Here is a 72,089-nt window from a genome sequence, read left to right as displayed (position 1 = left end):
TTACTATTTAAGCCTCCAATTCATCATATTATCATACTAGAACTTGGCCCATGCCGTAACGGCACGGCCACGAAAATAAGTGAAAAAATTATTTTGACCGGTGTTATTCATTTGTTGTTACTATTTAAAGTGACAATTGCTCTTTATGTATTTTAATTATTATTTTTTCGTTTGTATTTGACCGAACTTATTTTAACACCTAAAAAATCAAGCACAACTTGTAAAAGATAATGTTATTTGTGTCATAACGACATCGAATAAACATTGCACACTACTATATTGACTAATTGTGATACCACCACCAGAACCACCCATTACAACTACCTATTTCACCAGCAGCATGCACTGTCACTGTCTCCATGCACCGTCACTCACAAACATCACCCTTATTACCCATAATATCTATTGATGTAATTATTAACATAGTTGTTATCTATTCAGTGGGAGTATATATTCATTTAGATAATTAATAAGACATTTATCATGACATATTAGTAAAATATTTATTATGAGAAATTAATGAGATAATAATGATGTGCACAGATAAAGATCGTTAGATATGAATTTCTAACTTCCAACCATTGACGTCACTTATAAACACTTACTTAAACAACCATTGATTTATCTTCTCCCTAAACAAATCTTGAGGATGATACTAAAAACAATTGATAAATTAAGGCACTAAAGATTTAGAGGATGATACCAATCATCAAGGAAATAAGGTTGAGCGAAAGCATGTTCTTGGATTTAATTTCTTTTGTCTCTTTAGTCTATCTCTAATTCCCAAATTTACTTCTGATTTAGGTTTGCTCAAAAGTGGGAAATTAAAGTTTTTAAGTCCACTCCTTCTTATGGATGTGAGTGAGAGAATCAATTATTTAGTTTTATGGGAATGTAGGTTTGTTATTTTAGTCTATCAAATTTCTCCACTTTGCTTTTGATTTTTGGGATGGGAAAAAGAGAATATGTAATGCATTATTTCCCAATTAAAGCGTGTACTCATGGGATCGACCACAAACGTGGATTTATCAATCGGAAGCAAATCAAGATCTCTCTTTATGTTAACTAACTTAGTTAAACTTTGTTTTATAATACAGAACAAAGAAACATGAAAAAAATATCGCTTAGCTATGATATAACTCGTGTCATAACCGGGCGACTTAGTAATAAGTTAATTTATTGTGTACGGATTTTGATTCATACCGTTCGTTTGCAGTTATTATTTTAATTGTCATGTACTTTTATCGAGTTTGTGTTATCGTTAAGACGATCAACCACATTTCATATTCTTTATAAGGTTAACCAATTTGTGGTGAAACATTATTAACAAAATATATTACTTTCACCAACACCCATCACATCCAAAATATCACTTGATACCACTTCTTTCCCCCACATCACCGTTGCTTCCACCCCCAACCATTGGACGTGCTTTTTAATTTTTAATCACGGACGTCATGAGAAAATTTTAAACTGAACAAAATTAAGTCGTCAATTAATTTATTCCACTATTTTTTTTATTCCATTGGTTTGTTTTTATTAAATTCTCTTTTATATTGTAATCAATTTTATTTAACACTAAAAGTCATGATTTGTCTGGCCGGGTATTATTTGGGTGATCCAGTGGTATATGATGATATTGCCTTATAAGATCTGGTATCATTCACGAAATATTAGGTACTAATTCATTTATCTAAGCCGCTATATCATAAAATGTTGAGACATTTCAGATGAAAACCCATTCGACTCAAAAAAGATATATCTTCAATTCTTGAAAACTCTTAGACAGTTTACGACGTTGATTTTCTAAATGTGAGCCATTTTTCAGATGACAACCCATCACCAAAACCACTAATTACCACTACCTTTTACACCACCATCACTATTATCACCTGCTCAATGCATCTCTAATCTCAAACACCACCTGGGTCATCCCTAATTTCTATGTATATGATTGTTAATAAATTTATTAATTATTTAATAAAAATATATTTAGAAAAATGTAATGGGTTTAAAAGAATTTTAAAAGTTATTATGATTCTTTATTAACAAATTTATTATTTATCTAATGAAAGTATATTTATTAAGATAATCATAAGACATTTATGATAAGAAATTAATAAATTATTTATTATAAGAAATTAATGATTCAATAATGATGTGAACAACCAGAGCCGTGGATTTAGCTTTGCGAATAATGAATCCTGGCCGCTCTTTATCTTGCCTAAATTGTCCAAACTATGCTTTATAAGGGAGATGATCCATATCCCTCAATTACTAAATAAAGCCCATAAACCCCATTGGAGGAGTCAGTTTAAATCACTTCCACTTATTTATTTATTTTTGCTGAAAACAATATTGTTTTTTTCGTTTGTTTTTCTTGGCTTTCAAATTTTGTAAGAAGTTTTGAATTTCCATCTTTTTATCCACAAACCTCGGTACGTACCGAGTTGACTGTCAAAAGCAAAAGCAACACCCTGCTTAGATGATCCAAATACAGTATTGGTAATACTAATGGTACTCCTCACCGCAACACCTTCGGACAAAAAAAACTCACTTGTACAAATGGCAACACACAAGTGACCTACAGGTGCCCATTATATGAACCTCCCTCTTCATAGTTTTTGAATTAAAGTTGCGACATTGTGAAAGACAGATATGATAATGGATATGATCACAGCTTGGATTTTTACGTAGTACTACTACTACGTACTAAAAAACTATGCAAGGACATTTGCATGAGTAAAAGAGAACCAAGAAAAAGCAAGCGAGTAAGAAAGAAAGTGACTGAGCATAGAGGTCAAATAGAGAGTAGTCAGAGGATCTGTGTTGGTGCCGATAGTAAATAACATCTAACGGTTAGAAACAAGGTCACAAATAAAGATCACATCAGGATCTTTTTCTTTTGGCGACTGTTTTCGTTACAGAGCCATTGGCACGCGCGAGCCTTATTAGTTTTGTCGTTTTCTCAGCGTTTCGGCTGTAGTACCACCGATGCGTTAAATTACGATCATATCCCTGTTGGTATTTTATGAGTTCTCGTGATAAAAAAATATCACGATATATAGATTATAACTTTTTGTAGTTAAAACGTCGTCAACGATCTCCAGAGTCGTTATCGGAAGAAGGGAAGTAAATGAAGTTTGCTTTACGTAAAAAAGATAGAAAATTTAATGAAGTTTTAAAAGAAAACCACATATATACCGAGGAATGTAATTTAGTTGAATACGTACATCTGGTGATAAAATTCTAGTGAATCCCCCAGTACAGATTGCACGAGCAATGGTTTTTTAATGGTATGGTCCATAACATAACGTACAAAACTTCTGCTACTACTAATAGAGGTCAATTATCTCATCTACCTTCTTAATGATATACATGAAAAGAGAATGGTGTTGTGTTAGTTGCCAGGTTCAAATTTCAAATTCTTGAGCTCGTTTTGGTATGTCTGGTTGTTAAGCGATAGAGAAATATGCTAAATGTCCCGCTGAGAATGGCATTAAATTTGAGCAGGTTGATAGAATGAATTATTATTATCCAGTTTGACTGAGATTTTCTAACTCACTAGGCAAGTATATTCCACAGTTGATTTCAAAATTATTTGTTGGCGTTGGTAGTTTTGGGAAAATTTGTAAGATTATATTTCAACTGTATCATGAATTGAGTTCACCAATAACGAAAATACCATCCTTTATTTTTATTTTTATTCTCATCAAAAGAAGAAGAAAAGAATTAAGGGGAAGGAAATGTTAAAACAGAAAATGGGCTATATAATCAAAATTGAGTGTTTCCTGGGTCAAATGGACGTGTAAGGTTTCAGTCTGGGTCAAATGACCAAAAAGAATCTTTTAATGAGGAAAGACGTTACTGTCCTCGTTTCTTCTCGTCTTCTTCATAGATACAAGCTCTCGAGAAACCAGATCTGATTTTTTCACCAGTTTCCATTGCTTTCTTCTGCTGCTGTCGATCTTCCCTTTCTCCACCACCACCATCATCAACTATAACCCCATCTGCCACCACCACCATCGACAATACTACAACCACCACCATCAACATCTACGACAAACTACAAACAACATCACCACCTTCCTCCACCACCGCACCCATCGAAAATACTACTACCACCGCAATCAGCATCTACAACAACTACAACCAACACCACCACCTTCTTCATAAAGGTTCCTCCTTTGATCGAAATTCATCTTCTCCGATCTATATCACCGGTTTTCTTAATGTCAATCTGGATTTGCAGCCTTCTCTACATCTACAAAAACATTCCAAAAGGCATCTCTTTTAGATTTCTTCATCAATTGCTCAAAAAGGTATAAACTTTGATTGGATTCATAGTCTAGAACACTTTTCATCTCTTAATTTGAAACTCACAGATCCTTTTGTATTGTTTTAAATCCCAATTAGTCTGGATTGCTAGATCGATCCATTTTATTGTTATATGTGAATCAAATATAAAAATTGGAATGGAACTGTATTGATTGTTTCTTATTGAATCCAATTAAAAACTAGAATCAAAACTTTATTGGTTGTTTTAATCCAATTTAAAATTTGAATTGGCAATACCAACATTGAAATCTCATTACCTGCGATTTTTCTTATTTGTTAGTTTCATTTGATGGGTAACTTAATTTTCGTCTCATTGTTCTTGTTTGCCGTATAGATTGTCGCTGATTCGAGTTTGATGACAACATGTTTACATGAAGAGGTAAAGAGACTGCAGAATCTTGTGTATAGACTAACCATAGAGATAGATGTAAAGAACCAAAGGATGGAATGCATGGAAAAAAGGTTGACTCTACTATCAGCATCTCTTGGGTATGATATTTTTGCTCTGTTTTCACTCACTTTAAACAAGGATGAAACCCAGTTTAAACTAGGATGCAACTGGTTTCATCCTATACTAAATTGGGTTGAATTTGCTTTCACCCATTTTAAACTAGGATGAAACCGGTTTCATCTATAGGTAGGATGAAACTATGAATTTTGAACTAGGTATCACTCACTGTAAACAAGGATGAAACTGGGTCGAATTTGCTTTCACCCATTTTAAACTAGGATGAAACTTTCATCTATAGGTAGGATGAAACTATGATTTTTGAACTAGGTATCACTCACTGTAAACAAAGGATGAAACTGGGTTTCATCATTTACTAAATTGGGTTTGAATTTGGTCTCACTCATTTTAAACTAGGATGAAACCAGTTACATCATGTTTTAAATTTGGTTGAATTTGGTTTCACCGATATTTAGGCTGGGATGAAACCAGTTTCATCATGTTTTGAATTTGTTTTCACCCATGTTTAAACTTGGATGAAACCAGTTACATCATGTTTTAAATTTGGTTTCATCGATATTTAGGCTGAGATGAACCCAGTTTCATCATGTTTTATTGACTGACTTTCTATACTCTTATCTTCCTTAATTCTCGGTATAAGTTGTATAACAAACCGTTGTTTTCACATTACAAAGTCTTGGTGGAATATTTTTTCTTTCCTTTCACTTTTTTAGTATTTATGTTGTTTATGTCTTATAGAAAAGAGCATGTACTTGGTGAATATCTTTTGTGATGATCTTCATAATTCATACATTGAGGTTGATTGATGCCTTAACCCTGTTGCAGTTTCTTTGTTAGTGATTGGTCAAGTGCAAATATGGGTTTCAGAAGGGTGATATGTTTGTTTGAGCGTGATCTTTTCTGGTTATGCAGGGATGCCATTGATGCTAGAGATTTAGAATACCATCAGGCATGGTCTGGAGTTCAAAGTACATAATCTTAACTTGATGAACATGGCTTGGAGATTCGTGTTAAGGAAGCAAACAAAGCTGAAGTTGTATTATATCTCTATTCTCTACTAGGAGTAGCTACAACATAAGCTAAGATAGCCGACCTCAGAAAAGTTCAAATTTTCAAGAAGGTTGGTTTTGTCTTTCTTGTTTTCATACCATTATAATGATTTGATACTCGCAAAAATAAATCCTACTGTACGTTGTGAAACTATACCTGTTGGAATCCCTTTTATTGCAACAACCATGCAATCCCTTCTGTTGGACAGTTTGGCTGTGGCTTCGTTAAGTTTAATATAATTTCTGTCTACAAACCGTGTACTTTAAAGTGAATAAGAGAATCCATTCAACAATATTATGTCTGTTTCAGAAGGGATATGAGGTGGTGTGTGGGTGAAATCCATTTAGCAATATCAGCTTGGTGTCTGGTCAGAATATCTGTTGTCATAAGTCTAGTGTTTGTGTTTATGCTAACGTCCATAAAAGAATTGTTAGACATTTTGCAAATGGTTGAATTTGCTATGTTTTTTTGCTCTGTTTTATGCTCTGTTTTTGCTCTGTTTTTTTTTTTTTTTCAATTTTTGCTCTTCCATAGGAAAGAGTAGAAGAAGCAGAAGAAGTTGGAACTCTGTTTTATGTTACTTCATATTTTCTTTTTTGCAGAGATCGAGTTCAAGTAGAAGTTGGTGTTTTTTTTCTCTAACTCATGAAACAAAGTACTCTGTTTTTTTTTGATATTGCAGAGTACTCTTGTTTTTTTTTTTTCCAACCTTTACTAACCCAACCCAGTAAACATTTGAAGAAGATAGGGACATATTTGTCTCTTCAGGTTAATAAATAAAAAAGATTCTGGGTGAAATATCCAGTTTGACTAAATGAACAATATTTTTCTGTTTTTTGGCTATATAAGCAGTATCTAAAGCTAAGAATCTATTTCACCCAGAAAATTTCTATTTTGGTCATTTTAACCAATTTTGTGATTTTAAAATACCTATTCGGTGGTACATAAATCCTGCACGTAAAAGTTCTGCTGTATTTTTATGAGATATAATCACTTCTATCTTTGGCCTACTCTGGGTTTGCTCCGGGACAAGACTTTCGGTAATCCGTAATCGGAGCAAGCTGAACCTGAACCTGAATTCCGTCGAACGGTCCGCCCCTCCCGAAACCAGCAATGTATTGTACCACTTAATATAAAGAAAAATGTTTTGTAATAAAACGTGGAGTGAGATATTTTGATGATTTTCGTTTGAGGTAACAATTTGTGGGGCAATTGGGTATGTGAGTACAAAGCAGCGTATATTGAGTACCCCATCATCATCATTACCAGTACTCCATTAATCTAATTATTCATTATTTGCATTTCATTCGAAAACACAAGGCATCTCTCAACCACCAAAATCTCACGATTAAATTACTAGTGCAAACTTGGGAGTGATTTAAGTATTAAGAAAGAGATTAACACTAATTATGGCGGGTTCTTAACTTCTCTCTTTGTTTCCAGCTGGACAGCGCGTATAACTCGCACTCTCGCGCATCCTGTGACCGAGTCTCTGCAAAAATAACTCCAAACTTGCAGTTTGTTTCTGTGATTTTTTTGTTTTTTAAAATCTTCCTCCTCCATTTCTCGAAACCATAAAAACCCAGATTTGAAACCAGAACCCTCCTCATTCTTCCACCTTCTCTGTATCTCTCTACCTATCTAAAAACTATTACCACCCACACTATTATTAGCAATTCTCACTAGAAACTGAAGAATTTCGTTCAAGTTGGATTCATTATTATTGATGGCGGGTTCCAGTAATAAACAACATTTACTAAGACAGTTACTAGATGAAGATCAAGAACCATTTATATTGAAGAACTACATTGATGAGAAACGTTACTTACTCAAGAGATCATCATCAATAGTACCAGCAACCAAAGCACACTTACAAGTTAAAAGAAGAAAGCCCATTTCAGAAATGAGAAGAAAAAATTCTTGTTTCTTCTCTTTCCATGATTCTCCCGACGTTAAAATGTCTCCTCTGTTTTCACCGATTAAAAGCAGCCCATATAGAAGTCCAAACATCAACAGTAATAATACCAATAACAATAAAACCCTTTTCGTTCATATCCCTTCTAGAACTGCTGCTTTATTACTTGATGCTGCTTTAAGGATTCAAAAACAATCTGTGGCAAAAAAACCTAAAAATACCGGGTTTGGGTTCTTTGGTACGATGTTGAAGAGAATAACTAACCGAAAACGGAAGAATCTTACTCTGGATAATGATGAGATTAAAGTTTCTGTAAAGGATATTTTGAGATGGGATTCTACTAATGGCCGTAAGAGAATCACAGAGGAGATGATGAAAGTTACAAAAGCAGAGGATTCGGACGATGAAATTAGGGCTTCTGATATGGGTTTTTCATGTTCTTGTAATAACAGTAGAGTTAGCAGCAGTGCTTGGTCTGAAAGTAATGAAGAAAAATCATTAGATTTAGAGACTTCTAGCAGTAGGTCTGATGAAGATTCTGATGAAGATGATTTTGTTGAAGAGCATATCAGAGGAGATTTCTATTCTGCATATGAGAAAGAATTTTGTTCAAGTCCATTTAGATTTGTTCTTGATAATTCTTCATCCCCCACCGGTCAAATTACACCGGAATTTCGGTCTCCGGGATCTTCCCCGTCTCGCCTCAAAAAGCAGGTTTGCTTTCTTTCTTTTTACCTCTTTCGCTTTTATTTGAATACTATAATTTATTTTATTTTATTACTACAGTCCTATTTAAGATAAAAACGTGACTCGGGAAATGGACGAGTCAAGGCTCAATTCTGACTCGAGTGATTTAAATACTATTCATTTTGTACCATAATCTGAAAAAGAAAAAAACACAACTGGTAAAGTTTCTGATTCTTTACGTCTGAAACCTGAAAGCCTGATTCATCGAAAACTGAGGCATCCGTATTTATGATCAGTTTTGTTTTTTCTTTGACTCGGCGAGAACGACACGATATAACTGGAACCGAGTTAAAATGTATAAACTGGCTGATTTGTTGAGCTGTCGGTGGCCTATACTTACCATATGACGTCTATGCCCTCTGTTATAACCCTGTGAATTTTAATTAAAGATTCAACCCAAGAGTATTTAATGTCATTTGTTTTTTATTTTTTCTTCACGACCCACGTCCGTTCCCATGATTTGTTGTTAGAAAATGACAATGTAGAGTTTTGTCCTATTGGTTGGTTTATGCGTTATAGAACACGACAATATATTTGTAACAAATTTTTGTTGTCTAAAAATGGATCTTTACAATATTATTTCAAAGTCAATAGTCAAAGAAACATGTTTTGGAATCAAAATTAGTTATACAACAAATACTAATCAACTAGTTTAAATTTTGATTGTTTAGGTTGTAGAGAGCCAAGAAGGAGAACTGCATTGCTCAGGAAATGTCTTGGAAGAGGAAGATGAAAAAGAACAATTTAGCCCTGTCTCTGTCTTGGAACCTCAATTCGAAGAAGACGATGAAGATGAGCAAGATGACGAGGAAGAAGAAAATGATGGGTCCGAAATGGAGCGTAGCTTTGCCAATGTTCACAGTGAGTAGAGTATGCTTGAAATGAATTTTAGTGTTTTTATTGTATAGTCAATTTTCTCAGTAACTTACAAATTGCAAGAGTATATACAGAAACCAAAATTGCATTTTTGAAAAGTAACCTGAGAAACTTGGGCTGAGAATGCATGACCACTCATGAACCCATCAATCAATCACATTTTCCCTTGCTTATTCACCATGAAAATGACATGTTTATTCCTATATCGTTGATCATGACACCCAAAGGTTGTAGTGACAAAAAAATATATGAAAACCTAGTACCACCTTATAATTTCAGAGTCTGGACATGAGCAAAACCTGTAGTGGTTATGACTGGAGACTCTAGCTTGGTCCCCACTCCACGGCTGCAACTTTCCTAATCCATGTGGAAGACGATGACTAGCATCGACTATTCAGTCTGATATTCAGCATATTCTTTGGTCATTTCGTTGCCTATGAGGTATAGGAAGTATGGTTTTAAATGTGTCCCTGAAATGCAGGATAGCAAAATGAGTTTGGTACTGTTCTCACTTCTCTGGTTCAAAAACATGTTCATGACTTGTATAGTTGTTTTCATCATTACACCATCTGACTACATTTTTATTGCTGGAACGTATTCTTGCAAACATTATACATTTGGTTTTATTAATTTGTTGGTTAAATTTACAGGAGCAAGACAACAATTACTACACAAACTTCGCCGATTTGAGCGACTGGCTGAATTGGATCCTGTCGAACTTGAAAAGAGAATCGCAGAGGAAGAGGATGCTGAGGAAGAACTATATGGCTCTGAGGGTGATGATAGTGAAGATGAAATGGTATCAGATAACTACAAAGGAGATTCGTTTGTTAGACAACTTCTGGTTGAAACAAGCTTATGTACAATCGTTGATGGACGTATTCCTTCAGACATGAGAAGACTAGTTTTAGATCTAATGACTGAAGTAGAAGATGAAGAAGAATGTGTGATGTCACCATCGGTGTCACCCGACGACAGGGAGATGATAATGACGGACAAGCTAAGAAAAAGATTAGATTCGTGGAAAGAAGTTGAATCTAACACAATTGACATGATGGTTGAATTGGATTTCAGAAGGGAGAGTGACAAATGGCGTAAATATCAAGAACAGGTGAAAGAAACAGCCATTGCAATCGAGTTGGACATCTTTAGTTACTTGGTGATGGAGCTCTCAGAAGAACTTGTTCATTCTGGTCATCAGAATTCTCTATAGGGTAATGCGATGCAATGCATACTAGTTAGTAGGTAGTATCAGTTAATTACTGATTGATCGGCCCATAGGTTGATCTCAGTCTTAACAAATCTATATCTGCTTAATTTTTTTATTTTACTGGAGCAAAAGTAGTAGTCTAACACATGTACTGAGTGTGTGTGTGTGGGGGGTGATTCAGTTAACCAAGCAGTTCAGAAAACAAAAATATGAGCAAACAGATCGTTTGTTTAGTAGTGAAAATTGCAGAGCATTATCCATGTATGTATTGGCTGTGATAATGTTGCATGTATATGTACTTCTAGACTACTATGTCAAATATATCCGGTGCCCGTTCTTCTTTACCCTTCTCTCCATATGTATATGCATACGCTGTTAGCATTTTTGTCTTAGTTTGAATCCTTTGCTATGTGTTTCTTCGTGGCTCTGTGGACCTAGAAAGATATACCATCATTTTTAGTAAGTTGAATAGGGCCTGAAGGTAACATGTTTTAACTCTTCTCATATGAGAACCTGTGAGTCTCGACTGGACACTGCAGCCTCTGGAAGTTTTATAAAACAAGAAATGAACTTAATTTGTCTCGGAGCGGATTTACATTCAGATTTCGGTGCAGGAAACAAAACAAACGATGCTACCTTGGTAGTAAAAAATGAAGTTAGGATAAGAAATACTGAGAGTCTGAGATCTAGACATTGGCGCATTGCGAAGAGTGATAGGAGATGTACAGTGCAGTTTGGGTGTCTCCATTTAAGGAGAGATGTTGGCCAGTCAAGTGACATCTGGTCCTTTGAGTCGTCACCATGTGTAATACTAGTCTACTGCTACAGTAGCCAATCTAATTTTTGTGCCGACGAACTTCATTTTCTATTCCTCGTCGCATTCTCACCAACTCGTACAGAAGTTGTCTCACTAGTTCTTTTAATCCTTAATGCCATACAGAAAAACGCACAGTTCAAAAGGAGTAGTCGATTTTTATTACGGGGGAAATGATGCTCAGCACCAGATGGCTTTTCCAGGACTCGGACAGGTGCTCAGCTAAGACTCGGAGATCGGGAAAGGACAAGCAGCGGCAATAGCATTTTTGGTGGCTGTACACTGGTGTAGGGAGCTCTGTACCCGATTACCGTTGTTTCTGAGATGTGATTGAAGCCATAGCTGACAATGAATCACAAGCCTAGATAGGTTGAGGAGTTGTTCAAGACGTTACACCTAGAGTTTTGCTAAAAGATCCTTGTCTTGAGAAGTGGAATCATCTGCCTTATTTTATAGGTGATAACCCGTTTGAAACCTAAACAGCGTCCAAATTTGTTTTGGGAACTTGGTTGTTTAGTCTGCTAAATCCGATTCGGGTTAATGGCTAGTCCAGCGGAAAGACATATTTAATCGCTAGTCCAATTTGTTTTTTAAAAAGAACAAAATTACTCTGCTAAATCCGAACATATAATACCACATATATTACTACGTACTATATTTGTTACTAGTACTAGTAGCATATATTACTAGTAGTATTAGTACGTCAATACATATAAATATTGTTATGTTATGTATTGATACTACGTATCAATATGTAGTATTTACATATTGACACTACATATCAATATGTAATATCAATATTTATGTACTACATATAAATAAATACTGTTATGCTACATATTGGTATTACATATTAATATGTAGTATCTACATATTGACACTGCATATCAATATGTTATGTGCTATATGTAAATAAATATTGTTATGTTATGTATTGATACTATATATGAATATGTAGTATCAATATGTATTGTACTACATATCAATACTGTTAAGTTATGTATTGATAATACATATTAATACTACTATACTAGTTTAATATACTACATATTAATATTAGTATACTAGTATGTAGTATACTAGTATATTAATATTAGCACTACATATTATTACTAGTATGCTACATATTAATATTAGTACTACATATTACTACTAGTATACTAGTACATATATTACTACTAGTATAGTAAAGTAGATACCTAATTTACTAGGAACATATTTTTGTTACTACTAGTACAACATATTAATATGTAGTATCACCGTGTTGATACTACTAGTACGTAGTAACTTACTACTAGTAACATTTACATGTGTAAATACTAATTAGATTTGGAAGGTGTTTTAGGCATTTAGAAAACACACTTTATAATCTCCACAAAGTTTTTGGACTAGCGAGTAAATAATCTAGTCCAAAAACATGTTTTTGGACTAACGATTAAATGTTTTTCACGGGCGGACTAGCCATTAACTGGGTCATGAAAAACTGGACTAAACAATAATTCCTACATTTGTTTTATTGCTTAGTAGATGGTATTGACCAAGCTGCAGGAAAACTTGCAACTACATCCAAAGGCACTAGGCAAAGAAAGATCAAGCAAGTATAAGTTCAATGAGATAGCTAAGACAGTGAAACAAGCTAAGTAAAAGATATAAATGATTTGTATGGTTCGGTGTCAGTGCTAAAACCAACGTGATGTTTGCACCAAGTATTTGCTGATCTCGCTTGTGAAATATAAATGATTTGTATGGTTCGGTGTCGGTGCTAAACCCAATGTGATGTTTGCACCAAGTATTTGCTGATCTCGGTTGTGAAAGAAAACTGATTGGCAATGAGTGAAGAGGCCCTAAGGATTGATCTTAGATGACCCAGACAATGTGAGACTAATAATCTCAACACGCCCCCTCAAAACCAATTGGCAATGAGTGTAGTGGTCCTATAGATTATAAACCGCAACATCTTATATTTCTCAAACGATGTGGGACTAATAATCTCAACACTTTCTTTGGAGCTCGTTGGCTACTTCAAAGAAAAGGAGTTGGGTTAATTGGGATAAAGCTAATCTCCCAAAGAACGAAGGGGATATTGGTATTAAAAAGTTGAAGCTTGTTTATAAAGCCTTGCACTACAAGTGGATTTGGAGATACGGATATGAGAAGAAAGCACTTTGGAGGCAATTAGTGTTTTAAAAATTTGGAGGTAGTCCTATCTCTTCATCTAAATCCATGGGGTCATAGCTTATGGGATGGTATTTTGAAATCTATGAATCATATTATTCAAAACATTAGATTTCATTTGAACAATGGTTGTAGTATTCTTTTTTGTGAAGAAGATGGCTAGGAAATAACACTTTGCAACTTGCGTTTCCATCTCTTTATAATCTATCCAAACAGAAAACTGCCACAAATCAGAGAATGCATTTCTTATGTTTAAGCCTGGGAGTTTTATATTTCAAAAGAAACTAAAATGAGAATGAATTGGGTGAAGTGTTTCGTTTATTACAAACTCTTGAAGAGTCAGCTGATATTGTAGATGATTCCGATTTGGATGATATTAAACAGTGGGATGCATGCGTTGATTTCGATATTGGCAATTACTATGAGCCTTTGGATGTTGATGGTTATCTCATTTTCCTTCACAAACAATTATGGAATTCTCGGGTTACTTCAAATGTATCTTTTGTTGTATGACCTTTGTGTTATAAATGAGCTTTTACTTTATAGTTTCTTTTCAAGGCCGGTAAATGAAATACAGACAGATGCGTTTTCTATAGTACTGAACATAAGACTAATATGCATATTTTCCTTCATTGTTCTGAAACATCTAAGATCTGGAATTATTTTTTGGATTCTTTCGGGTATGATTAGGCTTTTGCTGATAGTGTTAAATCTACTCTTTGAGAATCGCCTATGAAGAAGAGTATGAATATGAAGAAGAAGAAGTTGTGGGGTCGACTTATTCGTTTTGCCATTTGATGAACAATCTCGCGAGAAAGAAATGCAAGGATTTTCGAGAATAGGAAAAAAAAAATTAGTCAACTTATAAAATCTGTAAAGTTCACTCTTTTAATTGGCACTGTCTACTAAGATTTTTGATGGCTACTCTTTGAGTACCCTAATTTGTAACTGGGATGTTGTGATTTTCAATTACTGATTTTTTTTTTATAAGATGTCACTTCCTGGTGACCTCTTACTTTTTAATATAATTTGACCTTTTTTCGTCAAAAAAAAATTTAACTTAGGTTTCAATTTAACATAGAATTCTTCTCAAAAACACGAGGACTTGGGGTAGTTTACGGACACAATTTTTTCTCTTTGGTTCTGTCAAATATTTTAACATTATTTTAATGCTAATTTCTCTTATATAATGATAATTTAAGTACTGCATGACAACTCACTTTACCTGACTGGAAGCCAGGTTAAACGAAGAAATGATTGGGCCCCGTCAGGAAATGAGCTTAATATTCGTTGAGACTACTATTTTTCGATCCACCAAGGACAAATCCCATATTGCCACGTACTTGGTCCATTTGATCTTCCGCGAGTCTGACCGTTCTGACTTTTATTAGACGTATCCCTATTTATTTTAAATTTCGTTGTCGATCTTCTCCACCCTTTACATATGTCATCATCCTAGGCGAGTGTTAGATATCTCGTTTATATAAAGTTGATTTGAGATATTATCCAGTGCTTCACCGTTTATTTTCATCGGTGCATATAATTCTTGAGACGTTTCCACGTGACGCAAGGCGCTTATGGATTCAGTTCAAACTTGTTACTGAAGGCGTGGTTGGAAGCTCGATTTCGGCGATCTGGTTTAGAAAGGTATTGTTTTGCCCCGACATTGATACTTCTCCAACTATGCACTTATACTGTCATAACAAACGGTTTTAAAATACTATACAAAAAGTCGGTTTATCACTTTTAAAATTTTATAATATAAACAAATACTGTGACATATATGTTAAGTAGGGCTGGTAACGGATAGATATCCGGCGGATATTGACAGTTCTTATAAGGTTAAGGTTAAGGATTATCGGATATCCGATATCCGATAATATCCGGCGGATGCCAAAAATTATAATTCGATAAGGTTAAGGTTAAGTTATCGGATATCGGATTTTTATCCGATAAAATCCGGTAACTAGGAAAAAACCGGAAATCTTGAACACAACAGCACCACTAAGCACCGATGCTGCTGATTTGAGAAGAACTCCATCGACAAACGATTAGCAACAACTTCAGATCAAACCCACTTCTGCCATCGTTGTTGTGCTTGGTTCTTAATTGAGAGATTTAATTTCAGACCACATACAAACCCCTGAGCTCCGTTGATTTCGCTATTATCACTATTGCCAATATGTTCGATCTCAAAACCAAAACGACCTAGATCTGCTATTTATTTTCATCTTGAAATTGAACCCAACAACAAATCAATTAGAGCCAATCTTCTTCTCCATGAAATATCTCCACGAAATCTCCACAAAAGAAGATCGACATCCACCATCTCCTTCTCTTGACCTTGCGAACTCTCACCTTCGATTCATCTATGAAATCGGTCTCCCACCATGAAGTAGAAAATGCAGCTGCTTGAAGAGAGAAATGAAAAAGCTTTTTCTTTGACAGAGAACTGCCTCAATATTTCACAAAGAGATGTGGTTGTGTAATGGCCAAGTTGCACTTTTCATTTTCTTTCAGCATGTAAACAAAAGTTTACAATACCAAGTTTCACTTCCATTAATCCGGTACTGTGTTAGATGAGAAATTGATTCTCAAAACCAGAAATTGATTCTCAAAACCAAGTCAGTAGAGAAAGTGGAGATTAGAGAATAGAGAGTATAGGTTCTCACTTCTCCGAGTCGATAGATAATACCTAGGGGTAGGAAATTACAAGTACACCCCTAGGCTATTGGATGTCGGATATTAACCTAACGGAAAGATCTCAATCCGATTCCGATACCGATAAGAGGTATTATCCGATAGCTTATCGGATTCGGATATCCGATATCCGATATGTCGGATTAAATCCTATAGGATGTCGGATTTTCGGAAACGGATCACGGATTTCTGCTATCAATTTCCAGCCCTAATGTTAAGCCAATTTGTATTGTTAATCCTGGAAATGTTGGATTCTTAAATGGTACAATAAATAACTAATCATACTGCACTAGGTTGTAATGTGACATATTGTAATAAATATATTCTCATGAACACATATCTATATGATTATGTTGATGTCCAAATAAAAAAACCCGAACAATAAGTTGTTATTGATAGTTATAAAGTTGTAATTTTGTGTTACACGCTACATCATTTTCTTGGTTTGGCAACGGGTTTTAAATTTTTGTTACAAAATAGGCTTGCAACAACAAATGGCTTACGAAACACGGTGTTGTAGGTTTTCGCAGTGAAAACATTAGCGTTGTAAAGTTGGAGCTCCAACGGCCGGTCGCAACATAAAAAAATTGGCTTTGACATGTAAAAATTCCCATGTATCAAAATCAAGTTTTCCTTGTGTTGATGGTGGTTTTTAGTTCAGGTCTAAAATTGTAAAACCCTGTATTTAATGTGCCATTTCTGCAAAGAAATAGAGTCATTTAAAAGTGATGAGTATCTACGCCTCTTTGTTTACATACCTATTGAGCACTTTGACAGATGTCTAAAACACCTTGATATTTATCTATTGTTTATGCTTTCTCTGCTATGTTTTCCTTTAAATTATGTATTTTATGTTTGATTTTGAGTTTTAGGTACTTTGGAGCAAAAGAAGAAGAAACATCAATTAAAAGGGCTAAAGTGTCATTTCACGTGCAACTGTTGTTGGAGGCGACTTATTTCTCAATATTTACTTTCATTTCTTCATCTCTAGCTGAAAGGCATGTCGGCTTTAGTGATGCGAGTTATGTCTGAAAAGCATGGCAACCTTAGTGATGTATAAAAATTGAAGAAAAGAAGTGAATACGAGAGGTAAGAGATGGCGGCTCGAGAATCTACTAAAAGCACCCAGAAAAGTGTTAAAGGGACCCCCAAAAATGTCCCAGAAGTGGTCTAGAGGAGTTGATACAGTCACCCAGAGGAGTTTCTGCTATTCACAGCCCAAAATTACTCCTTATACCCCACAAATTGCTATTCACACCCATGGAATTGCTAAATGCACCCCAAATTGCTAAAGGGACACCGCTGTTGGATAAGATGAGGTCATCTTCAACATTTTGAAATTTGAATTTTAGCGGGAAATCTTTGTTTTCATGAACCAGAGTTTGGATTTGGAAATTGAACGTGTTACATTGAGACTCAACCGATGAAATCAACTGGGTTTGTTCCTTTGGGAAAAACAGGGCTGGTAATGGTCTTTGTTTCTACCATAATTGGCTTGATAATCAGCAGAATGGAAATCAATGTTCATGGATTTTGGCGGGAAAACTGTTCTTCACGGGCAGAATTAGGGTTGAAATTTCTGGAAGTTTTGGAGGAGATTCAATCGCCATAATTGTTTTCAATGGACCTGTTTGGGCTTAACAGGGACAGTATAGGCCTTCACATCGACTGGATTGGGATGGATCATTGCTTTGAAGCTAAACAGGGAGTTTCGGCTTTTTGGATTACCAAATATGGCAACTACGTGGAGAAGAGGAAAAAGTATATATCTCTGGATTTGATTCTGTCAACAGTAAAGGGAATTTTGAATATACAAGGAAGCTCAGCAGACGTATAGGAAACAAAAAAAAAAAAAGAGGAGAATAAAAAGATATTTACGTGCAGAGAAAGAAAATGGAAGATTTCTCGGGATTGGATTGTGTGGTTGTGTATATATAGGTTGCTGGGAAGTCGAGAAAGACATACGGAGAACTTAGGGGAAGAATAGATACTTTAGAATCGAGAAAATCACAAGTTCAGAAAACCTCACCTGTTGCTGTAAAGAAGAAAAAGAAGGACATTAGACTCTCAGAAACCGTAGCAGAAGCAGTCTTATTTCCACAGCACCCACCATCTATCGTTTACAGTTCAGTTACAAAAGAGATTTGGCAACTGTACTGCTTGGTCGCTGGAGGTCTTTAGCGACTGAAAATCGTTGTAAGCAGTTTATACTCTTTTTGAATACAATGAATAATCAATTTTTCTCCAACTTACGATCCATGAGTAGTTAAAATTCTTTTCTAGGGTTTTGGTAGAAGTTATTTTCGATGTGCAAATTCTAGTAATTAATTTCTTTGACAATAAATACTCCAATCTTGTGTTTTTAATTGATTAAAAAATTCTCTCTTCTTTGTATGCTTCGCAAAAACTGTTTTGGGTAGTGTCTACCGTTATTTTATAAGCGAAGGAGGATTAGGCCTAAGAATAGCGATGAAAGTCAAAAAAAAAGTTTGTATTGTTATATCTTCCAAAACATGAGATTGGGTTCGAAACTGTTTTGAGTAAAATAGGAGTATTTTGTCAAAGAATTGTTATTAAGTTTACAATATTGGAAGTAATGGAATCCAAAACCCTAGAATCTTCTCTCCTTGATAACCAAAAATCAATTTTAATTAATTTGTCTTAGTATTTTTTTTAGTTAATCTTAAACCAAATCTTCAAAAAGAGTCCGAGAATCGAATCTTTTCTTACCACTTCAAAACTACATCACAATTCAATATACTTATATATGAAATTTATCCAGAATAGTGTTGGTTGCAAAATCCCAGGTATTCTATAAATTTTATTATACTCCCACCTGCATTATTCACTAATACATGGCTTGCAAAGTATTTATCCTATGCTATGTTCCTAGCTGAACTATTGATATTGACATGACATGACAATTAATGTTCGCTCGCGGCGGAGCAACATGAATTTCCTGAAGTATCAGGATTAAGATTTGCATGAAAGTACTCAATTGGAGGTACGCAAACTGCGCTGCTCACTGAGAATAAAATTAGTTATTTTGTGTAAACACACAAAATTCACCAAATTTGATTAACTTTGTGTCAGCTCGCAAAATTCAATTAATGTTTAACCTAATTTTACCAATTTACCAAAATTAGGTTTTTGCAGCCTGCACAATATCTCGATCCCTGTTGGTCGAGACTAAACCTACGCAAGCTAGAAAATTGATCCACCATGGATTGGTAGGAGCAAAATCCTACCAAAAGTTGAAAAAACAAGAGATAAAATAAAATGCGGCAAATAAAGGAAGCAACAAAAGGGCCGCGGCCGCGCCACTTCGTCGACAGTTCGCCCTAGCTTACCTTATTGTACCATCGGCCGGCCATGCCCATATTGCTTCTTGCCCGCCCCTCTTTTCCACCGACTAATCAAATCGCTCTAAATGCACAGCCTACACTTTTAATTAAAGGTGGAAGTTGGCTGGACGACATACTTAATTCCTGAAGAAATCGAATCTAAATTGTCCATGTTAGTCTTAAAACGATCACGACCGCACAATTTGGCCAGTACATTTAATGAGCTTGGCCTTCTCCCAGTCTGACTAAACAAACTCCATGTTATTCACTGGCGGGCCCACTTTTATCCCAATCAATCATAATTCTCCTAAGCTGCAAGCAACAACCATCTCTCTAACTAAAATAGGCCAGCCGCATGGATGAAAAAGGTTTTCATTGAATTAAGACCACACATGGAAGTCTTAAATCAATCGTGGTTGTCCAACTTCACCATCCGAATTGACCAACATAGATTTGATTTTAAGTGACCGTCGAGGCACGAATATGCTCTGCAGCGGCTCAACTATAGCCACGACCAATCGCATTTCTTCAAACCTACCAGCAATGCTGCAAACTGATCACTCAAATAGTATTGTCCACACGACTTTAAAAGCCTCGAGTTTGATCAATGGAAGTATATAACTTCCGCAAATCAATATCGGTCATCCAACTTCGTCGGCCGAATCGACCAACATAGATCTGATTCCGAGAAACCAATGAGATGCTGACGTGATCGCTAGCAGCCTCTCTTCCATTAAAACCGATCGGCCTATCCCACCTATACATCTCCTGACAGCTGTTTAAGTAGGCTAGTCACGCTGCCTACAAGGGTCTTAAATAAATTAAACGACAGCCAATAACTGCCACAAATCATCTTAGTCATCCAACTTGGCTAGTCGATTTAATCAGTTTATATTTAATTTGGGCTTCCAATAGGATGTCAACATGGCTACCAGCCATCACTCTTCTATAGGGACCGACCACCTCATCTTTAATATACATGGATAGCTCCCGGTAGCTTCTCGAAGACGGTCAACCGCGTTTCTTTTAAAGACATTAAGTTCCGTGATAAACCAAAACATGCTCCATACAACGATGCTTTATATGTATCGATTAGAAACTATATTTTATAACTATCAATTTCCCGGATAACTTAACCTAAGAGCATTGCATGCTTTTTTTTACAGCAAGTCTCACGACACGTCACACACGACTGTTGGCCACCTAGCTTGTGTGTGATGGGTCAAAATATTTAGGTGTTGCAAGCAAGGCCCACTCAGCAACTTGCTACATATTTTCTGCAAAATACTCGAGACATCAAACATGTCAAAACTGGGGGATGTTCATCAGGGTATTGGTCTGGCGGTTTACAACGTCTGGTGTGCAACACGCCCATTAACAGAAAGTATCAGGAAAAGTGGGCAATTAGTGATGGTAGATAAGTGATGGGAATAAAACCAGTCGGTCTTCCCCTCATAGTAGGGACGCGGTTTTCACCATTCTACACGATCCCCACTTCCCAATCACTCAACTACTTCCACTTCCTATGAGATCAGGGTGTGTTTGACTATGACTTGTATAAATAGATTTTCAATCTATTTCAACCAACAATAGTGTTATCAACACAAGTACTCAGAAACCATCCATAACTTATTGCTTACATTCTGATACAAGTCATAAACAACCACACCTCATGGAGAGTATCACTATGATTTCAACACCTTCTTTGCTTCCCTCCCTAAGATCAACCTTTCTCCTTCCTTTGTAACCGAATTGAATCTGGAACGACCATTTCTTGGTTTAGGGAAGAGTCTCACACATTAATCTCTCGAATCTAAAAGTACTCTTGTGCAATACATTTTGTTTAGGGTTTGAATTTTTTTCTCATCAACACACCCAATTTACCATTTTTAAGCACAATCAGTTTTTACCCTACTACACCTTGTCAACAAAACTATCAAGAAAGGTATCTATAATACAAAACAAAGTTCCTTATCTAGCCTAAACTTAGCAAACTTCCAGATAAGAACAGGGAAACTTGATTTTTTAACTAACTGTATATATAGTAAAACCTTGTAACTTATTGTATGTAGTAAAACCAATTTGTATAACAGAGCTAATAAGGTTAGTTTTTTTTCCCTGTCATTCAAATGTAACCATAATAAGTACCTAAAAATCACAATAGTTTAATGTCGTACTGTTTACCTTGTACTAAGGTATTGTTCATTGAAAGTGAAAAATTCTCGGTAAATTGATATTTATTTACAAATGAAATAAAAATTCTTGTTCTACCCTTATCGATGATGAAATGAAAAATCGCAATAGTTTAATTCATCGTTGTAAGCTTTGCTGTGACAAAAACACATTCCCCACACAGTCCCCACTGAATCTAAAAAATCACCAAATGTTATTTCTTTCCTGATCTTAGTTTTCTCCGTCTAACTTTCCTTTTCTATGCCTTCCTCTCCGTCTTCTATTCTGGATAATCTTCATCTTAGTATGTATGATAATCGTCAGATACTCAGATGAACCATAATAATAAATAAATAAAATCAATCTTCATTAAATATGTCAAGTAAACAAACATAATGGATCCACCTTATTTTTAACCTGTTTGAGGATTTGTTATCCTCCATGGTGATTTGCCACTTTAGATATAACGCAATTTTATACCCATCTCTTCATCTATAATTTGATTCAATAATTCTTTCTCGACCAATTGATTTGCATTCAAAAATACTGTCACCGTCGGCATTAAGATTAACCAAAATTGGACCATCGGATTGATAAAAAGCATCACCATCATCGACATCAAGATCATGTTTATTACTCACGATTCAAAAGGTAAGAAACCGGTAGCAGTGCTTAATTAAAAATCAAAGTTGAGCTTGTGCAGTTAAAAAATATAGAGAGAGTCTGAAAATTAATAGAATCGTTGACTAAAAGATTCCGCATCCCACCGTAATTAACGATTAAATCCAGATTTCTATACAATTGCAAGGGCAGTACCGAAAACAATGTATTTTGATTTATCCTATTTTAGTTACATTGGCATCGATACTAACTTGTAAAATCAATGCAAAAAATTAGTTGTTTACTAGTCCCTAGCCTGTATACAGGTATACAAGTTAACAAAGCCCTAAATTAAAATGTACGTTTATTTCTTGTCACCAACCATAAAATAGCAATAAGCTCTACTATCCTCGGAATTCTTATTATCACTTTATACGAAAGTGCTCGACTATCAGATTTTATCCAACTAACCCGCTAAGAAGTAATGCACTCAAGATGTAAATTAGTCAGACGCTTTACATTAATCATTTCTTTGATTAAGGATGATTTCGAAATTCTGAATAATGAAATTCTAATTATTTTTACAAGTTTATTTTGAGTTTAATTTTCTTATCGATTGTCTATATTATTTTCAATATCTAAGAATTATTATTGGGTTATTTAATAGGTCATTCAAATCAACCTAATAATAATTACTTCTACTAGTATTGGGTTGTGTGATGCGTATAATTGTCACTCAATTCTCTACACAAGCAAGTACATCACAAAATCTGATGGAGGGATTTTGTTAAGTGATTATGTATAAAGACGACACTACTAAGCAGGCCGAGCTTATGCTTCTGATGCTAATATAGGATATTGTAACCTCCTCATAATGTCTATCCAACTAGGAACCATGATAATTATCAAGTATTTCCACTTTTTCTCGATCTTTATCCAATTAGGACACTTAACCTCCTTAAAATCCGTCAAAAACCCTAATTTCAAGTCCATGGCAAGCCAAAAACACATCCCTTCTTTCTCTTTTCGCGCTGGCCCAAAACATGTCCAACATAAACCAAATCCGATTTCGCTGTTTTTCTCATAAATTTTTCATACGACCTCGGAATGACCTCATCCTTTTTGCGTTGACTTCGTATTTTCGTTCTCTTCAATAAGATGATAAGAACTTATAGATTTGAATGAAACCTACTTAGATTTATGGTTGTTCTTGTGTTCTCCACGTTCTTTGCTCCTTGTTGTCGTATTTTTTCCGCTTCTTTTGGAACTAAGCACTTGAATACACATACTACTTCACTTCCTAGCACTTTTGTAGACGCTTCCACCTATTTTTGGATGATTCACCTAACAAAAGACATAAACTAGAAAGAAGATAATCATAATACAAGGTAATATATGGAATTGACCCACAAAACATAGAAATTAAGCACTAACCGAATTCCCCCACATTTGGCTTGTGCTAATCCTCGAGCAGGCTACATAACCAAACTAACATATACTAGAATACAACTGCCTTTTATTGAGGAGACGGTTAGATTTAGCCTATGCAACAAGCCTTTGAACCCTTAGGTATATATAGTCTCGAGAGGGTTTACAAGAAGTATACCCACAAAACCTATACTCCAAATCCCATCTACTGGTGAAGAATCTAGGAATGATATTAAACAATATCAATGGTTGACCACTTATTCTTAAGCTATTGGATGATTACCCCGTAATAATCCAATTGCTTTTCACGAGTTTGCACTCAAGCGTACTAAAGTTCATACATAAGAATTCTAAGCTCTACTCAGATAGTCATAAAGGACAACAATACTCAGAATCTGTAAAGGTTCGATCACATGAATATATATAGAAGATGAATATGGAGATAGTGAAGTCGTAATAATGGACAACGAATCTCAGAATCTATCAAGGTTCGATCACATGAATATATATAGAAGATGAATATGGAGAACCTAAAGTTTGCACATATCGACTAAAGTTTTCCCAAAATATCTGTATGCTTTTCGATGCCAGGATGGATTCTAATGAATTGGGATACACACTGGTCTTAATCCTAATTCTAGTATTAACTCAGCTGGTATATACAAGGACCCCACAGTCGTATTGAGATGAATGCCTGTGTTTGGGCTGGCAGTTTGGTGCTAAGAAAAACAAAACTAATTCTTTCTTGCAAACGTTTTACTTCCTACAGTGTCGAGAGTCTCTTTGAAGTCGATGTAACGTGAGTTTTATAGAAAAAGGCGGTTTTTGCTCATTATACAATAATACACAAACAAAGTTTGGTCACAAAAACAAATCACGTATTCTGCAACATTTGGCCTTATCCAGACTATGTCGAAATAGACAACAGACGGGAAGCTTAAATTTTCAATCATTTTACAGTCCTCGTACTAAATGATAATCACAAAAAATCAGTCCTTGTATCTTTTCCATGAGGACTCCACAAGCGAGGTGCAAAGACAGAGTAATGATCAGGTTGAAAAACAGTAGGTACTCTAAACAGTCCAGTACATTCGATGGGCATCTCCGGTACATCTGCAGCCTTAATAGCCAGAATAGGAATGTCTCTTGCACTGTCTACCAGTCTTCTATGGCTTCCCAAAGGCAGCCTACTAATTTCTTGGTTTAGCGACAATTTTGCAAGTCGTAATGACTCCAACACGTCCCCCAAGCCTTTGGTTGCTTCATGATGAGTTGCTAGTTGGAGTTCATTTTGCCTCCCTGTGGATCCTCCTTTGCTGGAGGAGCTTCCACTTGTGTTAGACGTAGGGAAAGTTTGTGATAACTGGTTCTCAGATGACCCACACGAAGTAGGATTGGACGAATTTCTATCCGGCCAATCTAGCTCCGGTTTCCCATTTGCTTTAGCTTCTGTGTATTCTTTGTGGTGAGAGAATGAAAATTCAGAGTAATCAGTATTTAACCCCTTTTCCATTGAGCTCAAGCAGTTGGATTGTAGATCCGAGCACCCCGCGTTTAGGACTGAAGTAGGCATGAAACCTTTAGGAAGTGTTTTGAATTTTTCCTCCCTGCTGCGGGAAACATCTTCTGGTTCCGTTGTTGCTCTGATACCATTAGATAGTGTGGCACGTGCAGATTCTAAAGTCACTTTCGTGGTCTCTCTTTCTTCAGTCATATCTGTGACATCTGACTGATTCCAAGGTTCACATGAATCCTATTCAAGATGCAGAATCATATCTATAATTGTGAGTATCTAAGTTTAGGTACACCAAGAACATGTTCACATTTCGGTTAATAATGTTAAATTGGTCAAGATGGATAGGAGTACATGCATATCGAAATTAAACTTCCAAGAACGGATCTAACAGCCTCTGTAGATGGGAACAGACACTAATTCAGAGCATACTGCTTCAGCTATTTAATGAACAAAGGATTAGGATAACAACTTCAGAATGACAAATCAAGAAAAGGCCTTAAAAGGAAAAGCGGCTAGCTAGGTATTGAATCATCAGAGAGTGTCTGCAATGAGGTCTTGCAGCCCATTCAGAAGCCAAATATTCCAGAAAACGTGTACTTGGGTTACTAGTTGTCTAGTTTCAAAAGGTAAAGCATTCACAAGAGCAAGACATTCTTTTTAATTAACTAAGAATTAAAATAATAAAAGAGAACAATGAGTGTGACTTACCGGGGTACAGCTATTATTCTCCCGGAACTTCTCTTCCCATTCCCTTTGAGCATTTTCTTCGGCTTCATAGTGACCAATGAGCCGGGCCTGGTTTTCAAGTGATCTTTTCATATCCAGATCCACAAAGACTTTACCTTTCAAACTTTCTTTTAAGATTGCAGGCTTGTTGCTCCCATTGGAAATATCTCCAAACTCGGTATCGGTTCCATTTTCTTGCAGTTGGCAATCATCCCTTATCTCAGCCAAAGCTGATCTGGCAATAGAAAACTAAGGTATGAGAAATGTGAATTATGCATGTGTGTTGTGCCTATAAGTTATAACTAATATGAGAATAGGTTGGACATAACCAAATGGAAAAAACAAAAAAAAATGCAGCCAAGTGCAAAAACAATCAGTGTGAAAGAATGACATAGGCGGTTCTCAGATGCAACAAGCACCCCTACAAGTTGAAGTAGAGAGTACAGCATAGTGGCTACTTAAGGGGTTACCTACAATACATGAATCAGACAAGGAACTAAAGAGATGACCACGTTTAACCTAAATCAAGGAGTCTATGTCATTTTCCCTCACAAATAAAATGAATGCGATGGATCAGATAGTTATACTAAATACACCAGCTAATTATCCTCTTAAAATTCATCATTTGTTTTGTGGATATATCAACACTGCATCAGTGGCACCTCTAAAGACATCCAGAAGGTGGACCACTGTTTTACACATACTGAAAACTTTCCGAAGAACTTGAACAGGAAATAAAAGGAACATAGAGAGACTCTAAAATCACCTTGTTTCCCTTCGCTTCATCTGCCGGCAAGATTTACCTAACAGTTGTTTAGCAGAAGATCCACCAATAGAAAAGGACCGGCTCCTCCCCCTAGTCTGACTACTGTTTTTTTTCTTTCCAAGAGAACCTGAACTGCCAGTGCAGCTTTCCCAAGAAATGCTTCTATCAATAGAGTGAAAAGATTCACGATCCCAGCCTGACTGCCCCTCTTTCTCTTTTCTCTTTGGTTTCAACGTTGAGAAACTCTTCTCTTCCATGAGAGTTTCACAAGCATTCCTTTCCTTCTCCGAACTCGAATCCAATTCATCAGAAAAGTCACTAATCTCATTGCTCTTTAAAATTGAAAGTACCACCTCGACAGCCTTCTCAGCTTTCTTCCTTCGGAGACTCACAAATCTCAGTTGCCTCTCCAGTTCCATTACCTATTGCAAATAGTAAAATCGCCACATGAAATCGACTTGGAACTTGCATAATCTAAACAGATGCAGCTAAAAAGAAACAGTGGATATGAGAGAAGTACAAATAAACTATACTATATAGACCACAAAGTACAGTCAATTATAACAACAAACGGCTAATGCAGATTCATAAAACTAACCCGTTTTGCCAATTCTTCAGCTCTTTCCCTCACAGTTTTGGATATAGACCTCTCAGATATCAACTGAGACCGCAATAATTCAACAGTCGTCATAGATGAATCTTCCATAACAGTTCTTTGGCTGAAAATATATAAGACAACTTAGCTTGAACCCATCCACTATCTTTATGTAGAACCAAATATGCTGAAACAGAGTCACTGACTAGCTACACATTGAATGTTCAACCATACAAGCAGCTAACTTACGACTAGCAAACCATCATTAGTCCAAAACCAGCACTATTATCACTATGTCTTCAAAGCATTACCGAGTCAGCCCCCAGAAGTCCCAAACAAAATTCCTAGAGATAACAAAGCCTTCATCTTTTACATAGTTTACGATGTCCAGACACACCAGAACATAATTTCATACAAAATTGACCTATTCAAACCTGAAATGAAACTGTATACTAACAGTTCGTTAATTAACACAAAAGAATCGAGAAACAAACGATAATCCTAATCCCAAACACATAAATTTGAAAAATAAAGGTACCCAAAATTTCAACAAATAAAGGAAGTAAAGAACATAAATTAACCAGTAGTCTCACCTCTTGTTTTGGTTCTTGATAGAAAATTATGCACAATCAGAACCAATAAATTGATAAATGATAAATGATAATAACCAAATCTTTCTTTATTATCCAATAATTATTATCTTAAATATCTGTACCTGAACATATCCAAAACTAAGCAAAATTAAATACAGCATAACAGAAGAAACAGATCTAAAAAAAAACAACTACGACCTTAAATTCAATAAGTACCAAAAAAAAAAAAAAAAAAAAAACTTACATTAAAAATCGATTTCCGTTTGATAAATTTCGGATGAAGAGCGCGAAGTAGAAGTTGGGGGCGAGTGTTTGGTTTTGGTTTTTAGCGTTAAGAATAAGCTGAAAAGGAAGCTTCTTCAATCTTTCGATCTTTGAGTCCAACTACATGGTAATCGAATGTAATAACGTCATTAGTTGGTATATTAGGCAAGTTTGTTGGAGTTGGTGTCTTAGGTAGGGGTGTAAATAATACCCGAAAATACTCGGCCTGCCTTTATCCGCCCGAGCCCGCCTGTATCCGAAGTAGCTCAAAGTCTGTTATGGCCTGTCATGGACCACCCGGCCTGGCCTGGATTAATTTATTGGGCGGTCTCGGGCTTTGCGATTAATTATGATGCCCGGCCTGAAAGTCTTCTATGTGCCATTAATCATTTAATATCCTCTTAAAAAGACTTAAAAGTTACAATTTTATAATTGTCAATTTTGTGTCAAGAAAAATAAAATATATAATTGTTTTTATTTATAATTAACCTTTTCAAAACATTAATGGTAATATATTTTCTTATTAGAAAGTTTATTGTACTCTAATTAATTATTTATTATATGCTAAAATTAAAAATTTGTCAGTGTAATTTAAATATAAAATAATATTATCACTTACGATATGCGATATGCGATGTTGGAAAGGAAAGGATATTGTATTTAATACCGTTCATTTGAAAATTTAAACCTAAAAAAAAAAATTCAAAATAGTGGCCTGTCCGGCCCGATCTGGCATGCCCGTATAAAAAACGGGCTTTGGGCGGTCTTTGGGTAGCAAATTATCTACTTGTGCCCGGCCTGTCCGGCCTGAATTTGTTTACGGGCTCACAAATATTAATCCTGGCCTGCCCGGCCTGTCTTAGTTTTTGGGTCGGGCGGCCCGGCCTGCCCGAATTTACACCCCTAGTCTTAGGTAAAGTCAAGTGAAGTCTGATGGAGTATTTGGCGCGATATAAACCTGTATAGCTCGGATAGTGCCACATGGAATAAGAGGATTACATGTGGTGTCTAATAAGTTTGGGCATCTCCTTACATAGCACCGAGGCCTTTTAGATTAAAATCCCACACCTGCTGCAATAGGTGGTCAAGTTGGGGACAATATCGATGCTATGTGGTCGGCCCATAAGTAGGGTCCGGCGGTCCGTGAAGATCCTAACAACCAGAGCTCGGGTTAGAGCTTTAGGGTTTATCATAGTACGACTGGAAACAACTGGTATCAAAGCTCGGGTTAGAGCTTTAGGGTTTATCATAGTACGCTTGGAGTGGGAGTTATGGCTGATAATAACAAAAGTACTGGTATCAGAGGTCGGGTTAGAGCTTTATGGTTTATCATAGTACGATTGGAGTGGGAGTTATGGGTGATAACAAAGAAAGTACGATAGCTATGGAGTTTTTAATGGGAAGAACTTTGCGTTTTGGAAGTCTCAGATGGAAGACTACTTATATGAGAAAGACCTTGATGTTCCTTTGGGTGGAGTTGCGAAAAAGGGATCACTCAAAGACGATGAATGGAAAACTCTTGATCGCAAGTGTGTAGTCGTGATCCATAAATGTCTAACGGAGGAAGTATACAATAACGTACAAGAGGAAACTAGTACGAAGGATCTTATGGATAAACTTGAAAAGTTGTATTAAAAGTCATCAGCCTCAGGAAAGATTATGTTGTGTGAACAATTAATTAATCCGAAGATGCAAGAAGGCGAAGCGATTTCAGCACATCTTGGGAAGTTTAAATCGATTATTTCTCAGCTTTCAAAAGTTAGTATTACTTTTGACGATGGAGTTCAAGCTTTACGGTTGTTGTCGTCATTACCAAAGAGTTGGGAGACTGCAAGGACAACTATTAGTAATTCTGCAGGGAGTGAGAAATTGAAACTTGATGATGTGCAACAAAGGTTAATTGCTGAAGAGGAAATAAGAATAAAACAAGGTTACGGTTCTAGTACTTCAAGCTCAGCCTTAAGTATGCGGGAAGAAGATAGAGGCATGAGTTCAAATAGGAACAACAACAACAAATCAAGATGGAAGTTCAGAGAGAAATATAGGGGGAGATCTCAATCCCGGCCTAGAGGTGTTGTTGAGTGTTGGGTGTGTAAGAAAGTAGGACACTACAAGCGCGATTGTCCGGAAAACAAAGGTGCTAATAATGGTGGAAACAAAGGTAATCAAGAAGAGGTCAACGTAGTTGCAGCTGCGGAACCGGTGAAGGTCCTTTTTGATAACAAGAAGGTGATTACGGAAAGTTTTCTACTACTCTCTGAGGGCAAGCAAGATGAGTCTTGGATTATAGACTCGGGAGCTTCTTTCCATGCAACGGTGATAAGAGTATTATGATCTCTTATAAAGAAGGATACTATAGCCAAGTATTCTTAGGTGACGGTGAAGCATGCAACATCATTGGTTTGGGTGATGTGATCTTGAAAGTCAACGGTTCGACATGGAAATTAAAGGATGTACGACATTTCCAAATTTGAAGAAGAACTTGGTGTCTGTGGGCCAAGTTTGTGATAATGACTGTGAAGTTGTGCTTATGAAACACAATTGGAAAGTGAAAAAAGGATCTATTGTTAGTTATTGAAGACTAACTAATTATTTCCTAAGTTAGCCGTGATTATTTTAGGAATTTTATAGGGGTTTCCTAAACCGGCTAGAATTATTGGTGGCCAAGTTTGTAACCTATATAAATAGGTAATTAGGCCTTGTAGAATTGTGTGCATGTGTTTGTGTGAAGAAAAATTGTTTAGAGAGAAAAGAGAGTTCTTTCTTGTATAGCTTTTAGGGTAAAAAGCTAGGGTTTCGTTGTGAAAGCATATTGGTGAGGAACAAGAGACAAGGTTATCATCATGGATAATTGTTGCGGTGTAACCAACGTTTTTTGGGATTCACACGACGTTGTAATCGTTTTTCTTCATAGTGGATTGAGTTGGCGCGGCTCAAAGTGGACGTAGACAATATATAGACGTTGTATATTTGGTCAAACCACTCTAAATCTCGTTTCTTGTGAGTTGGTTTATCTTTCTCGTATTATTATTGTTGCTTGTGCTTGGTTTACTTATTATTCATCATAATATCTCAAGATACTGTTATTCAGCGGTTGTCAGTAATTCGATAAAAATTATGACAACTGGTATCAGTGCCTACGGTTGGGGATACTGTCGGAATGGAGAAGTGGTTGTGGATGTCACACAGTTTAAGACGCGTGTGGAGTCAAACTCAAGGTGGAGCAGGCAAGGCCCAAGGTAGAGCTGGCGCTCAAGGTGGAGTTAGTGTCGCACCCATTAACTCAGGTGGAGCAGGGTTATAGGTGGGCAAGGCAGCGTTCAAGGTGGAGTTAGTGGACGTATCCCATTAACTCAAGGGTGGAGTAAGGTTCCAGGGCGTGTAGTGACAATAATCATGTTCGATGGATAGCATATACGAACAGTAATTATATGGTGGAGTATGATTTAATAGATGTGGTGGTTAAATCTCATCAGGGTGGAGATTGTTGGAGTATGTGCACGATATAAATCACATATGTATGGCTAAGATAGTCCCACATGGAATAAGTGGAGTACATGTGGTGCCTAATAAGCTTGGGCATCTCCTTACATAGCATCAAGGTCTTTTAAATTAAAACCCCACACCTGCTGCAATAGGTGGTCAAGTTGGGGATAGTATCGGTGCTATATGGTCGGGCCCAGAAGTAAGGTCTGACGGTTCGTGAAGATCCTAACAAAGTCTTACTCTATTTCTCGGATTATTGAAATAGCAATGATCCCGTGCTTATATATAGACACGTCTTAGAGCAAGGCAGAGTTTCCCAAAAGTCTTTCAAAACGAAAGAGTGGCACTAAAACACCTAGTTGGATGCCATTACGGTAGAGTTTGACCCCGTTCTCCCATACGAAAGAGTATGAAAGGGGACCTTAGGTGTCACATGAGTGACAGCCGCTCATGGGGAAGCGTCTGATGTTCAGAGCTTGTGCATAAAAACGGAGGGAACATCAGACGCTTGTGTATAAAAATGAGGGAAGTCGCTTCCCAGATTCGTCACAATTTTGTCGAATGTTCCCTAAGGGACACATCGAATGCTTCAAGGAAGATTTTCTAGCTAGGAGTTATATTTTTGACCGTCCAATGCATATTTTTATTTTATGACGATGAGAGAGTCACTCTTTCAGTTGTCTCCTCTTTCATTTTGAAAGAGATAGAGTAAAGGCACCCTACCTATAGCCCTTACTCTCAGACTGTCGAGTGATTTTGTCAGTATCGACTCCAAGTAACTTGTTCCCCATACTCTAACAGACATGGATTAGCGGCGCCAGGTGTTCACCTTAAAACTTAATAAAGATAAATGGTTTTCGCAACAAAATCTCATGTAGCGCGACTAGCCGACAAAAAACAATATTGCTCTGATCCTTGAATGTGCCATTTAACTGCATGTATTCTATTTTCTATTTTACCCTTTCTACTAATACGTGTGTTTGGGATAATATATTTTTAACTAGACACACACTACATTACCTTAGGCTCCTCCTTATTCCTTTTGGAATAATCTCAAACATCGATTTTTTTAGGAGAAAAAAAACTATTATTCGACTACCATATTCAAATCAAGGAGATTAACGAAATTGATAAAGACCAGTTACAAGACTTATTTTATGTTAATACAACCCAAGATCTCGAGATGAGTTTTTTTTTGGATGGTAAATCTTTTCATCATTTCTCATCTCAAGAATCGCATGAAGAATCAGGACCTCATAATGAGGTATGTGTTTTACTTAGTTGAAAACTCAAGTTTTTCATGGTCAACACTGTTGGAAACCTTATTTGCAGTCATTGTTTGTAGGATTAGAAATTTTTATACTAGAACGTAATTTACAGTCTTGGTTAACAGAAGGGGAAGAGAGGATACGACTGAGGAAAGGGGGAAGAAAAAGGGTATGGTTGAGTTTTGCAAAGGATTGGGAGGAGTTAATTTGTTCGCGAAGGAATTGTTTAACGATTGAAGATGCTTATATTGTGTCCTGGAAGTAGAGACTTCGTATACGTACCTACACAGAGTTATGATCTGATGATTCGTCTAGTTTTTCACCAATCTTGATCACTTATGGTATTCTTACAGGTGATTATCTCGATTTGCACCAGTTAGGATGGATGATGGTTATCTACTTCGTTAGTCAGATTGTCAGTCCAGAAATTCCAAGAGAGAGAATCGCTGAAAAATATTTTTTATTGATCAATAAAAGTTGTGTACATTATACTTGGTTTACAAGCATAGCCTTTCTGGATATTTATACTAGCGTAGCTATCACGCGGAAAACATGTCTACAACTGGAAACCGCATTAATCTAGCTGGAGATGTCGTCATTATCCACACAAACATCACTTCCTTCTCGAATGATCTCCTCGACCTGGGTAGTACTCCTTGTTATGAGACCCTTACTCCAGGTCGTGGGCTCTCAGTCTTGACTTATAGTTGTGTCTTCGGTCTCCATCTTTGATGTGGGTTCCATAACTGAGATCGTGCACGTGGTTTGGTCTTCGTCTTTAGGTCCTGATTATGAGAGTATGATGTCCTCTAAGTCTTGCACGTACTAAAGACTCGTCTGCCCGACCTCGACCTAGGTTCTCTCTAAGTGCTATAACTCGTAGGACCCGGAAAGCTGTCGGTATTGGGTAGATTTTATATTTTGTCATGTACATATTTGCCCCCAGTTTACTTAAAGTTCAGTCTTTGGTTGTACTTTATGTTTATGTAAACTTTGATTATTGTTTCTGCTCTGCAACATTTCAGATCGTTTTTAAAATCTGGTGGAGATGTGGCTTTTATTTTGGTGTACATATTATATTTACAGCTCTGATCAGATAAGAGTTAAAAATAGTTTTATTTGGACCGGTATTACCTAGATTTGGGATCTTTGAAAATATCTTTTTGATCTAGTATGCATCTTGATAAGTGTCTAAAACACCTTAATATTTATATGTTATTTATGCTTTCTTTGCTAATTTATTTTTGCAAATTATGTATATTATGTGTGCTTTTGAGTTTATTAGGTCTTTGGAGTCATTTGGAGCAAAAGACGGAGAAATCACTCATTTCGAGCAAGAAGGAAATTTGGTCATTTCTCATGGCATGTGTTAATGGAAGTATAGCTAAGATTAAGGGGTTGTCACTATCTTGGTGGCCTTGATCTCGTTGCATGTGTACCGCACACCTCAATCATCACCCTAACCCTAAAATCAAGATAATTGTCTTTCTCTTATCATTATTTGTGTGAAAGTTAGAAAAACGAGAGATTCGGGAGATAGCTGCCGACATGAAAACCAGAGATGAAGAATGAGCCAAGTTGGATTCATAGTTGCCATGAGAATCCCATTAAACCTATATCTAGTATTTGTTATCTCAAGCTTGTTGTGAATGTTAGATGATCAAAACTATATCTTGATTTCTGGTCTACTAAGTCAAGTCTCGGAATAGGTTAGAATTTGGTAGTTTAGTATCAGACATTATCCTTGAACACTGAAGATCGACGAAGATATTATATTAGACATATCGTATAAATTTTAGTAGATTTATTGCAAAGAGAAAATTTCGATTCAAACTTGTCTTGTTAAATACCTTGAAATATGATTCTTCAAGTATAGATGTTCAAAAGTCCTTAACAATATTAGTTTGAAACAATTTATTGTTCAAGAATTAATTTTTGAATCAATTGAAAATCGCTCATACAAATTATTTTTATCACCTGAGAATGTTTCAAACATCCAAAGAAAGAAATTCAAAACTTTTGATATTTCTGATCAGGGTAAGTTGGCGAACCACTTCACAAGCTTTAGGTATTTGAGTTTTATAAATACATGGAAGGTTGAAAAACCAATTCGCAAACCGTAAATTCAGTTGGGGACAGTTCACGAATCCTGGTGAACTAAATTTTTAAGTTGGTGTAAATGGATAACAATTGGCAAACCCGGTTCACATATCGTAGCCATCTGAGTTTTTGAGACGAGTAGGTTTAGCAAAGTCGTTCACGAACCGTAGCATCCTGAATTGTGAACTTTCCTTACGGTTCACGAACCATTTCTCCAATGGTCCCAGTAGAAGTTGGCAAATGCTCAAAGACTAATTTTTTTAAGGGGAATTATGCAGTTACCCCTATTTAGCTAATTGAATTTGGAGTTTCTCCTACTCCATCCAATAGTTATAAATTTTCCCTTACTTTTCATCCAAAAAACCGTTAATTCGTTGGTCATGCTAATTACACGAGTCGACTAACCATAGTTTATTTTTATTTTCACATGATAAAACAGATGCACTGCTGCTATAAATTCGATCTTTAGTATTCCTCCGATAAACTTCGCTAATAATACTTCCTATTATAATATGTAGTATAATAAAAAAATTAAAATAATATTCGATAATACAATAATCTCGTTAAAATAATATAATTTTCCAGTCCCGACTCAGGTTTTTAGTGCTAAAATAATAAATTCGATAAAATTATAATATAATACATTTCAAAAGTTCCCCTTAAACATTATTAGGTCCCAAATATTATATAAAATAATAATTCCATTAGAAAAAAAAGATTTGTAGCTAGGTTACCAACGAACTCGATGTAATCGTATGACATTATACACCTATAAAATCATTTTTGTAGGTAAAAAAAAAGATTAGAAAATAAAAAATAATTTTCATACACATAAAATTTTCTCAAAATATGATTCAATGTTGGTTTGTTTTTGAACGCGCAATTGGGGGATATCAAAACTAATCGGGGGATAGAGGAAAAAGACAAAAACTGGATCCAAATATCAAATCAGGATCACCCCTTATCTAATTATTTATTTAATTCCTAATCTACCCCTCACTAATTAGGTTTAGTGGTTAATTAAATTTAGTAAAAATCTTAAGTATTTGGGGGATAGATTAATGTGTATTTTTATTTGTGTTTGGGTGAGTGAGGTGAGAGTAGAAGGAGGGGAAAAAATATATGAGAGGGAATTTTTTTTGTGAAAATAAAGGATGATTGTGAAGAGAGAATTGCTGCTAAGAGGTTGAAAATTTGATTTTTTTTTTCTTTGAATCCACCATTTTTGCAGCTGAAAAAGCTCGGTGCCGGCATAGTATTCAACCAAAAAACCATGCCGTTTTGAATATTTTTTATGGTTTTCAGTCCACTGCCGGCACAGTTTCATAATTATTGAGTATGATGGTACTGCTAACGACATGGTATGATGCTTAAATTTCTATGCCGACACATGATGTAAAGTATCCAGAAACTTTTTTTTTTTCACTTGGATACCGGCATTGATAGATTTCTATCGAGCATACCGGCATTAAGTTACGGCGTTGAATGTTAGTTACCAATCATGCCGACAACATTTTTCGGCATGGTATTCATCAATTCCGGCATGATCTTCATCACTTCTGGCGATGTAAAAAAATTTATTTCCAGCATGGTCTTCTTCTATACCGGCATGGTCTTCATCACTTCTGGCATGGTGTTTATCTATACCGGCATGGTCTTCATCATTTCTGACATGCTATTCATCACTTCCGGCATGGTCTTCATCACTTACGACACGGTCTTCATCATTTACGACATGGTATTCATCACTTTCGGCATGGTCTTCATCACTTTCGAATGTTGAAAAAAAATTGTTTTCAAAGTGAGGAGCCGGTAGAGAAGGACAAGAGAATTTGAAAAGGAGTGGGGAAAATCTAGAATTTGAAAGGAATATTTAGGTTTCAAAGCGCTAACCCTAAAAGAGATTAATAAGAGGTGAAGATGGAAATGGGGGATATTTTTTTTTTGATTTTAAGTTTGAAGGAAGGGTGTTTTGGTATTTTCGACCCAAAAAACACCTTTTAGCAGACACCTTTGGTTGGGGGAAAAAAATCCATATCCCCCAATTAGTTTTGATATCCCCCAATTGTGGGCTCCTGTTTTTCTTTGAAGTTCAAATCAAGTTGTACTTCATCCTTAATAAATAATTCGTAGTGCACTCATAAGACCCGAAGTCACATTCTTGTATTACAATTTTTTTTTGTATAAATGTTTTTTTCTACGGAAACTAATAAGATTTATTATTTTAAAATGAGCGCATTTGGGGATATAAATTATATCCCCCAACCAATAGTGTTTGTTAAGGGGTGTTTTTTGGGAGCAAAAATACGAAACTACCCTTTAAAACAATAAAAGCTAAATCAAGCATAAAAATACCCTACTCCCTATTAAATTTGAAACATTTCTTACTCCCTTTTAGATTCCCTTCTCCTTCTCTACCGACTCCTCACTTTGATTTTTTTTTTTACATTCGGTAGCGATGAAGACCATGCCGATACTGAGTGCCGACATGGTTATTTATGATGAAAACCATGTCGGTACTGAGTGTCGGCATGGTTATTTAGGATGAAGACCATGCCGGTATCTGAATTTCGGCATGGTTATTCAAGATGAATACCATGCTGATACTTGCTATTTCAGACAATTTTTTTTTGTATGTGTTTGCTCAAACCAGCATGGTTCATTTGGGAATCGACCATGCCGGCACCACTATCGGCATGCTCGATAATACTTTTACCATGCCGGCACTAAGTTTTTCAGGCGTAATAATGGCGGATACAATAAAAAAAATCAAATTTCAATACATTAATACCTACACATGGGTAATTGGAGTACTTATATGTTCCGCTTGTTTACTTTCTTGGGTTTGTTCTTCACGTAAAGTTTCATGATCATAAATATCTTAATTTAATGTTGTTGCATCAACAAATTCAAAGTTAATGATTTATACTAATCATCATCAAACGAACCTATTAACTTAACTAATTATAATTAACCATTAAGCATGATTAGTGAGGGAAAGATTAGCAATTAGTTAAAATACATGGATTAGGGGTGACCTTGCTTTACTATTTAAATCCCGTTTTTGTCTTTTTCCTCTATCCCTCAGTTAGTTTTAGTATCCCCCAATTGCGCGTTCTTTAAAAACAAGTGCATGCCGTTCTAAAAATATTTCCGTTAATGTTTTTTTTTTCCTTTTTCTATATTTTCCACTTTGAAAAATCTATTTCATTATTTATCCTAAGATACTTTAATTTTATTTTTCAATATGGAAATTCTTAAAATTAAGAATTATTTTTAAAATTAATATATTATTATTATCTGTATAAAGTAATAAATTATTATTTTATCAATTAAGTAATATCTCTTTAAAATAATAGGATTTGGATGATCCCAAGTTTATTATTTTATAGATGTTTTATTGTAATTCTTCATTAGACATATTATTAATTAATAAAAATATAATTTCAGATGATTTTCTTCTATTGTAGTTAAAAGCTGAATCAAGCTCTCTTTTTAGAGCTTTTGACCCATCGAAAATATTTTGACCAATAAAAATCTCTGGTTTTTTGACACCACCAAATATTTACTCCAGAAACACCACCACCTAGTTTATTTTCCCTCCGCAACTAAATACTGAGTTTCTTAATACGCGTTTTTTTTCCGACTGCCTTTCCTCCCTTTTCCTCTCTCTGTTCTCCTTAATTGTCTTTTTAATTCCTAATATTTCTTATACGGTGATCATATCTCCATTGTTGATTTGGCTCTAATTATTGTTTATTGTTTGCAGTTATGATTTTCGATGCTCTGGATAAACCAAAAAAACCGTATCCAAGAAAAACCTACGGTATGTTGGTTAACCTTAGAGCATCCACAGTCATGGAGTCGACCAAATGCCAAATAGCAGACCAAAAGCTAAATTCTTTTGGCATTTACAGTGATCAAACACAGTAATGGAAGACTATTTTTTAGTCAGGCGGAAGTATAAAAAACGCCCCAATTCAGACGCACTTTTAATGACCGCCCGATTTCAGGCGCACTTTTAATGACCGTCTGATATCATGCGCACTTTTAATGTCCGCCTGATTCAGGCGCACTTTTAATGACCGCCTGATTCAGTCGCACTTTTAATGACCGCCTGATTAGTGAATTTACAGAAATATTAGCCCACTAATCTTCTTCTAATAACATATTAGCTCGCTAATCTTCTTCTAATAACGTATTAGCCCACTAATTTTCTTCTAATAACGTATTATCCCACTAAACGAGTGGATACACCAACGTCCCATTGGGACGTACATTAAAACAACGTCCCATTGGGGCGTACAATATACCAACGTCCCATTGAGGCGTACAATATAACTACGCCTGTGTTGGGACCTATGTATTACATGCGTTCGGTTAGGCGGAGTTTATAGATGCGCCTGATTCATACGCTAATTGTATCACCGCCCCATCTTCAAACAGTAATTATACTCTCGTCTGATTTCATACGGTCACTAAAATCTCGCCTGCTTTCATACGCTATTAATACTTCCGTCCCACTATATCTTCGTTTAGTCTGGGTTGATGACCACATTTGGTCTCAAACCCTAATTTTGGCGACCAAATTTGGGTTTGGTCCCTTCCGTTGCGGCACATTTTGAGACCAAATTTGGGTTTAGTCCCCAGATTTGGTCGTGGCTGTGATTGCTCTTAACCTTATTAAAAATAATTCTTTTTGCGATTGTTTCTTCGGAAGGATTATTATGATTATTTAGGTGGTGTATTGTTCATACGAGTTCTTTAGTATTTTTCTATCGCTTTATTTTTGAATATTCAAAATCAGAAGCTTACTTGATTTTGATTTTGATAGTTCGGTAATGGTCTAATCTGATGTCTTGTTATCATACTTGTTTTTTATTTTGATCGGTTATCATATTATAATCTGATTGGTGGTGGCTCTGTGTCGGTTATCATACTTGTTCTTACATAGTTAACTTGCATGAACATATTATAATCTGATTGGTGCATATTTGACAGTATTTGAAGTCCTATTGGTGGTGGCTCTATGTGTGGTGCTAATTATTTCCAATGCCAAAGAAATAGATCTGATGCCCAGCTCTTAACACCTCCCACCAGTTTTTGTAAGGTATACTTTCAAGTTCCAGTTCCATTGGGGACTGAGATCAGTCTTTTGAACTATGTCAGATTTTCCTTTCACGAGAAAAGGTGAAGAGAATATATTGTTGGTCTCAGCTCAATGATTACTTTTGTAATCGAGCATATTGATATTGAAATTGGTATATTAATCACATGATAGGATCCTTACATTGAATCACCATCCTGTGTTTAAATTTTGGAAGCTTAGTGATCGACAGCTATTGGTGTATTCTGTGTTTGCATCAGCATCTAGGTAGGCAAATGAGGGGATAAGTTACTAATTGTGTAGAGTTGTAAGGCGAAGTGCACAGGTTTTGAATGTAATATGAATATATGAAAGACAAGTTGCTGATTCATTGTTCAGATTGTATTGCCTATTGTTGCAATTTTCACGGGGACTTTAATGTGAAATATGAATTACTTACTTCACACCTAGAAAGATTTTTTTTTTTACTGAGGATAATTTTTAGTTTGCAAGTTCAACTATATTCTGGAAACATTTTTATTGTGAAAGTTAAACAGTCAAGTGGTACTATATACACATTTTTTAATATTTTCTACTTTTGTGCGGTATGAACAAAAGAATTCAAACTCTGTGATGTTGTTCTCTTTGATATATACAGACAGAGATGTTATTTTGCTTATCTGTCTGTGGGTTCTTTTTTTGATTCCACCTATATTTTTTTAACAAGAGAAATGTCTAAATCTCGGAATGCTTTTACACAGAGTAAGTAAATTGTACAGAATCAATACCTTCAGTTTCTCTTTTCTTAGCGAGATAAGAGTTTAAAACTTATTATAACGATTTCATCTTATGTTTGATTGGACGTAATCTTAACATATATCACCAATCCTGTGCTTCGTAGGTTGTTATATAAGTGCACATGATGTACTTCTTGCTCTTCGTCTAAGACTTCATCTAAAGTCAGGCCATGTATAGATATTTTTTATATTTATATTAGTCGGATCCCTTTCTGCAAAGTATACATGCTTATCTAGCTCTCTTTTGCAATATGATACTTTTTTTTGTGTTTCTTTTGCAATATGATTTTTTTCTTCTTCGTGTTTGGAATTGGTAAATTGAGTGTTTATCCAAAGCATTTCATGTTTTTACCGTTGGTGTGCTTTTATGTTTCGCGGTCTAGGTTCATGACTCAAAAATAACTATATCAGTTTTGGTATAGCTCTCTTTACAAGGAAGTAAGGCGCGCAGGTTGCTAGAGCTTTTGGTGAAAGATAGGAGAATGGGGAAGGGGAAAATAAGGGTATAGGAGGTTCAGGTGGTTTTATATATTTGCAAGAGGCTTGACATGTTTTATTATTATGTACTCTTTTGTGGGCACCCTTATGTTATTAGAGGTATCAATTTTCTCAATCTAATGTTTTAAAGGGTAGTGTGTACATTTAGTCGCTTAGAGCATCCACAGTGGGCGAGTATAACCAAATTTATGGGATGAGATCCTAACACAGTGGGACGGAGTAAAGATCAAATTTGGACCAAAGATCAAATTCCAGACCAAATATGGTCGCGACCAAATCCCAAATTCTGATATAGTCGGGCGTAAACTTAAAGTACGTTTGATGCTGGGCGTAACATAAATTTACGCTTGTTAACGGGCGTAAACCAAATTTACGTATGTTGGTGGGGCGGAATTTAAATTTACGTTTGTTGCGGGCGTAACATAAATTTACGCCTGATGAGACGGACAGAAGAATTCCGCACGTTGCCAGGCGGACACCAAATTTCCGCCTGTCTGGGGCGGACACCAGATTTCCGCCTGTCTGGGGCGGACACGAAATTTCCGCCTGTATGGGGCGGACACCAAAATTCCGCCCCTCCCAAACGGACTTTTTTTTTACGCCTGAGAAAAATTATGAAACATGAAATGAAATTTTCGAACGTTAGAATGATAAATTTTTCGAACGTTGGCGTTGGATTGCGTAGCAGATTTTTGACCGTTGGTAAGATATTTATATCTTTCGAACGTTTGAAATTGAATGTTAATAACGGGTTTATTTTATACCTATATATACCAGATGAATTCCTTTCACATTTTCATATCATTCATTTGTATTCGGCAAGAAAAAAATAGTATCAGGAAGAAAAAATAGTTTTCCATATTTCAAATCATTTTGAAAATTTTCATCGAATCGTTTTTAATGTCAACACCACGAATAGCAAGAGGTCCAAATTTTACGACAATCGAAGATGTCACGATGTGTAAAATTCATTTATCAATATCTCAAGATCCCGGCGTTGGAGCCGATCAATCAGAGATTGCGTTGTGGACTCGTATCAAGGATGATATTGAAGATCATTTACCGGATAAACCAGAGCGGTCTTGGAGTTCCTGGCAAAAACGATTTCAGGGAATAAGTAAAGAAGTGGCGTTGTTTTCGGCAAAACAGGCGGAAGTGGAAGGTGAATATCATACGGGATGGGGTCCGGAAATGACCGTGAGTATTCTCTCTGTTTTGAAACAATTATTTTCTAATATTGAGATGCCCATGACCATTGTTTTTAAAAACATTAACAGCCGAAGAAGTAAACAAACGGTTTAAGGAATGCAATCATGGAAGAAAATTTAGGCACGAAGAGTGCTACCCAATTGTCATAGAAAATATAAAATATAATCGTCGATCGACTTTTGTTTTTGATACGACGCACGATTTGGATAGTATCGTGAATACCGAGGAAGATGGCACTCAAGTCGAGTCCGGTAACGACACAGATAAAGGAGACATAGAGAATACATACCTTCGTCAGATGGGAAAAAAAGCAGCTAAACGATTGAAGAAAACCGGGCGAGAGAAATCCAACAGCCAAGAGGAATTGATGGAATAATTATTACACAGCAAGAAAATTTCAATTCTCATTACCGGGAACAATCAAGATTCAAGATGGAACAAAAAAAGGCCGAGTTTGCACAAAAACAAGCTGAGCATGCGGCTAAAATAGCCAAGGAGGTCGCAGACGATGAATTTCGCATCATGATGATGGATCTTTCCAAATTGGATCATGTACAAAAGGAGTACTTCGAACTTCGAAAGGCTTTAATAGTACGGGACAAAAGGAGCCAATTATAATCGTCAAAACGGGATAGTTCGAACCTTAAGTATTAAGTCTAATAATAAGTGATAATAGTTTAGTAGTTTATTTACGTTTTAATATGTATTAATTTTGTCATTAGTCGTATTATTATGTAATATTTGGGATTTAATTTTATCTTCATTTAATTTAATCAACTTTAACTTATTTTGTAACATCTTACTTTAATTTACCAAGTGATGAGTATATGAAATAGAGTTAATACATTTCTTCGAAATTATTCGTTAAAATAAAATCACATAATTTTTCTGGTTTGGGAAACAACATTTAATTTCAATATTTTTCCTCGTCTCCAACCTTTTAATTCCCATATTCTGCCCATATATGTTCGATTAAGTCATCGCGCAAGCGAATATGCCTATCTTTGCTGCGCATATGACGTCGGCGTTGCTCAGCTCTAATTTGGGAAAACTCCTCACTGTTGCCTCTTAATATATTAACCGGTGTCGGGTTGCTACGATGATCATAAACATGTGGCCATTCACCGGGTAGACGCTCATCCTCGACTCATATTATGTAAGATAATACACGTTTTCATGATATAGGCAAGCACATCTGGATTCCACATTCTAGCAGGTTGTTTGATGATTCCAAACTGTTGTTGAAGTACACCAAATCCCCGCTCTACGTCTTTTCTTGCACCCTCTTGCATCGCTGAAAATATCTCTTTTTTCCTACCAAGCGGATGTTTAAACGCCATAATAATAGTAGCAATTTCTGGATATATTCCATCACCTAGATAATACGGCATGTCATAAGAATGACCGTTTACCACATAGTTCACCGGTGGTGCTTTTCCCGTGACCAGACTTCGAAAAACATATGAACGGTTCATCACATTAATATCGTTGTTAGAGCCTGGCATACCAAAAAATGCATGCCAAAACCATAGATCATACGACACCACCGCCTCCAACACGATACTTTCGCTCCCTTTATACGCGGTGTAAGCCCCTGATTCGGCAGACGGACATTTATCCCATTTCCAATGCATGCAATCTAGGCTACCTATCATCCCTGGAAATCCTCTATCTTTGTTTTGGTTGAGCAACAACTCAACATCACCAGCCGTAGAATAAAAGCGGTGGGATAAAAGCCGTTCTCGGAATGGGCCTGACCGAGGACGTTGAAGATGATCCTTGACTCATAGAACTCCACACTTGTGGGGGCAATGTGGGGGAAAAGGCGCCGAATCCAATGGAAGGTTGGATGGTGTGTGGCGTTCGGAAAAGAGACAGTTGATACTCCAATTCCGTGATCTTATTATTCTGGTTTCCTATAAGTTCATCTTTCGCTAATAGACACTCCATCCTATCTTTCGTTTCTCGTAATGTAAAATCTCGAAATTGTTTAGTAAAATCAGCATATTCTTGGAATAATGCATAACTATCGCCCTGTCATGAAAAAATGAGATAGATGAGATTTTTTTTTTTTTGAAATAAGCAATGTAAAGTTGAACGAACACTTACGGGCGATAATTGTTGTTGCGGTGGAATAAGAACATGTTCATCTGGTTTTCCAAGTTCGGTAGAATAGAAGTCACCGCTGTACCCAAATGTTTGGACCTCCCAATCAGGATGTGTCACATATTTTCTGAAATTAGTAACCTTTTTCCAATACTCTAAATATACTTCATACTGCACAACTTGCACCACCTCGGTTGCATCAACAAAACCGTCCGCTAGCAGGAGTTTTGCTTGGTCATCACCCAAATGCCCAATTACATGTAGTCTCATGGGAACAGCAAACGAGGGATGGTTTTGCCTCCAACATCTTTCTCCTAAATAAACATTATGCTGTATAACCAAAAAAGGAATATAATTGTAGTGAGTACGTTATTAATTAGATAAATAACGAAAAATAAAAAACTATGTTATTGACGATTAATATTAATGATAAATAAAAAATCATGTCTAACTCACAACGCCATTCCAAGAAAATATCCATCTCGAGTCCGACAGCTTCCTAGCAGACTTTCCCATCTCAGAACTGAGGACGTCGGTGTATGATTCCCATGGGTGCCATGTCACTTGGTCAATCGTCAGCTGATTCAGTAAAATCCTACAACGAATAATATCATTCTGACACCTCCTTCCATTCCATTGGAAATTACAGGCCATTTCTGTTCATTACCGTTCATTGAGATGTCTGGTCGACATATGCCTAGGTATTCATACCCCCAAAACTAGTCCATAAAATTAATGAATCAAATTAATATATCCAAGGAAATAAACTTAAATGAAAATATACTTTACGTTGAAAATTAAAATAAATCGATTACCAAAATACCTCTAATATTTGGAAGGGCCCGCTTAGTGCCTTCTGTTGTTTCCTACAAGCTTGTCGGAGACCTGCATACAATCTCGAAAAGGCACTACCGCCCCAGTCAAGGTCTTGTATTTTATCAATTTCTTCGAAAGCAGCTAACCATCCAGCATCAATATAGTTCTTTGCATTAGGAAAGAAAAATTGACCCAAAACATACATAAAAAAGGCAATTGCTATTCTATGGGCGAGGAGAGAATCTTCATTAGCCGCCACCAACTTATCTTCTTTGAAGTATGAGCTTAAATATGTAATTGTAATTGAGTTTGATATCCACGACGCGCCTCTTGTTCCCTGTGTGATATCCGGAAAAATCTTCTCACGGACATAGTCAAATTGGTATAGGCTCGAATCATACGGAACTACATAACCATCACCGATACTCAGTCCAGTTAACATGACCCAATCTAATGGCGTGAACCCCATCTCACCAAATGGAAAATGGAACGTGTTGGTTGTATCCCAAAACCTCTCAACAATATAATCAACAACGGCATGTTGGGTAACGTTACACTCTATGTTCAACAATTTTTCCCACCCCGCTTTTTCAATCAAATATTTAACTCTAGGACAATGTATTGAAATAAATTTATAATAATGAATTACCGATGCCAGACATCCACGATGTTTAAACTTAAATGTTGGTGCGTCTGAAAATGTAATGTCTTCAGTAGCGTGCGGCTTATCATCTTCCACTATAGGAAACCTCCCTAACCCGGGGACGTCGACCTCCTCAATTTGACCGGTAGAGATTAAGTTGTAATCAGCTTCGGTAGATTTTTGTCTCTTGTTGGTCTTTTGGCGACCACTAAACCTCGATATAAACTTGTTCATTCTACGCACAAACATGTTAAATACAATTTCATAATTAAAAGACCAATCCACGAACCATAATAGACATAAATTTAACCGAACAAAATTTCAACATCATAAAATTCCATAAACATAAATTTAACCAAAAAAATAATTATCCAATTAACTATATTTATAACTATTTATAATTAACAAAAAATTCAATTAAAATACGAAACTAAAAACAAAAAGATAAATTAAATTAAATCACGTAACTAAATTAACAAAAATAATTATCCAATTAACTATATTTATAACTATTTATAATTAACAAAAAAAATTAAATTACGAAAAAATTAACAAAAAAAATATATTAAATTAAATCACGTAACTAAATTAACAAAAAATAATATCCAATTATTAATATTTATAACTATTAAATAAAACAAAAAATTAAATTAAATTACGATTAACCCAATTTTAATAAGATTTGATTAACCCAATATGATATCCAATTAGTAATAAAGTATGATTCAATTTTCAACGTAAAAACCCTAAATAAATTCGAACAAAAAATACATTACCTGCGCATATTATTACACAAATTGAAATAAATTCGAACAAAAAATACAATACATGATATTATTATTACACAAATTGAATAAAGAAAGTAGAAAATACATACCTTATAATGGAGTTTTTAGGGTTTTTGTGGAGTTTTTAGGGTATCTGTACGGTTGGTAGATGGGAATGGAGAAGAAGAATATGAACTGAAGAGGAGCCGTGAAGCAAACAAGAATATGAACTGTGTAAGAATATGAACTGTGGAAGAAAATGAACTGAGAAGAAGAAGCCTCGTGTAGAAGAGATGGGTTGTGGTTGGGAAGGAGAGGCAGTATTGGTGGAAGGTGCGGTTCATTAAGATTACGCCCGATTTGATCGGACGGACAGGAGAGTACGCCATAACCCTAAACCCTAATGAAACGGAAATTTTGGTTACGCCCGTCTCAGGCGTAATAATTTTTTACGCCTGACAAATTCATCACGCGGACAGAAGAAGTCCGTCCGTACAACTCATCACGCGGACACAAAAATTCCGCCCGTCTGATCTCACACGTGCTGTGTGACCGTGTTTAACTCGGACGGAATTTATATTTACGTTTCTTCGAGCGGTCATTTGGAATCCGTCTGATCAACGGGCGGAATTTAAGATTCCGCCCCTTACCAAACGTAATTTTTATTTACGCTTGATAACAAACGTGATTTATATTTACGCCCGTTTGAAACGTAATTTATAATTCCGCCCAGAAATGAAACGTAACTAATACTTCCGCCCGTCTTCATGCGTAAAACTGTTTTACGCGCGACCAAATTTGGTCTTCTCCCCATAACGTCACAATACAAATTAAACTCATATTTAGTCTTTTTTTTTAGTCTTTGATCTTTGAGTTTAGTCGTACCATTGCAGTCGCTCTTAGAGTCTTTTTTTTTTTTTTTAATTTTGAACATCTCATCTATTTTGTTATCATGTCCTCCAGTTTAGGGGTAAAGTACCAAGATTTGAAGATAGCTTAGTTTTGTATGTAATATATGAAATTTGACTTTCATATGGGATGGTAAATGTGAGGCCGTGCAACGCACGGGCGCACATCTAGTTAATTATTAATTAATAATATGATTTCAGGTGAATTTCCTATGCTGTGGTTAAAAGCTGAATTAAACTCTCTTCCTAAAGTTCCTGGTCCCACCAAAATATTTAGACCAATAATAAATTACAAGACAAATTTAGAATAGTCGGAAAATCCTTTTCTTTCTCTCGAAAGAAAAAACTAAGCGGCCGAAAAGAAAAAAACCTTTAGGTTTTGAGGATATTGGTATCACATCTTGCCTTTACCATTAACGCCATCACAAAAACTCAAATAATCGATTGACATTACCTGAATCATTTTTGTTGTTTTCTTATCCACGTACAGAAGGAGGGATAAGCGGCTTATTGGCTTAACAAAATCGAAAGTTGGTGGTGAAATCTAGTGTTTAGGAAACAAATTGAATAGTTAGAGTTGTTACAAGGGGATTCGAAACAGATGTGTGGATAAATTAGTATTTGAAGTTTTGGTTAACTTCAATTTTGTTGATTTATTAATCAAATAATCTATTCATTTTGTTTGGTTTTGAATTCTGGGTACTCTATGCTTATCTTTTGTTCGTATGAAATTCTAATTTAGTTCCAATTGTGGTTTAAATTATTTATTGAAAGGTGTCTTTACAAAAAATTGTAGTTGCAGGATTTCCAACAACACACCCCTCAACAGAATTAATGATAATCAATCCTTATTTTATTGATGAATTTTTATCAAACTTACAGATGAGAATCGAATCAAGACAATTACAGACACTCTTAAACTTTTTCTCTGTCCTATTGGCTTGATCAATACTCGAAGACGATCTCCCCCTCCCTCTCAAGATTACTCAACTCTTTATATAGGGTATTACATAGTGGATGACAGCTAAATCAACCTTTATTTTCGGATCTGGCCTGCGATATTCTCGCAGACTTACAATGGTTAATTTCGCAAAGTTCTTCAATTTCGCAAGATCTTCACACTTTCCTTGTGATACAGCTGACATCATCTGTTACGTCATTCTCCAGATAGCTCTGCGAAGTCCTCGCAAATGCTTTCTGATTATAATCTCGCTGACATCTAGTTGTTACGAGATTTTGCTCCTACATCTTGCCTCTTTTCCTTGAATATTGCTTGAAGAGCTATCTTTAAGTAAAAATCCACTTTGTTGAAGTTGTTGGAGGAACGAGCAAAAGAATATTGGATTTGAAAAGTACATACTTGCCTCTATTCTTTTGTGTAATTCTGAATTTTTAAGAAGTATGAATTATCCCTCTCTGAATGTAAATGAACAGTATTGTCAATTAATCATGCAAATTCATTGCTCCATGTTCTTTGCCTCATACCTTGCGGTAATATTGTGTTTGTGTTATCGTTAATCATTCTTCCGCGATATCTTCACAATGTGTTCTAAAAATTGTCATTTGCGAGATTGTAGTCGTACATCTTTCCTCTTCTCATGCCTTCTCTGCGAAGTGGAGAATGGAATGAGAAGTTGTATTTCCATACGTCGCAGCTGTTCATTTTTCCCTTATTTTCCTACTGACTTGATTCCGTATTTCATGCAGATTTTATTACACGTATCTGTCTCTTCCTTTTATCTATTGACACGTCTTTTTCAACCGCTCCTTTTTAACCGGCACGTCTATTCGCATTAAATGCGGTTACCTTTTCCTTTCTCTATATATACTCCTCTTACTCCTCTCATTTTCTCTTTTTATTTTCTTCTCCACCTCTCTGCAACTTTTGTTGTTCTTCCTCACATTCTGCTACTGTAATTCAACTTTCTTATTTCTTTCAACCTTCGATTATTCTTCATTCTCACACTAAAACATGCCTCCACTCGGTCACAGATACGAATCTTTGGTTAAAGATTTTCAAAAAAGTTTTTTAGAATAGGGGTATACACTGTCCACCATTCCTGGTTTCGGTTCCAAATCATAATCTCGCTTGGTCAGCTTCTCGTTGGTGTCCCCATACCTTTATATAACCCAGAACTTCCTTTGTTTTATGAAATTCTTTCTCATGCGAAATTTTCGTGAGCTATCTTCCAATTAAGTGGAGATTGCATTCGTCTTATTCTAGAGTTTTCTAACTGAGGTGCAGGTTTGGGGTCTCTCTATCCTCGCGAAATTAAAGATCCGAAATTTGCTGATTTAGAGATTATTCCTGAACAATACATTGTAGAGAATTTCTTCAAAAATTACGAAGTAATCACGATGAAGAGGGAAGATACCTGATGGGATGTTCGCTTGAAGAAGAAAGATAATGTCCCCAGCGACAAAATACTTATGCAAGACATTGATTGGCACTCTGGTAACAATAAAACGCCTCGTCAATCAAAAGACGACAAATGGTGTCTTTATCCTCTGATCCTGAAGGGACCATATATATCTGGTTCGCAAGTGCTCCCCGTGAATCTCACTATCTATAAACCATGGGTGTTTAACTGGCCTGAGAGGGATATAGAGGTGTATTTCCATTTTTACTCAACTTATAACCCTATATTGCGAAGTAAGAAATATCACTTAACTTATCTTGCGAAATTATCAGATAAAGAAGCTGAAAAAGAATTATAAGAGTACTGGGAAAGAAACCATCTTGACTGCGTTGCGTTCGATCACGGATGAAGTAAGAAATATTGTTATTCAAAGATTTTTAACAATATTGTTGCTTTTGAATCTTATCTTTTTATTCGTTTGCGAAGGTTGGTGTTAAGATCGTTGAAAAAGGAAATTCTGAAGTTCTTGCAAAAAACCGCGAAGAACAAAGAGAAGAGCATTGTTCACAAGGAGAAATCAGTAGTTCCTCCTATGAAGAAACGAAAGACTGATACTCCACCTTCTTCGAATCCTCAACCTAACGTAAATGTTGTTGGTGATGTGGATGATGGCGATGATGATGATGATTCCCTCCCGAAGAATGATTCTCAGTCTGAGTCTTCTATGGCTCAACTATATAATATCTTCTCTGATAGCATTCAAGGACTTTGAGATGCTTCTATTGCCGACACATGCAAAGCTGTTGCGAACATTTATGAGGCTCCGATTTTAACTGGCAACGAATCTCTTCGTGGAGTCTCTCGATCAATCACCTCCAGCTTTGTTCATTCAGTTGGTTCTCTAGTATGCTTTCGTTTCTCTATTTTTCCCTTTTTCATAATTATAACTCACAGTAGTATTATGTTTTTACTAAATTTGTAATCTTTCGCAGGCTTCTAGAATCTCATTCGCTGTTATCTCAGACTTAGAGAGGAGACGTGGAATTCTTGAAGGGAAGATTGCACAATTTCGCAATAAGAATAATGAACTTGAAGCTGAAGTTACTAATCTTCGCAACAAGAATCAACAATTGGAAATTGAGTCTTCGAGCGAATACTCAGAAGGATAAAATATCCAGCCTTCAGAATGCTAATAAACAACTTTATGGTATGAAAGTTTTCTTCTTAATCTTTTCACTCTTCTATTATGCTGCTCATCCTCATTAGATAAATCATTTTTGCAGACGTCTATGGTCTTTATGATGAGGCCATATTTCTTTATTCATTTCCTAACTCTATAGATGATGATACCCTCCTTGAGTATCTTAACCATTCTTTAAATAACCCTTCCAATTATAGAGTCAACTCTCTTTCTCTAAACGAACTCAGATCTAAATTCCATGTCTTAGAAGCCGACCATAGATCCATTTTTTTGTTAGATAATGAATTTAAGCATCTTTTCCTTAAGTCCAAAGAAGAGATTAGCACATTAAGAGCAAAAATTAGTGGTCTTATAAGTGACAAAGATAGCATCTCCAATCAGGGTGCACAATCTTTAACACACTTCCACCAAACCCTCCTTGAAGTCCAACTTGAAAGGGATAGCCTCCTCCGCGAAAATGCCGCTCTCAAAGAAAAAAAAAATCAAGTTCGCTCCCACCTTCTCATAAATGATGATGATGAGTTCGTTTGGGCTGCGAAGGTTCTTGATAATGCCATGAATGATTTAGGTGTAAATGTTAGTCTTTATGCTGAGCATTCGGCCTTGGTTAAAGATATGATTTCAGAGAGAGAAGGTTGTTAACCTTGTTATTTTACCAATTATTCTCCTTATTATTAACTTATTTTTATTTATTCGCAACTGCTGAAATGAATTTCGTAAGAAGGTGGAAGAGCTTCAATCTGAAAGAGTGAATCTCGCAAACAAATTATCTTCTCGCAACGAAAAGTATTCCCGATTGAAGAATCAACTTAAGATTACTGTTGCGAACTTCCAGAATGACTCTATTGATTTTCGCAATAACACTATCAAAACTGTTTGCGACGAGAACAACATTACTCATTTCATTTATCCTTGTCTTTCAGAGGAAATTCCAAAGAATACGCATTCTTTATTTATTTCTGATAGTGAAGCTAGCGGAGGTGAGGATGATAATGAGAGTGGAGAAGAATATGATGATGATGATGAGGAAGAAGAATCTGATGATGCTGACAAATAGAAGTGATCATCCAATAGATGAACTAGTCTTTGTTTCTTCTGTGATACTTGTACATTTCTTCTTTCTTTTTGTAATCACATTGAATTCTTCACTTTTCATCTCTCAATGTGTAAACTTCTTTTATTGCTACCTGCACATATTGGAAAAAACAATTGTTTTTTGCAATTCTGTTATTTAGTGCATTATCATTAACCTTTCATCTTATGAACCTGTCATCTGGATGTTCATATATATATTTCAATGTCGCAGCCTTATCTGCATCATTCTCACTCATCTCATCAAAGATGAAATTCGTTTAAACTTCTTTTTGTATTGATTTCTGTTGTGGTCTTATTTTGCCTTCCTAAGTAAAGGTCTTATTATGTCATTCTTTGTCATTGCGGAAAAATCGCAGGACGTTCTTACACTTTCATGTAAGAACCCATTGATCTTGCCTTAACTTTCTTCTTGTATTTCTTGTTGCGACAATATGACAGGCCTAAAATTTCTTTTGAAAATGAAGCCCCATGACATTGCCGTCTTGCGACGAAATCGCATGACGTACTTACACTTTCATGTAACGACCCATTGATCTCGTCTTATATTTTTCTTTTGAATATCTGTTGCGAAAATATGACAGGCCAAAATTTTCTTTCGAAAATAAAGCCCCATGACATTGCCGTCTTTTTTGACACTTATCAGCTCCCTAATGGAGGGTGCCGCCCTTCATCCCCCTGGTTGCCCCTTCAAGGAGACGTACCTCTACCATACAAGGTTGGATCCTCCCATACGGTCTTAACAACATACAGTTCTTTTCGCAGCCTCTTATCCCTTTTTCCTATATGGCTTATGGTTACGAGACTACACCCTAAGTGGAGTTTTCTTCGGGCCGAGTGCAGTATAAGCCAAGACTTGCCAAGAATGGCCAGGTACGCTCCAGACGCCCCAGGCACTCTTGGCTCAACCGTGTACCTCGGCGCTTTGATCAAATTCTGCACTCCTTAGAAGAGTCCCTCAGTCGCCCAACCTAAGTCATATGTTTAAGTTGAGAATCCAAGGTGGCTCTCCTGGATGGGTTTTATGACCCCAAATCTCCATGACTCGGGTTCCATGTAACCAGGTACCCCCTCCTATGACGTACTTTAGGTCTTACATTTGCCTCTTGCGAATTTTTTTATCTCGCGAACTAGGGTGTACGCCATAGTCGGTTCGCCCCATTCTAACATTTCATCAATCTCTGTTTTTCTCTTGTGAATATCTTCATTTTTGCGAAATTTTCGCAAGATTGCAATATATTTTTCATAACACCTGCGAGATTCCGTTTCATTCGACTAAATAAAGCAATCATACATCTACCTTTTCTTTTCTTAGTTACCTTTTCCTTTTACCTTCTCAATTTTTCACCTCTGCTGCTTTCTGCCTCTGCGATTTTAGTGTTTTTTGCTATTTCTTTATTTTCTGCGAAACTTTCACCACCTCTCATTTCCTGCAAGTGTTGACTTCTCGGTATTTCTTCATTTCTTACTTCTATTGTATCCACCATCAACCTTTCACATCTCTTCATTTGTTTGATGTTGTATTTCCAATTTTCTTTCTTTGCCGCTTTTTCTTCGCAGGAGTTCACATCGATGTCGTAGCATTTTTTCCCTTCTATCTAATCTCCTTTTATTACTCCTACTCCACTAGGATGTGGGAATTTTATGCATTGGTGCAATGTTGAAGCAACACCTAGAATCCCATTAACCAAGGTCTTTCGATTAATGCATTATATGGTGATTCCACATCAACGACACAGAATCGAATCTCAGAAGATAATCCTTTTAGTGGGATTCTCATAGCAACCTCTCCTTTTGGTTTGTTAGTTGTGACATTAAAACCATATATTTTGTAAGTTGATGGTATTAACTCTTCATCTCTTCCTCCCATTGTTTTATAAGTGATAGAACAGGATGTCTACCGAGCTTCATGTACCAATCAAAACTCTGTTTATCTCCCATGAATCTTCAGCTTCACTATCTTCATGTTCACTAGATTTAGGGTTAATTTCTAACTTTACCACCAATGGATTATCATGCATCTCTCCTCCTTCTGGGACTTTTTCTTCCGCGAATGAGATAGTCTGCTTCTGACATTCTTTCAAAGGCGAAATTTTCGCAATATTCATAATCTCTCTCCTATCATTGTCTCTTGAGAAGACTCGGCTTAAAACATTATCGTGAAAATCTTCAATAGTTCTGTACGAATGTAAAATTGAGTTACAAAACAAGTTTTTAGCCTTTGCACCAACTTCAATCAAAAATGTTTCCCCTTCTTTGGTTGCATTCGCTCTGCGAAATTCTTGTGGTGGTGGTGGTGGTAGTTGAGGTCTCGACTGCCCTATCAAGAAATGATTTAACTTTCCTTGATCTATCATTCTGAGGATGATCTTCTTAATGTTTCTACAATCGTTTGTTGTGTGTCCATGAAAATGATGATAAGAGCAAAATTCTTGGCTTTTGTAATTTGACATCGGTTCATTTCCCATATTCCATGGTGCTGGTATGTTTTCCATTAATATTATTGCTTCCCAGATTTTCTCCACGCTAGCATTCAGGGGTGGCATCTTGATTTCTTCGCATACCATTCTATGATTCCTCTATCCTCTATTATAGCTTTTCCTTTGACCTCCATAGTTCTCTTGCGGTTGATCCAGTCTCTGAATTTTATTATTTGCGCCACGATTGTAGAAATTTCTTTCTCTTTCGAACTCTTCTTGATCCCGACTCCCCGTGGCAACCAATTTCTGCTGATCACTACTCATCATCTTCTCTTGCTTGATTTGCGAAGTGCTCGCCATAGTGTTTATCAATCTTGGAATTAAACTTGCATTTGTCATTTTTGAATTGTTATTTGCGACTGAGTATGAGTCCTCCCTATTTTGTTTTTCTTCAATAACAATGTACTCTTCTTGGAATTCTCGCAGCTTAGTCATTGTAATAGTATTCCTGATTTTGAAAATTTTAACATATATCAAGCTAGTTGAGAATATGGCATTGACGAATGATAAAATAAGATATCTCTCATCTACACGACCAGCCATCTCGCTACACATTGTTTTCCACCTCATGGTTAAGTGCTTCATACTTTCGCCAACCCGTTGTTTTATGTTAAAAGCATCTTCAATTCCTAAGCGCTAAGAATTATTACTTATGTATGCCTCCAAGAATACAGTCCGCAAGTGACTAAAAGATGTTATGGTCTTTTTTGGTAACCCTTCAAACCATTTTAGCGCTTCGCCAATTAAGCTGGATGCAAAATATTTTCATAATACTGTATCATGATTTTCCCACTGCAACATACATCTAACATAAGCTTTAATGTGTTTAACCACACAAGTTGTCTCATCAAAAATGCTGGTTAATGTAGGCAGGTTACATTTTGGTGGAATTCCTCCCAATTGTACTTCTTTTGTGAACGGTGTTTTCGCAGCTTCTTCTATAGCTTCATCTAATTGTCTTCTTCCTCCTTTTTTTTTTCTTTATGTTATTCAACATTCCTCTCATTTCCGCCAATTCTTTTAATATTTTTTCATTTACACCCAAGTTCTGGTCCACTGGCTTCTTTAACCTCATTTCTCTTCTTCTACGCTCATGTTTATCATGTTCTGCGAGATTATGAGCTTCCTCTCTATCATCTTCGTTTTTCCTTCTCCTGCGATTTTCTCTTTCATTTATTTCTTGATCTCTAGTATGGTTACGTGCTTCATCTTCTTCCCTACGGTTTTGTTCATTTCTCGTTATTTCTCTTCGCTGTCTGCCGATTCTACTCTGCATTCTATCAAATTCTTCATTGTTAATGCTGTTGCGATGCTGTTTGCGTCTTTCTTTTCGATTATCATGATTATTCTGACGTATTATTTCTTGAAGTTCTTGATCCTCTTCTTCTGTTTTAAGCTTTTGTCGTTCGTCATCTAGATATGCTTGCTCAACACAATATCTCTCAATTGCCTCTACATCCATTTGATGTTGCTCGTTCGTATTAACATTACTTATAGGTGCATTTCGCCTTGTTTCTCCCCTAATTGATCCTGAATTTGATTTTGTAGCATTTCCTGGCCTTAAATTCAGTAATCTTATATTCTCCATCCTCAACTCATGATTTTGCCTTGTCAAATTTGCTCGTTCTTCTGCTTCTATTCTTCTTTCTTCATACATTCTTTCTCTGAATTCCTCTAATGCTTTAATTTCCTCATTTCCATGAATTGTCCCTTCAATTTCTTCGTCTCGTTCTCGTTCTATTTCTTCTCCTGATTCTGTCTGCCAAGTATGTATACTTACCCTATCATAATCAGTAGCTCTGTTTTGTAGCGGTGTATTTTGAGTCGGTGATTGAATTTAGTTGTCTTCATTGTTTCTTGATCTATTATTCCTCGTTCCCACTATAGAAGATTCTCCTGCTTCATTTCCATCTTCTTCTCTTTCTCCACCAGCAAGCTTCTTACTTCTCCCGATGATTGTTGGTTGTTCTGAAGCATTTTTTTCTTCTAGCCATTTTTTTTATCTTGATGAATTGTTGAAAATTATGTAAAATTCTTCACTAACTTCACTAAATTCCTTCAAAACGTGATTTCAATCTTCAAAGTCCCTGTTTCTAGCGCTAATATGTAGTTGCACATCCATCGACAGAATTAATGATAATCAATCCTAATTTTATTGATGAATTTTTATCAAACTTACAGATGGGAATCGAATCAAGACAATTACAGACACTCTTAAACTTTTTCTCTCACCTATTGGCTTGATCAATACTCGAAGACGATCTCCCCCTCCCTCTCAAGATTACTCAACTCTTTATATAGGGTATTACATAGTGGATGACAGCTAAGTCAATCTTTATTTTCGGGTCTGGCCTGCGACATTCTCGCAGACTTACAATGGTTAATTTCGCAAAGTTCTTCAATTTCGCAAGATCTTCACGCTTTCCTTGTGATACAGCTGACATCATTTGTTACGTCATTCTCCAGATAGCTCTGTGAAGTCCTCGCAAATGCTTTCTGATTATAATTTCGCTGACATCTAGTTGTTGCGAGATTCTGCTCCTACCGAAACAATAAAATGTGTTGTTTGCTTCTCCGTTTTTTTTTTTGTTCTAATTATTCTTAATTTGGGTTTGGTTTTTAGTTTGCTTTGCAGATATGATTTTGTGAAAAGGGTAAATAACACTAACACCTCTTTTTTATTTATTTTTGTTCTAATTCTCTTTTTTTCTCAAAATGAATGAACCCTGACACTTCTTCTTCGTCCATCATTACCAACACCTTGGTACTCTTGCTACTACTCTTTACCAAGTAATGCTTACTTGAATACACTTTCTTCTCAGAGAATATCAATGGCTACTTGAAGAAGCTCAGAATATTGTAGCCCATCATCTGTCCAGTAATTTCAAATATCAGACATTTCGTCAAAATTATTGCAGGTGAAGTATACATTTTGTGGTTAATCTGATCACACCAGTCAGTCACCACAATTAATGTGTATGCCTAACCATCTTTATTTGTCTCATAGTTCTTGGTGGTTATCTTTGTACTCTCATAGTTTTAAAATTTAATCGGTATCACTATCTCTTTCCATAAATCTTATGACTGATTTCTTACATGGTTTAAACAGCTTGTAGGAGTACTCTAACATTGCAGAACACAAATAAAAATCAGACTACAGCCCTGTGGGAAAGTGGAAGTGTAAAGTGCAGGTTTACTTTGTTGTGGCCAACACCTGGATTCAGTTGAAACTCACATGTAGCCACTTAAATTAGAGGTAAAGGGAATCTTTCACCATTCCTAATTTGTTACTTTATGTCTTCAATACTATTTTAGTTTTTTTGCTGGCTCTGGAAAATCTGTACACATAAATCAAAACTCAATTTTTTGTTGTCTAAATCTTATTCGGTAGTTTTTCGACATGCTTACCTTTCCTAGAGTATCTATACTAAGTCGACTTACAACCAGTATGTTGATCCTTTATCTACAGTACACGGGCATGCCAGCTTCTGCTAGAACTGGAAACCCAAATTTTTACATTTATGGTTCTTTAATTAGTGTACACCAGCAGTATGTTGATTCATAGCTATATGATACTGAGTTTGTGAATTCTGTGATGGAATGAAATTGAGAAACATCCAAACTTGCAAGGTTTTAGATTGATGTAGGCATAGATAATCAGATTTATTTATTAATTATTAACTCAGATCGTTAACAGTGCAAAACGTATTCGCTACCCTGAGGCTTAGACACATTGTTGTTGGTTTGGTTTCTTTTGCTGTAACTATTCGTTCATTGGTATAAAAAAATATCACAATTGCATTTTAAAAGAAAAGATGGGGTTTAGTTTACGTTGGTTTGCTTTGCTTAATTATGCTTATGAGTTCAACATTATGAGTTCATTTTTACATTTCAAATAATAATTCAGGATACCGACACCTGCTGTCCATGAACTAAAATCATGTAACTGGGCATTGTTATTCTCAATTGAGTTTTATGCAATTTAGTGTACATTAGTTTAAGTTCCTAAGTGGCAAGTACAAGTCCAATCAAGATAGTTTCAGTGGCGATCCAAATTTGAAGATCATTAGGGATTCAAATGATGGCACAAATGATGCACCTCCCTGAAGGAGGCTGATATCGGTCTTTCTTTGTGGCTACAATGTTTTTGCTTTTCAAGTCTCAGTAACAGTTGTCCAGTAACCTAATTAATACACTTTGGGTTGCTCGACCAACCAAAAACGAAACCGGACAAACTGCAACTTTGATAAGCAAGCAATCATGTGGAGGAACCTTATGAATTAGGATAACCAATCTGAGCCCGTGAAAAGCACGGGCGCACAACTAGTAATCCTTAATTAAAGTCAAGGATTAGTTAGATCACAGGTTTTCCGAACACAGAAAAGAACATGTAATCAAACAGAGGAGAAACCGTATATACTTTTGTAGTATATTAAAGATAGGGAAAGAAAAGGAGAACGATTCCACCTTAATCAGAGTTCTCAGGTTACATGGATATAATACATGTATATACATGAAGATGGGAAAACCAAAACACATCTGTTTGTCCCGCACACCTATGGGATGTAAGCCCTACAATACTCTCCCTTGTGCGGTCCAATGGAACTCTGTATGAATTGCTTCCTATAAAGTGCTTCAAATATAGTTCATCAAATGTTGTCCTCTCCTTGATGACTTGTGCCGAAATCAATTGCCTCATAACTTTGACAAGGAACAACCCAATGGAACAAAACCTTGGTACAAATCTTCACATGTAATACTTCACATGTTGTCTCGTACCTTACATGTGGTTCATCACATGCAATACGATCTTCAAAGATCGAAGACTCTAAGTTAATTGCCTCGTTAAAACTTCGTCAGGGAAAACCCAAAGGGACAAAACCTGAACTAAAAAAAAAGAGTACAATATTAAGCAAACTTAGAACATAGTTGGACTCGAATATGTTTCCTCATTAAAACCTTGATAAGGAAGAACCCAGTGTGCTAAAACCTTGATGAAGGAAAAAGAGTACAACGTGACAGATGCAAGTAAAGGTGATCCGTTGCAGATGATCACTTTGCTCCGTTGAAATCGACTAGTTGTTCCACAACTCTTAAGGCAGCAAATCCTCTTGGGAAAGACAATAGCCTTAGATGGAAAATTACATTCCCGGTGTTTGTTGTTGTCTCATTAAAAACCTTGCCGAGTAACAAAACCCTATGGGAAAAAGCAACCTTGGTGAAGGAAAATAGTTCAACAAACCATTAGATGCTTCCCCTGATGTCAGACAATTTTTCATTAGTCTAATGCAGTCAAAAGGAGTTTATCACACTTTACTTTGGTGACTTGAATGTTTATAAGACCATGTTGTTAATTCTGGAAGTTATATTGCTTAATAGATTATCGCGTTTCATTTCTTTGATTCAGATATTTTCAGTAATATCAACAACGATTTTTATGTCTTCAACGTTCAACATACTTGATGTTTTAGTGTTGTCTCGCTAAAAACCTTGTCGAGTAACAAAACCCTTTGGGAAAAACTATTCTCGATCGAAGGGAAAAAGAGTACAACACATCTTCAGTTTCGAAGTAAAATATGTCGACATCATATCTTTGGATCCTCCCCCTGATGTCGGTATCTCTCCTTGATTACTTTCAGAGTTGTTCTAGACAGTTTCTTTAGTCATGTACTTTTCAAAACTGAATATTGGTAATGACCTAGAAAATAGTCTACCATATTTCCCCCCGATTACTTTCGTTGGAGAAGAGATTATTGTTCTTTCATAATCAACAACCTTTGTATTGCAGTTCCTTTAGCATTCCTTTTTATGTCTTTGAAGGGATAAAACAAACTCATATCAATGGTTACAGTGAATAAATTCAAAACGACTGAGTTAGGCACCCATCTCCGAATTCTCGGTGCGGAGGTTAGGCACCCTTAGACGAAAGAGTGGTCTTTCAGGATTGGTTGAACCTCCCACCTATTCTACACATTCGATCAAGGTTGTCATTGCGAAGCTATAGTCAAGGTGCACGGGGTCTTACCGTATAGCCGTATTGTACCATTCCAATGACGTTGCGTTGGCGCTGAGCTATATCTAACTAACAAGTTCACTAAGGATGTAAAATTTAATCGAGTACATTATTATACTAAGTACAACGATGCGTCTATTGTACTTATATATGGGAATTTCATCTCCCAACACATCTTCGTCATGTTCCTTTAGACGAAATGGTCAGTTACTTACATTTGAACCGCGACTAATCATGGGAGTGCTATCATGATGCATGTCTTTGTTAAGTTTTCTGACAACTTTAGACATATGCAAACTGGTGGAATAATATACCATGAATTATATCTTGATTCTTTCAGAGATACGTAATAACCACATACCCGTCTAAGTAATATCTATTATATCTTGATTCTTTCAGAGATACGTAATAACCACATACATATGTTGCATTTCAAGTTCTTTTGAAATTACCAGGCTAACTTAGTAGCGGAACGCTATAACGTTCATTACAAGAGGATAATTCCAGGATTTTGTGAGAAACCTTGCGCCACAAGGCAAGTCTTGATACTTTGAGACTTCATTCTTCCTACTGTGGTCTATGACAAATAATCATGTATGTCCCATAGGCTTTACACTTGGTTGGTTAGCACTACCACACCAAATACCCGTATATCTGCCAGAGAACTAAGTACTACCTGGATAGTGTAGGCCAAATATGCTATTTATTTGAAAAATTAAGCAACAAGGAGCTTGGTTCGATCTCATCTTGCTTTATTTCCTTAAGCGAATGTATATGAAATTAATCATCAATATGCTCGCATGATCTTTCCATTGACTCGTGAGCATTCTCATAATCCACTTGGGATGTCATTGTTCTCTGGAATCATCAAACTTCGGAGCGTCCTCCAGTTTGATTCATGGACATATTCAGAGACAATATTATGAGATGATTTCTGATGATATAAATAATTTGTGCCTTAGTCACCTACTTCCTTTTTAGGTGAGGATTGATCTAACCAAGTGGTCTCTCCAATTTCCTTTATGGATCCACGACCTCAACCACACTTCCACTAAGTGTAGTTGCAACACCTTAATCTATGGTGTATATCCCTTATTGAGGATTCGTAACTTTGCAGGTAGGTTTGCAGCTGGTATGTGTGATCTCATCACTTTAGATACATAAGTGTACATTCTGAAAATCGATTAGTCTTTGTCACTTCACATTTACATTTGTGGAGTACAAGAATCAATATGAGACACAGTGGGAACACATCGCAACACTTCCTGTCGTTCCCTTGGAAAAAACTTTTTCTTATCTCCCCCTAACGACGGGAAGACTGTCTCATCAAAGTGATAAGCCGCAATCTAGCGGTAAGAGAACTCCTGCCAAAACTTCTAAAATGCGGATAATTGTTGGGAACTCATTTCCAACATAACTACTTAACAGTTTTGAAGACCAATCATACTACGATGTGGAGTCGTAATGGCAAATATATAGTGCAACCAAAAATGCGTAAGAACACGAATATCATGCTTAAATCCAGTTACCAACTGATACACATAAAAGGTTGACTAATATTGGTAACTAAAACGAATTAAGAAAACATGCATGTAATATTGCATATCCCTGAAGAAACATAAGGTAGGTTGGTACGCATAACCTATTCCTTAGACACCATTTGTAACATTTGATGGTAATTTGTGCAAGGACATTGGGTATAAGATGCTCTACATTGATCCTATTAAACGTGCAATATTCATCAAGTCCTTTTGATGCACACTCTATAGCATTTACAAGGTAGTGAGCCTTTGCACTTTACATTGTGTAATATGTGCTAGTAGTTTTCAAACGAAAATTTCTTGGGACTATAACTAGTCCTAAATGTCAAAACATTCACCAGATCCATAAGTCACTTTAATGGTCCGCGTTCTGCATGAATATTTTTCTAAATTTCACCTTGTTATCTTTGTAATACGGACTGTTTACCATTTGCATCTTAGGATGGTCTCGATCTTGTTTTACTGAAGACTTTGTAAAACGAGTGATATGCTTTCTTACTTAAAAGCATAATGGGAGGGATGAGGGGGTTGTGCATCTGGTACTTTAGAAAACACTTATTGAGATATATGTCGTTACTTCACACTCTTTCAATCTTTTTCCCGTTGTCTCGTCCACTGAAACACATCGATGTACGTATGAGTCATTTCAAAACGAAATATCATGTCACAACCAAAGTGCCTTTATGGTTATGTCAAAGAAAGTGTGAGTCAATTTCCAACATTTCATCGTCGGGGTCAATATGGATTCAATAATCCAAATTAATAATATAGTGATTTACATTTTACTAGATTGACTCATTAGTCTCTCTAAAGTATGTTTCCTTTCAAATACATTAGTGACTATAAAAGATGCAATCAATTACATTATCATCACAGTCAGGTTTTACATGATATCTATTTGCATGAGTTTCTTTGGAATTTAACAAGGTGTGATTATATCTCGGTACATATAGAGATTTTATGACGTCTTTGTTCTATCTTGAAAACAAATTTTTGAGCAGTGTTGCGCTCGATGATCCAATCCTTGTAGTCGCATTATAAGGAAATAGTTCAACAACTAGTTTAAATTCCTTAATCTAGTGGAAGAAAAACAACTATGAGTTAGACATTTGGGTGTTAAGAGTTTTAATAAGTGGTATGGACTTATTACGTAATAATAGTGGGATTCAACTCAAGTACTTTATACTGAATATATATTACGTTTCACCCAATGTATCTCAGTGCTTTAGATAATTTATGTCTCGTGTTTTCATTCCATAGGTGCAGATATTGGATCTAGTTCAACTGAATAAGATAATCAATTGGCCCGACAAATTTCTTGTTTCCATTAAAGTTTATGTGAAAATTGGTTGCTACTATGATACACACATTACATTGTATATATCAACACCTATGACAAGGTGCATTTCCAATTCTTTCATCCCGTATTCAGCTGATACCTGTACTTTGGTGTCATTACTACTGGGAAAAAATACATATTTGTCTCGTGATATATATATGTCCCTTTTCACATGTTTTATATGTGTCAGTACGTCTAACCCTCATTACTTAGGGGTTCTTTCTATTTTTAGTGTTGCTACATTTAGCTTAATTTGAGAAATTTATTTATCTCAACAGGCCAAGAGAATCCCAATACACATGTCAACCAATTACTTTAAGTTGAATAGATTACTAAAGATAGTTCTCTTGTTGTCATACTTCAACATATATTGGTTCGTTAGTATCATGGATGAAGAATACAAATGAATTTTTTTTGACTCATATCACCTTTTGTGAGTTCTTCCACAAAAATTAGAATACATGTGATTTTATTTGCAACCTATCTTTTGAAACTATCGAGTCTTTAATTAGGGCTGCACAACGGGTAGGGTGGGTAGGATATGGGATATTTTTCTACCCTACCCGCTAACTAGCGGGTAAGAATTTTTTACCCGCCATTAAGCGGGTAAGATCCTACCAGACCCATTAATTGGCGGGTCGGGTAGGATAGGGTGGCGGGTATAACCGTTTTTTTTCCTTTGTATACATAATATGCTTCCCAAAAAACCAGAAAAAAATCTTGCAACAACAATATGTATCCAATGGTACTGCCAATCTATTTAGGAAAAAATAAACAAACAAAAGCGTCTTGCTAGGCCATTTGTAGTCTCAAGAAACAAGAGTATCAAATAAGAGTATCCTTGAAAAGGTGGACATCCTTGTTCTTCAAATAAAAGTATCACCACCAAAAGCTCTTCATATGACATTCTTCAATCATCATCTACGATGATGGAATACGCACTAAGATCACCAAATAAAGTTACATAACAACAGTTGAAGCCAATCGACATAAAAATAGAGGAGAGTTCAACATAAAAATGCCCAAAATATTCAATGAAGTTTCCAAATGCAGAGTAACAAAAGACATGACAAATAACAAAAGACATATCAGCTGCAGTCCTCTGGATAACGATTAATCATAAGAAACAACCTAAAAAGTCCACAGTTTTCTCACCTTCACAAACTATTGTAACTATGGACCAGTAAGCCCATCACAATTATTTCATGGAAGCATTAATTATTCTTATTGATGAATCTAAGCAAAGATGTACTACTTTCCAACCTATCTATCTATTTGTAATTAGTCACGTGTTGCTGTTTTTATAGCGTACCCAGTTGATAAGAACCACAGCTTAATTTACTGGTCTGCGGGTTTATCTTCACGACGACATATAGTTTCTGGGTCTACTCAGTTAAAGACACAAATATAGCGGTATCTCTTCCTGAAACCAAACTTGAGGAAGAAACCATTTTCAAATTTGTTTGCTATATACTGAATTGCAGACATTCTATATTCACTACTTGACATGCATTCAGAGAGAGTGATATGTCTTTGTTGATATGGTGGAGTGATGCAGAGAAAACCCATCATGAAGAGATTATATTCAAATCATTATGCTATATTTTTTGATATTAGCAGTGATATGTCTTTCGCAGATGCAAGGAACTAATGAAGGCAGATAACTCATATGCACATACTAGCAGGTAGTAAATTAACAGCAACAAAAGACCTGTCCATATGTTATTTGGTTTGTTTTACTAGTATACATTTGTTATATATTCCTAGATGGCTGGCTAGATGTCCTCCACTCCTTATAATGTTTAGGTGGACCATCTATTGATTTAGTAAACAAGAGAAAAAAACTACAAGTGCTCAAACAATTAGGTTATGCAGAGTAGTCATATTCATGAAAAAATGAAAAATCCACAGAGCATCATGCTAGACCTAAGGTAAATCTGAGACTGGATTATTATGTAAATTCATCAAAATCTGAAAAGGAAGTATGCAATCTACTAACACAAGTTTCATATCTGACTCTAAGACGTCATCCTCCATCTTTTCAGCTCCAAATGTAGATGGATCCATATCAATTTGTGTCCTCAACCAGTTTTGTAGGAGAATCAATGCTTCCACAGTTCGGAGTCTTAAAGAACTTCGGAAATGACCAAGTATTCGCTTTCCAGTACTGAAAGCGGATTCACTTGCAACTGACGATACGGGAATAACAAGTATGTCTCTTGCTATAAGTGACAGAATATCAAACCTTGCGGCATTGGTTTTCCACCAAGTCAATATATCAAACTTTGAACCTTGTTTTTTGTCTTTTGTTGGTAAGTAAATCTGCTCCGATAAGTATCTTTCCACTTCAGATTTGTCAAAATCCTCCATTATAGACAACTGGGTTTTACGTTCTTCTCTATGGGCCTTATGTTTGTTCTTTCTATGTAACGTAGAACTAGAACTCGAACTATCTTGACTGGGACTGCCACCAGTATCACCTACGGGCTCTGATGAGGCTAACACACTTCCTACACCTATATATTCTGCCTTATAAGCTGTAAATAATTCATTAAAATCCCCTTTCACTTTATCTAACCATTTTTTTTTACCAATTTTTGTTTTATGCAAGGAATATCATGCATAATCAAGTCTTCTAATATTACTTGCAATCCACGTTCTTTTTCTTTTGGATCAAGAAGCAATGCAATAAACAATAAAGGATTCATGTTATCATACTCACCCCAATACTTGTTGTATTTAAGTAACATCTTCTCACCCATATGGCTTAAGTGAGGATCAGCATGAGCTTTTTTCCAATCATTTAATTCGCCACGGACATCACTAATTTCCGCCAAAAATGTATGTGAAGTGACATACGTAGAACGAGGGAGCTCAACAATGACTTCAAAGAATACATGTAGAAACAATACTAATTGTTAAATGTAAAAGAATCTGACTTAACAACGTAGAAATGCAAACATTCATCAAAAAAATTGCAAAGGAAATTTAAAACTTCAAAAAGATATAATCTGCAGTCTTAACATAGGTGGAGAATGCTTTACATCTCCCAACTCCTGGAGTACGTAGCACTGGGGCTCAAAAGTCCAAAACAGTGCAAAGCATTTACTTAAAATTTAAAAGTGATATCTCTGATGAGAAATGAATGAGTTCATTCACTGTGTACTGTTCATAATTATTTGATCAAGCAAAAGCAAATTGTCTTCCTCAATCATTCATAATAACAAGTATATGCAACCACATGAGATTATTGTTGCTTGTTTGAATCTCATAAAGGCAAACCATGTTGATTCAAAAACTGTAATTAGTAATAATCAAACGAGAAGGAAAAAGAATATAAGATAAACTACCTCATACCGTAAAAAACTGAAGTTCAATGTGTGGAATGGTTTAGATACAAAGGAGGGTGGTATTCTCCTGATCGGTTGCTAGTAACGAGGTGCCAAACACACTCGGTTACAGACCAAAACAACAATAAGAAAAGATGGCATCGTTATTCATAAACCAAGCCAGATTTCCACCTATCTTATCATTTTAGAAAGAATAGAAGGCACGTATTCATGTAAAAATTACTAACAAAAAAATACATTCAGTAGCTGTAAGCACTAAAGACGCAAGTGCAGGGCAGCAACAAAGATATGATGCTTGCAGAGCCTGCGTAGACTTCGTTACACAATGAAAATGGGTGATTCTTAGCTCATTTTAAAGAAGGAGTCATAAGATATCATACAATAAGTTCAGAACCAAGTCGAAAACACGCTAGAAAAGTTTGTCCATAATAATTCTACAAGCCTTAAGAAACAAAATTGTAAATAAGCCTTAGTTCACACTTCACATATAGAGTTTACAGTTCGATTGAAAATACAATTAGGGCATAGAATTTAGTACTCCACATCACCATCCTTTGTGTAACCTAAAATTCATCAATATCCATACTTCAAGTATGATCAATGAAGATCAGGATCAAGGGTTTGCTCCAGATGTACTCTAACAACATTCAGAACTCAATTTAGAATGTTAGATGAATGCAAGTTTAACTTAAACACTAAGTTCATAAGCATATGTCACTACGAGTAATAACAAGAAATTACTGGACTAACAATACTAAGTGCCTAAATACAGCTTTAGCAGACATACGTGCACTCATCCTAACATTATTTGTTCTAACTCCTAGTCGTATGGTGCAAGGAGCCTAGGTATGCAGAGCCCTTAATCATTTGGCAGACCTGGGAAAGCTTAAGCTTCAAGTACAAAGTTCATTTACTCTAACAATAGTGAGTTTAGTAAGATAGATTATAATACCTGTAGAAACTGAACCGGGCCTCGAGCGTTAGCCCAATCATATTTTTATGGAACATGCACGCGAGGCTTTTTCTTCTTCTCTTTTCCACGACCTGCTAAGGATTCTTCAGGAGCATCAGAATCAAATGAACTAGATTCTAATTCATCAGGAACAGTTGTATTGTCAATATTATCACCCATTACCGGTTCATTTGGAATATCGAAGATAAACCTCTCACGAAATGCTTTATCTGAACGTCCTAGCCTTATAAAGAACTTTTCATATTTTTTCCCTGCATCCAACATCAAGTAAATAGAGTTCCATCGTGTTTTCACATCTAACACTAATCCCTTTCTATATTCCATTCTTTCAAGAAATAAAACATCTAAGAACTTCTTCATTCTTGCAGGAGAGGTCGTGACGTATTTAACCACTAACCTGATTCTACCCACTGAAGTATAATACTTCTTTAACCCATCCTTAACAACTAAAGCTAATACGTGGGCAGCACACCTGACATGTAAATGTTTACCACTAACAATTGATGATCCCCAACTTACAACTTTCTCTGTGACATATTCAATTGCTTTCTTATTTGCAGATGCATTATCGAGAGTGATGGTGAACACTCTCTCAAGACCCCACTCTATCAAACATTTCTCCAATGCTCTTCCAATATGCTCACCTCCGTGACTAGTGATTAAACAAAAACATATAATTCTTTTGTGTAACTTCCAGTGGTCATCGATAAAGTAAGCAGTAACTACCATGTAGTTATAATTCTGAACGGATGTCCAAGTATCGGTTGTGAGACAAACACTAACCTTGTTCATCTTGAAATAGTTTACCAAATTGGATTTTTCACTCACAAACAGTATGCAGATATCACGATAGACGGTCATCCGCGATGGAAGTTTGAACCTCGGCTCAAGATATCTACAAAATGCTATAAATCCTTCTCCTTCAACCATTCGGAAAGACTGTTCATCCGTGATAATGAACTTTATCAAGGCTCTCCTACATGCATCTTGACAAAACGTAACCCCAACAGTTTGCTGCTCATCTCTTATATTGCTAGGCTGACCGAGAGAGTGTTGTTCCAACTGCGTAGATTCTAGTATTTTCAAATACTTTTGACACTTAGTCAAATGATAGTTCAAATTTGGTGTTCCATACTCCTTACCACCAGCCTTATATTTACCACCTTCACAGTACTTACACTTCCCCCATTTAACACCATCGTCATCAACACTCTTCGTGAAATGCTCCCACACCCAAGATGTGATCTTTCACTTCCTAATTTCTATGACCTCAGGTTGAGAAGATGGTGGAGGTGGAGGTGGAGGAGATGCAACAACACTGGCCCTTTATTGCACAGATTGAGATGCATCTTGAGAGGGAATATGAGCACCAGCCCTTCGTTGCACAGATTGAGATGCAGCTTGAGAGGGAATAGGAGGTCTCGTTGACATCACTTCTGTAATCTCAACCATGTTTCCCACACTAAGCCTGCACAAAATTAAGGGCAGAAAAGAATAAGAACCTAAATTGTTCAAAACCAGAATCAAATTAATAATCAACATCAACCAGGTCTGACTGGCTGGGCACAATGAAGGATAAATGAGGAGATACCAGGGGTGTATTTGGACTAATATCTCAAAAGCCCACACGTTTAACACGTGGTTCCAGAGAAAAAAGAACCAAACCCGAATGAATTAGGAGATAATATCAGTACCATGTTTTAAACGAATAACAGAACACAATGGAGCCTAACAGATAATATCTGTGGAATTCATAGTAATACCTAAACAAGATATATGTGGAGAGACTAGGACTGTATTTTGAAATTCATAGTAATACCTAAAATACAAACATTCATATGATTGTCCTCGGGATATATTACGAAACATAAATTCTAGTTGTCATCAATAGAATTTGTTGGAAAACAAAAGAATGAAAACCAAAATTTAGACTAGAAGACAAGACAAGCTTCTAAATTTTGCGTTATAGTAATGTTCTTGGTGGAGTAGTAAAATCCAGAATTTGCAGGCTCAGCTACCGACTGATATGAAGGAATCAGCCGGATATGACCTGGTAGGTATGACTGATTTTAGTAGATTTTGGACCTTATGCAGCAACGCTACAGTCCAGGCATGCTATTCAGCATCCAGTAAGTACATGTACTCTTCCATGTTATACAGAAGATACATGCATAAATTATAATCTGCAATCCTCATATGGGTTTTCCATGACATGCTGGATTTTTCTCGGCACACATTTTTTTTTATCACTGACAGAATCAATAGAATCCCGTTTTGTGAACTGGAAGTGTCATTTACCCTGCAACAAGTTTAAGCTCTGCCAGCATCAACAAAGGAGGAGACCAACATGAAACCAAAGATGAGAGTGATCATAAGATGGGCAAGGAGAAGAACTGCTTGAAAGAAGCCATTGATGAACGATACTACCAATAAGATGCATATTCGAATAAGTAATTATAGATAAATGACGAAGAACTCAATTAGCAGACAGTAAATGGAGTACAGACTACAAGCTTAAAAATTCTAATTACCATCTTGTTTGGTGAGAGTGCAGGAAAAACTGGAATTGGTGGGCGGTAAGGAATTCACAAGAATTTCAAAATCAGTTACAGTAATAAGAAGGAAATCAAGACTCTAACCTTACTTTTTTGGTAAAGAATCCTTAGCCCAAAATCAACAAATGTCCAATTAAGAATCCCATTAAAACTCGTCCTCCATGTGGAACAAATTCCTATGAGAAATTTCATCAATCAGTTAACATGCATGTTAATTTCTCAAATAATTTCTTCAAATACAAATGAAACGCCAAGCAATACAACATACTTCAGGTATAAAAAGAAAAACTCATTCAGATTATTGAAAAAAGAAATGATAGTTATGTGATGATTATTGAAAAAAGAAATGATAGGTATAAAAAGAAAAACACCAAGCATCTAAGTTTTTTTGAAACGAGAATCCAACTAGTGAAATAAGAAATAAAAAGCAACCAAATCTGTAGAAGCTATTACAAGTAATAGGGTTTCTGTGAATAACAAATGCCATAGTCACAAAGGGTTTCCGTGAATAACAAAAGCCATATCCATAGCAAGAGATAATGAATAACAAAGGTATTTCAAAATTAGGGTTTCTGTGAGCTATAAAATTGATTTGCTTCACATAATTTTGTAAATCTCGACCTGTAAAAAACAATGGAGAAGGAATCGATTTGAGGGGAGGAGTCGGGAGATGGGTTTTTGTATGGTTATAAATCTCGATTTGTAAAACTCAACCGCGGATTTGTATTCTTTGGATAAAAACTAAGAAATCGATTTGAGGGGAGGACTGAGGAGTGGAGATGGGGTTTTGTTTCTGTTTGTTTGAGGAGAATAAAAGAGATAAGTAAAGGGAAAAAAAAAAAGATAAGTAATGGAAATACAAGTTTCTAGTTTGCACTTGGTAAACATAGAAATAACGAAAAAATGGGCAGGAGAAAAAATATAATGGAAGGGTTATTTTGTCTTTTCAATGTAAGGCGGGTAGGCGGATAGGATAGGATAATTTCGAGCTTTACCCCTCACCCTACCCGTTTAACAGCGGGTAAGAAATCTCTAACCGTCACTCTACCCGCCAAATAGTAGGTAGGATATGATACGGTTAAAACAATGGTGGGTAGGGTAGGATTGGCGGGCATGGGTAGGGTATGTGCACCCCTATCTTTAATAGTCAAGCGTGGATTACATCCCACGGAACATTTCAAATTTGGGGAGAAAAAAATAGCA

The 72,089-nt window shown here is 36.0% G+C and overlaps 3 protein-coding genes across 9 annotated transcripts; 1 reads left to right on the top strand and 2 right to left on the bottom strand.

The window, feature by feature from the left end:
* The first annotated feature begins 7,166 nt into the window (after nt 1–7,166).
* LOC113323175 lies at nt 7,167–10,949 on the top strand. The gene is made up of 3 exons (XM_026571451.1): nt 7,167–8,486; nt 9,191–9,380; nt 10,046–10,949. Exons 1-3 carry the CDS (start codon nt 7,584–7,586, stop codon nt 10,606–10,608), a joined length of 1,656 nt encoding a protein of 551 aa, XP_026427236.1. The 5' UTR covers nt 7,167–7,583; the 3' UTR covers nt 10,609–10,949.
* Nucleotides 10,950–24,642: 13,693 nt separating this feature from the next.
* LOC113322496 lies at nt 24,643–28,436 on the bottom strand. Of its 7 annotated transcripts, none has more exons than XM_026570585.1 (7): nt 28,279–28,436; nt 28,035–28,156; nt 27,691–27,886; nt 27,445–27,565; nt 26,847–27,268; nt 26,063–26,315; nt 24,643–25,591 (listed from the first exon to the last, which is right to left on the bottom strand). In XM_026570585.1, exons 4-7 carry the CDS (start codon nt 27,550–27,552, stop codon nt 24,818–24,820), a joined length of 1,557 nt encoding a protein of 518 aa, XP_026426370.1. In that variant the 5' UTR covers nt 27,553–27,565; nt 27,691–27,886; nt 28,035–28,156; nt 28,279–28,436; the 3' UTR covers nt 24,643–24,817. The 7 variants fall into 7 exon arrangements, with proteins under 7 accessions (XP_026426370.1, XP_026426372.1, XP_026426368.1 ...); XM_026570587.1 differs by having other exon boundaries at nt 27,753–27,886; XM_026570583.1 differs by having other exon boundaries at nt 27,445–27,886.
* A 26,778-nt stretch (nt 28,437–55,214) lies between these two features.
* LOC113324743 (trichohyalin-like) lies at nt 55,215–57,562 on the bottom strand. Its single transcript, XM_026573034.1, has 3 exons — nt 57,491–57,562; nt 56,186–56,874; nt 55,215–55,563 (listed from the first exon to the last, which is right to left on the bottom strand). The coding sequence occupies exons 1-3, from the start codon at nt 57,560–57,562 to the stop codon at nt 55,215–55,217; spliced, it is 1,110 nt and encodes a 369-aa protein (XP_026428819.1).
* Nucleotides 57,563–72,089: the final 14,527 nt, after the last annotated feature.

This window comes from Papaver somniferum, chromosome 11, assembly GCF_003573695.1.
Source record: "Papaver somniferum cultivar HN1 chromosome 11, ASM357369v1, whole genome shotgun sequence".
Classification (NCBI taxonomy): Eukaryota; Viridiplantae; Streptophyta; class Magnoliopsida; order Ranunculales; family Papaveraceae; genus Papaver; species Papaver somniferum.
The sequence above is the reverse complement of the archived record's forward strand: the minus strand, read 5'-3'. Positions and strand labels throughout refer to the sequence as shown.

Coding starts and splice junctions, on each gene's coding strand:
- LOC113322496 (XM_026570583.1), bottom strand. CDS start 27,552: ATGGAAGATTCATCTATGACGACTGTTGAATTATTGCGGTCTCAGTTG. Junction 27,269..27,444: donor CTGAAGAATTGGCAAAACGG/GTTAGTTTTATG, acceptor TATTTGCAATAG/GTAATGGAACTGGAGAGGCA. Junction 25,592..26,062: donor AGAATAATAGCTGTACCCCG/GTAAGTCACACT, acceptor CATCTTGAATAG/GATTCATGTGAACCTTGGAA.
- LOC113324743 (XM_026573034.1), bottom strand. CDS start 57,562: ATGATGTCAGCTGTATCACAAGGAAAGCGTGAAGATCTTGCGAAATTG. Junction 56,875..57,490: donor ACTTTGCGAAATTAACCATT/GTAAGTCTGCGA, acceptor CATACTTGGCAG/ACAGAATCAGGAGAAGAAAT. Junction 55,564..56,185: donor CGTAGAAGAAGAGAAATGAG/GTTAAAGAAGCC, acceptor TTTCAAAATCAG/GAATACTATTACAATGACTA.
- LOC113323175 (XM_026571451.1), top strand. CDS start 7,584: ATGGCGGGTTCCAGTAATAAACAACATTTACTAAGACAGTTACTAGAT. Junction 8,487..9,190: donor CGTCTCGCCTCAAAAAGCAG/GTTTGCTTTCTT, acceptor TTGATTGTTTAG/GTTGTAGAGAGCCAAGAAGG. Junction 9,381..10,045: donor TAGCTTTGCCAATGTTCACA/GTGAGTAGAGTA, acceptor TTAAATTTACAG/GAGCAAGACAACAATTACTA.